The sequence below is a fragment of the Sceloporus occidentalis genome, unplaced genomic scaffold (genome assembly GCF_023333645.1).
Source record: "Sceloporus occidentalis isolate IW3139 unplaced genomic scaffold, rSceOcc1.0.p SCAF_6, whole genome shotgun sequence".
Taxonomy (NCBI): domain Eukaryota; kingdom Metazoa; phylum Chordata; class Lepidosauria; order Squamata; family Phrynosomatidae; genus Sceloporus; species Sceloporus occidentalis.
The window spans coordinates 134,119,188-134,191,276 of NW_028316986.1; the positions used below are offsets into that span (position 1 = coordinate 134,119,188).

The following is a 72,089-nucleotide window of genomic DNA, read 5'->3' on the forward strand; positions in this document are numbered from 1 at the left end:
AAGGAACTAGCTTTACCTTTCTTTTACACCAAGTCAGGGTTGCTGTGTACGTAAAGGCAGCAGCCTAACTGATCGTCCTACATGTCAGGGGTTCAACCACATTGGCAAAACCATGGGTTCTCTAGCTCTGCTTCTCATAGTACAAGAGAGATATAAACCAAATTTTATAGAACAACCATGTGATGGTATAAACTACTCTATCAACAGAAAAGACTGCCTCAGAAGTTTTGGAACTCTTCTTTATTGAACCATTCAAAGCAGAGGCGGATGACCAGCAATCATGGACACATAGGCGGGTTATACACCGCTATGAAAGTACGGAGTCAGTCCGTACTAGGGTTAGGAAGGTGCGGTGCTTCCGCACCCCCCTAACCCTAGTACGGACTGAGTCCGTACAAAATGGCGGCTCGCCTTCCACAAGGGGGCCGCCATGATGACATCATGACCGCGCCGCCTCTATACGGGGCGGTGTGGACGTGATGTCGTCGGTCCGCGCCAGGGCGCTTAGTGTGCCCTTTCCGCGGACCAGGAAGGAGCTCCGTTTCAGAGCTCCTTCCTGGTTTTGCGGCGCCGCTTTGCCTCGCTGGGCGCAGCCTTCAGATGGCTGCGCCCAGCGAATCAAGGGAGCCCCCCTCCCCGCCGCCGCGGGGTGTCCTTGGGGCTTGAAGCCCCAAGGACAACCCTTTTCAGGCTGCGGGGAAGCGGCATTTTGCCGCTTCCCCGCAGCCTGAAAAGCGGCGGATCGGGGCCTCAGCGGCTGCCGTTCTAGCCACTAAGGCCCCGATACACTGGGGAAAGGGGCGGGTACAGCCCGTCCCAAATAGGCGGGCTGTAACCCGCCATAGATCCCCTATACTGGCAAAGGGGCATGTCTGCCCAAAGCAGTGCTGGTCCATGAGCCATCGGTCGCTGGTCCATAGCAAGTTTCCAAAAGGGAAAGAAACTGTTGTGCCCAATCGACTCAAATCTGTTACCAGTCCCTACAGATAAAAAAAGAAAGAAAAACCTTCAAGTTTGCCATATCAAACTGTTGTGGCCATTGGTTTCAATTATGTCTTTCTATCCTGGGAGCCCTCTAAGCATCAGCAGCCAATGGCTCAAGGAACAGGAGTTACACCATCCTAGATGACCTTTGAGGTACTTTCCCACCCCATTCTTCTACCTCTAGCATTGTCTTTAAACCTTTTAGACACAGTCCTTCTAGATTTATTTCTCTGTACTTCATCACCAGAAGCATCTAAGGCAAGGATGGGCAACCTTTCAGTTGTGGCCCAAAAGGGTTGTCTATCTGACACACAATCTTCTCTTCCTCCTCTCATTTCATGGAGAATTAGCTCCTTTTTTTAGTTCGGAAAGTTAATGAATGGGCTTACTCTGGAGTAGCCATGAACAGAAAATTTGGGAGAAAATCCAAATGGCTAACAGCTATTTCTGCTCCTGTTTACTTTGATTTAGTGCCACTCCAAGGGTTAGCCCACACTGTGCTAGATTAACTCTTTCACCAACACATCCCAAATTAGAAATCAGGTCCTAGGCCAAAAAGGTTTCCTTACCCTCCAACTGTCCCAACTTGTCCTCTGTCATCCCACTTTTTCAGCTGCTTTTAAAGTGTCCTGGTTTCTTCCTCCGCTTCTCACTCCCCCCCCTCTTTACCTTCAACTTACTTCAATTGCTGCAAACTGAGTTTAAAATACAAAAGTGGTTTTTTCTCCATAAACTCAGCAGGGGGAAAAGAGAGGAGGATGAGGTCTTGCCCTTTCCAAGCATCTCAGGCAAAAACAAACTGCTGCAGCCTCTCCAAGGTTGTGTGTTTTTCATCATTAATAACTTTTACCCTCTTGGCCACACTCTGACACGGCTTGGCCACATGTGCCCTGGTTTTCTTATGTGACATGAGGATATGCCTTTCTTCATCACTGCTCTAAACTATATGTCACAGGAAATGTTATTTGGAAGGGGAATGAGATGTGAAACAAGGTAAAAAGACACAAAGCGGAATCTATAGAGTTTGAACAATTTGTAATCCAGAAAAACTGAAAGAACCGAATCATATTCTCATTTGAGTCATGCCAGGTATCCTTCAGGATGCAAGACAAAAGATAGGTCCAAGGAAGGTCAGTCAAACTTAACAGATTTAATATCAAGATCGCCAGCAACAGATAAGCACTCTGCAGTTTCCAGTCTCAACCTGTTTGGGAACTTAAGTTCCTGCCCTTCAGGCAGCTTCAGCGTCAAAGGAGACACAGATCTGGAAAAGAGAGCAAAAATTAGAGCCATTCCCAAGAAGGCGTACAGGTCGACTCACCCTTATCTACTTGGGACCAAAGGTGTTTTGAGATTTGGATATTTTTGGATTTTGGAATATCGGCATTTGCATATACATAAATAATGAGATCTCTTGGAGATGGGGGACAAGTTTCAATTCAAATGTAGCCCTTACACACATAGCCTAAAGATAATTTTATACAGTATTTTAAATAATTGTGTGCATGAAACAAAGCTTGTGTCACTGAATCATCAGAAAGCAAAGGTGTCAATATCTGAACTACCCATGAAAAAAGCTTTTCGTTTTTGGAATAATTTGGATTTCAGAATTCTGGATAAGGAAGGCTCAACCTATATATAGATAATTTGAGTTTTGTCACCTTGACTTGCACAAATACTACAGCTTCCGTAATATGGTGTCTCAGAAGGTGATGGAGTCTCCTTTGGAGGTTTTTAAACAGAGGCTGGAAGGCCATCTGTCTGGTGTGCTTTGATTAGGTTGTATTTTGGTATGAGGACCTTTTCCCCCCTTTCTTCTTCAGGTGACTCCAGTCTTTGATAGAAGTAGCTCATGATCTGTGCCACACCCAGCACTTGATCTAGTTTTGGCCTAATAGAACTCCTCCATCTTCTGCTTCCTATCATGTAGTCTATTTGATTTTTGTATTGGCCATCTAGTGATGAAATTCATTGTGTTAGTTTTGGCCCAGCTTTCTGATCTATTCAGGTCATTTTGAATTTTGATCCTCTCCTCTGGGATATCAGCTACCTCTCCTAATTTGGTGGCATCTGCACCTTTGTCAAACATGCCCTCTATTCCTTCATCCAAGTTACTGATAAAGATGTTGACTAGCATTGGGCCTAGGACAGAATCCTGTGGCACCCCACTAGTCACTTCTCTCCAGAATGAGCCTTTGTTGATTTCCCTTTGGGTTTGGTCAGTCAGTCAATTACAATTCCACTTACTGATCAAATTGTCTAGCCTACATTTTACAGTCGGCCCGCCTTATCCATGGATTTTTTATCCACGGATTCAAGCATCCATGGCTTGAAAATATTTTTTTAAAAGTATACATTCCAAATAGCAAACCTTGATTTTCCATTTTATATTAGAGACACCATTTTCCTTTTCCATTATATTTAATGGGACGTGAGCATCCACGGATTTTGTTATCCATGGGGGGTCCTGGAACCAAACCCCAGCGAATAGCAAGGGCCCACTGTACTACCTTTTTTCCAAGGATATAATGGAGACCTTGTCAGAGGCCTTACTGAAATCAAGATACATTATGTCCACAGCATTTTCTTCATCTACCAAGTTTGTGGCTATCAAAAAAAGGAGATTAGTCTGGCATGACTTGTTTTTTTTGAAAAACCTATCTTGACTATTAGTAATCATGCATTCCTTTCTGTTTAATGATCAGCTCTAGAGAGAGTGTCGTTTACCAAGTTTTGGTGAAAAGCCATCTTGGGTCATTTCATTCTCATCAGCCCGGGGCCGATCCTTGATTATTCCCAGAAGGGGTTTCTTGCTCACCTTGGTCTCTTCTCCCCGATGGAAGGGGAATTCTGATTCTCCCAGTTCATCTCCTGCACTCTTAGAGTTGCAAACAATAGTCCTGATGTCCCCATGAAAATCAAATCGAGGGTTGAAGTGAAGGATCAGGTTTGTTTCATCCCAGCCCAGGTTGAGGGAAAAGCTAAAACAAAGAGGGCTTAATAGAATGGGGCTCTCCTAGCATCCATCAATAAGAACAACAACAACATTTATTTATATCCAGCTTCCCCCCAAAATTGGGACTCAAAGCAGCTCACTATTTAAACAATGCAATGAGAAACATACCCCCAAAAACCATAGTTCCTGAGTTTAGGGCAGCCATTTAGAAGGCCCTCTCTCTTGTTCTCACCAACTGTGCTTGTGATGATGGTGGGACTGAGAGAAGGGCATCTCCGGATGAACTCTGAGCCCAGACTAGCTCATCCAGGGAGATACGGTCTGCCAAACAGCCTGGACTTCAGCTATGTAGGACTTTATAGGTCATAACTAGCACTTTGGATTGTGCCCAGAAGGAAATTGGTAGCTTAGGTGGAGCTGTTTCAACAGGAGCATTGTGTGGTCTCTATAATCTGCCCCAGTTAACAGCCTGGCTATAGCTCTTTCGACCGGCTGAAGTTTCTGAACACTGTAGTTTTCTGTGGGTTTTTTGGGCTGCAACCACACAGCCCAAAAAACCCACAGAAACGTATGGATGCTGGCCATGAAAGCCTTCGATTTCCAAACACTCTTCAAAAGACAGTCCCAGGTACAGTGCATTACAGTAGTCAAATGGGATGTTAACTAAGGCATGTACCACCATAGCCAGATCTGATGTCTAGCTGCCCAACTGGCATCTCAGGAGCCTCAGTCATCCTAAACCTGCCATCTAGAGGTGTTACTACACCTCCCATATGCTCCAGCTATTATTTATTTATACCCACCTTTTCCCTGCCCAGAGATATAGCTAAAGTTAAAAGAGGTGTAGCTAAAGGTACACATCATAAATAAAAATATAAATAAACTGCTCATAGAATTAAAAGCATGGCCGTGAAAAGAAAAACAATACATCACATTATGAAAGACTCCCTCCCATGAGCAATCAGACCTCAAAGGCCTGCCAAAACAAGGGTTTTCACCTGTCTAGGGAAGGATAACAAGAAGATGCTATTCTTTGAAGATAGTGCCTGTGAACAGTCACCAAGAAGGCCCTATGTTCCCACTAAATGTGACTCTGAGGAGATAAAGAAAAGAACAGCCAGTGGCCAATGATTATGTACTTTGTAGTCCAAAACATCTGGTGGCCTTCTGTCTCTCCTTTCGTATGTAGGCATAGACTTTTTTTTATCCTACCCATGGAATTATATTATTTTTGAAACTAGTAGCAGCATTTGAAATTGCATAAAGTTTTACATGTGAGTTTCCCCTCAGAGGTCTAGGCTTATAGATCTGACCTCCTCTGTTTGGTTCAGGTAAGGTGGAATGCATTTATACAAGTTATAAAGGAAAGGTGAGCCACTGTGACCCTCCAGTGTTTTAGGACTATGGCTCCCATCAATCTTAACCCACGTGTCCCAGTTCTCATCAGTCTCCTAGACAGAAGAGAAGGATGGTGAGAAGTTCAGCTTAAAAACATCTGGAGGGCCACTGCTGCCTACCCCTGCTAGAAATGATCAGATAGGTCTGGAATCCATTTGGTTAGTCCCAACTAAAGTAGACCCATTCAATCAATGGGTGAATGTTGAGTCAACACACAGTTAAATCCCATTGATAGTCAAGACTACCAACAGAATTTAGGCCATTGAGTGTACATAATACCAACTATCAGATTATTGCTATTGTGCACCTTCAAGCCATTTCTGATTTATGTTGCCCCTTTCTGGGTTTTTCTTGGCAAGAATTATTAAGAAAACATTAGCTGTAAATAATACTAGCATCTAAATAGTATGTCTAAATACTATGGGAGGAAGATTATTTGGTTAATATTTAAGTCCATCTGTTACCCATGCTGCTCCATATAAATTTTGGTATAAATGATAGTTCTTAATGACCCCTAGATGAACTCTAATAGCCTGTCCACCATTGCCAGCAAGGCATGAGGACATGTACACACACCCCTGAGGGGTACCCACATCATCATATCTAAGGAGTTGCATAAGAGGATTATCATAGGACCAGGAAGAGCAAATATTTGCCTTGCCTGAGGCTCTTGCCCCCTCCCCAGGGTCTGTTGTCCGAGCAGCTTAAGACCACTAAGACAATCCGACAGGGACATCCAGGTGAAAAGAAAGTAATTAAACACCTTTGTTCTCACCATCACGCACCTTTGCCAGAAGCAAGATTTTGCCTATAAATACTCTCAGATTTGCTTGTTCACTGGGCCAGTCTGGATGTCAGGGGGAAACTCTGTCCCCTTGAACCCTGACCTGGCTCCTAGCTTCTGATTCCTGGCCAGTCATTCCATGGCTGAGCCTCATGCCATCCTCATCATATTCCATTTGGATTCCTGGAGGTAGTCTACATTCTGGTACGTATCACCCCAGTGATGCCTAAAATCCTATTCCATGCTAACCTATGCTTTTCCTGAGCCTTGTATGTGTGTGTGTATGCTAGTGAATCGTATGTGTTTTTCCCCTTATAAATAAATTGGTTATTAATTCTAGAAGTCTGTCTCAGCTCCATTTACTGGAATCCCCTGGTCTACTCCGTATACATATCGGGAGACGATTCTGCAAGGGCCGTAGTAGTAGGCCCTCCTCTTGCAATATTTGAGCTAATAACAGTAATAATAAAATTCCCCTAAACGGACCCTTGGCTACACATCTGTTCAGATCATCCAATGATTAGACACCTGAATTTGCCAAAGCCCAGCTATTCTTTCTAGGTTTTAGGAGTTCATCACACTGGGGCTAATTGCAGCACTAAAGGGAGATTAAAGCACATTTAAAGCATCCCGTAAGTAAAGCCCAAATGGCAAGTAATTGCGGGAATGATTATCACAAGCAATTGCGCAGATAAAGTTATATCAGAAATGCCTTGTCACTGAAATCCTGAGGTACAAAGATGCATGTTAATGCTTCTTTGTGACCACTTCAATGCCGGGTTTTGTGCGACGTCGTGTAAAATTGTTTAGCATAATTATGTGATTTTTGCAGGATATTCATGGGATAAACTCTTCTTCGTGTGATAAACTCCTTAGATTCAACAGAGATCAAGCAAGAAAAGAGGAACGTTTGCACCAAAACAAAAGGATCCTAATGTTTAACTATTGTAAGCATATTGCCAAAGCACTTTAACACTTTGACTATAGTTCCTGAATAATAATAAAGGAATCTCAGTGGAATTAAATGAGAGTAAAATTACTGCACATATACCAGCCAGCTAAAGTAGCCCTCCATATCCATAGATTCTGTATCCACAGATTCAAGCATCCACAGCTTGCAAATATTTTAAAAATATATAAATTCCAAAAAGCAATTTTGGAACTGATTTTGCCATTTTATATAAGGGCCACCATTTTACTATCCATTGTATTTAATGAGACTTCTTATTGTTCTTGTATGGATTTTGTTATCCACCGGGGATTGTGGAACCACATCCCAGTGTGTAATTGCCAAATGCCTTTTTAAACAGAAAGAGGCAATGGAGAATGGAACCATAAGCTGTATCTGTGTATCTGACCTAAGGCAACCATAAGCTGTATCTGTGTATCTGACCTAAGGCTATGGCAAAAACAACACTTTCACATTTGACTGTAAGCAACCTATGAAATACATGCCCCAAGAAATACAAAGTTTATTGTTAGTGCTTAAAGGGAAAAAACAGATTTAAAATAAATTGCTAAAAAATCTTCTGATATAGTTTTGAGTCACAAAAGGCTACAGCTGGTAATATGAAGACCATTTTTAAAGGGGAATTAAATTCTGAAGCAGAGCCGGTGTGTTGTGTAGATAATGAACCAGACAATCCTCATTTTAGTTAAGTTCTTTTTAACTAAAAAGCCTACAACCCAATGAATACAAACCTCGTGGCCTCTGGCGACACTTTGCCTGTCACTTTGATGCATTCTCCAGACTTGATCTTGGAGTGGGCAACCAGTTTCTAAAAAGGGAAGAAAAGATACAAAAGCAAAGAGCTTCATTAGCTTCACAATTTCTTATATACTACTATCAACACGAGTATATTCAGTAGACCAGGGTTTCGACATAGCCATGAAGTTTCCTGAGGGACTTTGAACTAGTTGCTGTTGCTAGGCCTAATCTACCTCACAGGGTTGTTGTGAGGATAAATGTGGGGAGGAGGCCCAGGTGTGCATGCTGCATTTTGCTTCCAGAAAGAAAGGAGAGGATTAAAGTATAATAAATTGTTAGCATCACGGAGTTTTTGTTACGCCGCTTCAAGTCAACTCCAACATATGGCGAGCATATTATAGAGTTTTCGTGGCAAGGTTTATTCAGTGGAGGGCTGCCTCTTAGGCTTAGGCTGGAAAACTATAAATTACCCAAGGTCACCCAGTGGGTTACTGTGGCTGAGTAAGGTTTAGGATCCTGGTTTCCCAGGCTGCATCTACATAGCTGCATCAATGCAGTTTGACACTGCTATAACATCCTGGGCTCCGAATTGTAGAATGTGTTGTTTTGTGGAGATATTTAGCCTTCTCTGTCAGAGAGCTCCAGTGCAGCAACAAACCAAATCCCAACATCCCACAGGATGGAGCCATGACAGTTAAAGTGGTGCCAAACTGCATTAATTCTGCAGTGTGGCAGCAGCCCTAATCCAGTATTCAAACCACTATAGCGGCTTTACCATGCTGATTCTTATTAATACTGCTACATTGCTTTTATCATATACCGAACATGCTCCCTAATAACACTTGCTAGCTTCTAAGATACACAGCTCATTGCTTCCTTGATCCTTTCTGGACCAAACAATGGAAACTCCCAAGGGGCAGCAGGAAAAAAACACACAGCAAGTTCAATGGGGTTTGGTTATGAACAGAGATTGAATTGAGTTACCATTATTGTCTAGAGAAGGATATAGGCAAGATGTGTGGCATCCACATTTCTAAATATGCTACAGGTTGAGTCTCCCTCATCTGAAATTACAAAATCCAAAATACAGTGCTACCTCGGGTTACGAAATTAATTCGTTCCGCGGCGCCGTTCGTAACCCGATACATTTCCCAACCCGAAAAGGCTTTCCGTTAGCGCTGGAAAGCCGCTAGCCGCGCTTCGCATTTGAATTTCGCGCCGAAACGCGCCGAAATGAATTTCGTAACCCGAAAAATCTTTCGTTACCCGGAACAGTTTTTTCCAATCTAACTTTTTCGTACCCGGAAATTTCGTAACGCGATCAATTCGTATCCCGGGGTACCACTGTATTCCCAAAAACAACACCTCATGGATGGCTGAAAGAGTGACACCTTTGCCTCCTGATGGTTCAATGTAGACAAACATTGTTTAATGCACAAAAATTATTTAAAATATTGCATAAAATTACCTTCAGGCTATGTCTATGCAGTGTATATGAAACAAAAATGAATTTGGGGTTTAGACTTGGGTCTTATTTCCAGTATATTCAAATAAAGGAATTCTGAAATCCAAAAAAATGCTGAAAGCCAAAAGACCTCTGGACCAAAGCATTTCGGATAAGACACTCAACCCGTATTCACATTGTGTAATCCTGTGCGACAGACAGTGGGGCATAGCGGTTTGAACATTGGACTATGACTCTGGAGACCAGGGTTTGAATCCCAGCTTGACCATGAAACCCACTCAATGACTTTCAGCAAGTCATACTCTCTCAGCCTCAGAGGATAGCATTGACAAACCTTCTCTGAAGAAATGTGTCAAGAAGACCCTATGATAGGTTCACTTGAGAGTTGCCATAAGTTGGAAACAACCTGAAGGCACACAACAACAATAACAAATTCCTATGTGGTGAAGGTTGGACTGGATGACCTTTGGGGTCTCCTCCAATTCTATAAATTGATGTTTAAACTCTACAGTAATAGGATAGAGTAGACTTTAAACATCAGTGTAGAGAACATTTCAGTTTCAATAACATAACTGTTATATTTCCATAACATAACACTGATATGTTATTGAAATATAACTGATATGTTATTGAAATATAACTGATATGTTATTGAAATATAACTGATATGTTATTGAGGCTGAATGTAATCAGGGCACAAACCAGGAATGGGAAACATGTCTCAGTGTATAGAAATACAACAGATTAATAACAAAAAACCATACACAAGACACACACACCCCACTCCAGTTCTATAATTCAAAGATATAGCTGTGTTCATCTCTATGATTAGTAAATAGAGATCTTGTAGCAGCTTTGAGACTCACAGAAAGAAAGAAGTTGGCAGCATGAGCTTCCCTAGGCTAAAATCTCCTTCCTCAGATGCATTTGAAGAATGCAACTCCAAATCCAAATGCATCTGAGGAAGTAGACTGAAGTCTAGGAAAGCTCATGCTGCCAACTTCTTTCTTTCACTTAGTTTCAATGGTGCTACAAGATCTCTATAATTCTATACACTGATATTTAAACTCTACAGTAGCAGGACAGGCTAAAATTGCAACAGATTAAAAAAATACACAAAACACATTCGCGGTGCAGAGAAGCCCCAGCGTCCAAACCACAGGGCTCCCCAGTACTGCAAAAAAAGAAGCGCCAAAACGGCGCTTCTTTTTGCAGTGTGGTTATGGCACCGTGAGGCGCCAATGGTGCACTCGCGGCATGATGTCTGCTGCACAACGTGTGGACGCAACGCATCCGCTACATCAAGATGGTGGCGCCCGTGTGGAATGGGCGCCACCATTTTGTGCGTGCTCCGTGCGTATTAGGGTTAGGGGCGTCAGGAAGTGACGCCCGTTTCTAACCCTAGTATGTGCAGAGCACGTACTATAGGTCCGTGCGGAAGATGGATTGAAATCGGCTGAGGAAGTGTGTGTCATCCAACAAGTTTGACTCCACTTTAATTACCATGGATCCATCCTACATTATCCTGGGATGTGTAGTTTGGGGAAGCCCCAGAACCCCTTGGTAGAGAAGGCAGCATTTTCATCGCTCTCAGGATAAATGTCTTTTGTAAAGCTAATTGCTGTTAAACGTAGAACAAGGATCCAGCAGTGACTGCACTTAACAACATCCCTCTTAATCCAAAAGAGCCATTTGTATGTCCCTACAGCCCACTAGTCCCCTACACTATGGGTATATTTTTAAAACATTTGTAATTATGTCTTGTTTTATTTTATTGCAAGCCACCCTGGGATCTTCAGATCAAAGGCGGGATATAAATATTTTAATTAATAAATAAATGGATAGAAGTCCTGTATAGATACATTGCATGTTGTCCTGATCTTTTACTGCCCTGGGCCCATATTCCTTATTTCTGTTTTGTAGACGTTTGATGCTTAATGGTCACGGTTTCTTTGCCTGATCATTCCATGCAATGTTTTTGCAACACACTGATTACTCCTTACTCTGTTGGTATAATAATTAATGTTTACATCTTATATGCAAGCACAACTTTTCATGGACTCTGTTTATTCCTTGTACTAAAGTTCAGTTTTTCTAACTATATTGCAATGAGATTGATTGATATATTTGACAATCCTTGGCTTCCAAAGAATTTTGGTTTGGTTTGAGAGCTGGAATTCAACAAGACCTCTAAGGTCCCCAATGACCTAACCCTGGTCAAAAGCCTACATTGTGATGGCCAGAAATGCCTCCCAAATGAGGGAGCCTTACATCCTAACTCTAATTCAAAAGCTAAGATTGTGTGCTACTGTTTGGTGTATAGTTATTTTGGATTGAGTGTCAGATGTATTATCTGGAGCCATATTGCAAGGCCAAATGGGGAAGAAGAAGCAAGACTCTGATGTTGGGGGACTGTTGACATCAGAATAGCTCATTGCCATGGCGATGTCAACAGTCCCATTGTGGCTCATGCCACCATGGCAACCCATGATGCTCCTGGGACTCCACTGACCCATCCCAGCCACAGACTCAAGGGAGGTTGCCGCTCAGACAGACCATGGTGGATGCCAGGCGGAGGAGTCAAGTGGGCCGCTGGATAAAGGCACTCCACGAAAGTCAAGCTGGCCACCTCTGGGCCCAAAGGAGAAGGCAAGTTCACTGTTTTTGTGGACTTGCTAAGAGGGAGGCATGTTTGCAGCCCGAGGCCAGTGGAGATCCAGACCCTGAAGCTGGCTGTTGTCAGTTGATGGACCTGGTGGAAACCGGTGGATGTTGGGGGACAGAAACTGGTAGAGTCTGTATTCAGAAGCTGGTGGATGTCATAAGGCAGAAACTAGAGGAGGTTTGCAGACATGAGCCGGTGGAAGTCCTCCATCAGAAGCCAGCTGATGGAAGCCAGTAGATATCTGTGGATTGAAACTGGAGCATGTCTGTGTGTGGATGTCTCTGGCGAAGGATGCTCTTGGAGGATCTTGCCCTCTGTGTGAGTGTATGAGTGTGTGAATGATTGTGGGAGTGAGTGAGTGTGGGAGTGTCAGGGCCAAAGAACCAAGATTTGAAAAGCCAGGAAAACATTGCAGTGAAATTGACAGTTTATTTGAATTCCAAAGAGAGCCTCACTCCCAGACGAGTTAGTGTCAAATCTGGTTTGTGTCCACAACCATCCCATCTTTAAGGATTCTCTTCCCAAGCCCCCACTTGTCCAACCCCAGCCTGCCTTCTTTCTATCCTAACAAAGAACTCTTTCAACTTGCTGCTCCAACTCTCTACCGCCTATCAATCCACCTCTCCCAGGAAAGAAGGCATTGCTTTGTTTACCATCAAAGTCTTTCCTCAGGAAACAACAAAGTCATATAAAGTCACCCCTCTGTTTCCACGGACTTGAAATCCATGTCCCTTGCATATACATGAGTGGGAAACGGAGGGGGAAATAATGGACCATGCACCCATGATCCGCACTCGCAGCCACCCACAGGAGTGTGCCCACATTCAAGCCAATGGGGCGCCTTTCCATTTTGACGGAGGGTGGAGGGGAGGGTGGAACAGATGTCCCACAAAAACGGAGGGGCGACTGTACTCTAACTTCTCCAATAATTGCTTTCTCTGGTGCGCTTGGTAAAGTCCCTTTGACCTCCTGAGGAGAAACTTTAAAATGATGCCCGCCTTGCTGATGCACTTTGCACCTCCTATCTCTGAGGAAACGTGTTTCAATGGACACTGGTCTAGCTCTTTGCTTGGCTAGAGCTGCTCTTTTTGCTGGACAGGATCTGCTTCATGGTCACTTGCCTTACTTTTGTGCCTGGCTAAGGGCCATCGTACCTCTGAGGAGGAGTTATTATTGACTGCTACCGACTTAAGACCTCACTGGTTGCTGACTCTCTGGGGTTAAACCAATTGGATGGCAGCCCATCTCCACTCATTATTGGTCCATTACCCTCAAGGGTCAAACTAATTGGATGGCAGCCCAACGTTGATCCTCATTGGTCCCTGGCTCTCTGGAGTCAAAGCAATTCGCTTGCAGGACCTTCATCCGCCCCAACTCTCCTTAGTCAAACCGATTGGATGGAAGCTTGACAATCGATCCTCATACGTCCCAGACTCTCCGGAGTGATACGGATTGGATGGCAGCTTGACACCGATGCTCGTCTGTTCCAGACTCTCCAGACCCAACTAGCTCCCAAGCATATGTCGATCCTCTTTGGTCCCTGATTGTCTGGGATCATACTTACTGACTTGCAGCTCGACATTCACCCTCTTTGGTCCCTGACTCTCTAGAGTAATAGCGATTGGATGGCAGCCAGATATCAATCCTCATCGGTCTTCAACTCTCTGGAGTCATACTGACTGGATGACAGTCCGACGTCGACTCTCAGCAGTCCCTGACTCTCTGGAGTCATACCAACTGGATACCAGTCTGACACCAACCGCTGTTGGTCCCTGACACTCCGGATTCATACCAACGGTCTTGCAGCCAGACTTCAATCCTCGTCAGTCCCATCTGACTTGGTCCCTGACTCTGCGAGGTGAACCAAACTGATTTAGATATTCATATGTCCATGATGTTCCAGAGTCATTGGTTCCTGACTCTCCTGGGTCAGACTAATTGGATAGGTGCTCGATTTTGATATTCATCCGTCCATGACGTTCCAGATTCGTACCAATTTACTTGCAGCCTCACATTCACCTTCATATGTCTCTGACTCTTAGGGGTCATATCGACTGAATGGCAGCCTGACCTTGACCCTCGTCGGTCCCTGACACTCCTGGGTCATACCAATTGGATAGGTGCCCGATTTCGATATTCATCCGTCCATGACGTTCGAGAGTCGTACCGAATGGCTTGCAGCCTGACATTCACCCTCATCGGTCCCTGACTCTCTGGAGTCTTACTGATTGGATGGCAGCCTGACCTCGAACCTCATCGGTCCCTGACTCTCCTGGGTCATACCAATTGTTTACGTGCCCGATTTCGATATTCATGATGTTCCAGAGTCATGCCAATTGGCTTGCAGCGTCACATTCACCCTCATATGTCCCTGACTCTCTGGGGTCATAATGATTGAATGGCTGCCTGAAATCGAACCTTGTCAGTACCTGACTCTCCTGGGTCATACCAATTGGATAGGTGCCCGATTTCGATATTCATCCGTCCATGACGTTCCAGTGTCGTACCAATTGCCTTTCAGCCTGACATTCACCCTCATCAGTCCCTGACTCTCTGGAGTCTCACGGATAGGATGGAAGCCTGACATTCACCCTTGTCGGTCCCTGATTCTCCTGGGTCATACTAATTGGATAAGTGCTCGATTTCGATATTCATCCGTCTATGATGTTCCAGATTCGTACCAATTTACTTGCACCCTGATATTCACCCTCATCGGTCCCTGACTCTCTGGAGTCATAACAATTGGATGGAAGCCTGAATTTGAAACTCTTCGATACCTGACTCTCCTGGGTCATACCAATTGTATACTTGCCCGATTTCGATATTCATGATGTTCCAGAGTCATGCCGATTGGCTTACAGCCTCACATTCACCCTCATATGTCCCTGACTCTCTGGGGTCATATCAACTGAATGGCAGCCTGACATCGACCCTCGTCGGTCCCTGACTCTCCTGGGTCATACCAATTGGATAGGTGCTCGATTTCGATATTGATCCTTCCATTACTTTCTAGAGTAGTACCGAGTGGCTTGCAACCTGACATTCACCCTCATCGGTCCCTGACTCTCTAGAGTCATACCGATTGGATGGCAGCCTGAATTCGAACCTCGTCTGTTCCTGACTCTCCTGGGTCATATCAATTAGATATGTTCCCAGTTTCGATATTCATGACGTTCCAAAGACTTACGGATTGGATGCCAGCCTGAACGCGAACCTCGTCGGTCCCTGACTGTCCTGGGTCATACCAATTGCATAGGTGACGATTTCCATATTCATGACGTTCCAGAGTTGTACCGAATGGTTTGCAGCCTAACATTCATCCTCATCGGTCCCTGACTCTCCTGGGTCATACCAATTCGACCAGGGCCCGCTTAACATATTATTCCATCCATGACGTTCCAGAGTCGTACCGATTGGCTTGCAGCCTGACATTCACCGTCATCGGTCTGGAGTCTTATAGAATGAATGGCAGCCTGACCTCGACCCTCGTCGGACCCTGACTCTCCTGCGTCATACCAATTGGATAGGTGACCAATTTTGATATACATCCATCCATGACGTTCTAGAGTCATACCAATTGGCTTGCAGCTTCACATTCACCCTCATCGGTCACTGTCTCTCTGGAGTCATACTGATTGGATGGCAGCCTGAATTCGAAACTCGTCCATTCTTGACTCTCCTGGGTCATACTAATTGGATAGGTGCCCAATTTCGATATTCATCCGTCCATGACGTTCCGGAGTTGTACTGAATGGCTTGCAGCCTGAAATTCACCCTCATCGGTCCCTGACTCTCTGGAGTCATACCGATTGGATGGCAGCCTGAATTTGAACCTCGTCGATTCCTGATTCTCCTGGGTCATACCAATTGTTTACGTGCCCGATTTCGATATTCATGACGTTCCAGAGTCATGCCGATTGCCTTGCAGCCTCACATTCACCTCCTATGTCCCTGACTCTCTGAGGTCATACTGTTTGAATGGCATCCTGAAATCGAACCTCGTCGGTACCTGACTCTCCTGGGTCATACCAATTGCATAGGTGCCCGATTTGGATATTCATCCGTCCTTGACGTTCCAGTCATACTGATTGGCTTGCAGCCTGACATTCACCCTCATCGGTCCCTGACTCTTTGGAGTCATACCCATTCGATGGCAGCCTGAATTCGAAATTCGTCGATTCCTGACTCTCCTGGGTCATACCAATTGTTTACGTGCCTGATTTCGATATTCATGACGTTCCAGAGTCATGCCGATTGGCTCGCAGCCTCACATTCACCCTCATATATCCCTGACTCTCTGGGGTCATACTGATTGAATGGCAGCCTGAAATAGAACCTCGTCAGTACCTGACTCTCCTGGGTCACACCAATTGGATAGGTGCCTGATTTCGATATTCATCCGTCCATGAAGTTCCAGTGTCGTACCAATTGCCTTGCAGCCTGATATTCACCCTCATCGGTCCCTGACTCTCTGGAGTCATAACAATTGGATGGAAGCCTGAATTTGAAACTCTTCGATACCTGACTCTCCTGGGTCATACCAATTGTATACTTGCCCGATTTCGATATTCATGATGTTCCAGAGTCATGCCGATTGGCTTACAGCCTCACATTCACCCTCATATGTCCCTGACTCTCTGGGGTCATATCAACTGAATGGCAGCCTGACATCGACCCTCGTCGGTCCCTGACTCTCCTGGGTCATACCAATTGGATAGGTGCTCGATTTCGATATTGATCCTTCCATTACTTTCTAGAGTAGTACCGAGTGGCTTGCAACCTGACATTCACCCTCATCGGTCCCTGACTCTCTAGAGTCATACCGATTGGATGGCAGCCTGAATTCGAACCTCGTCTGTTCCTGACTCTCCTGGGTCATATCAATTAGATATGTTCCCAGTTTCGATATTCATGACGTTCCAAAGACTTACGGATTGGATGCCAGCCTGAACGCGAACCTCGTCGGTCCCTGACTGTCCTGGGTCATACCAATTGCATAGGTGACGATTTCCATATTCATGACGTTCCAGAGTTGTACCGAATGGTTTGCAGCCTAACATTCATCCTCATCGGTCCCTGACTCTCCTGGGTCATACCAATTCGACCAGGGCCCGCTTAACATATTATTCCATCCATGACGTTCCAGAGTCGTACCGATTGGCTTGCAGCCTGACATTCACCGTCATCGGTCTGGAGTCTTATAGAATGAATGGCAGCCTGACCTCGACCCTCGTCGGACCCTGACTCTCCTGCGTCATACCAATTGGATAGGTGACCAATTTTGATATACATCCATCCATGACGTTCTAGAGTCATACCAATTGGCTTGCAGCTTCACATTCACCCTCATCGGTCACTGTCTCTCTGGAGTCATACTGATTGGATGGCAGCCTGAATTCGAAACTCGTCCATTCTTGACTCTCCTGGGTCATACTAATTGGATAGGTGCCCAATTTCGATATTCATCCGTCCATGACGTTCCGGAGTTGTACTGAATGGCTTGCAGCCTGACATTCACCCTCATCGGTCCCTGACTCTCTGGAGTCATACCGATTGGATGGCAGCCTGAATTTGAACCTCGTCGATTCCTGATTCTCCTGGGTCATACCAATTGTTTACGTGCCCGATTTCGATATTCATGACGTTCCAGAGTGATGCCGATTGCCTTGCAGCCTCACATTCACCTCCTATGTCCCTGACTCTCTGAGGTCATACTGTTTGAATGGCATCCTGAAATCGAACCTCGTCGGTACCTGACTCTCCTGGGTCATACCAATTGCATAGGTGCCCGATTTGGATATTCATCCGTCCTTGACGTTCCAGTCATACTGATTGGCTTGCAGCCTGACATTCACCCTCATCGGTCCCTGACTCTTTGGAGTCATACCCATTCGATGGCAGCCTGAATTCGAAATTCGTCGATTCCTGACTCTCCTGGGTCATACCAATTGTTTACGTGCCTGATTTCGATATTCATGACGTTCCAGAGTCATGCCGATTGGCTCGCAGCCTCACATTCACCCTCATATATCCCTGACTCTCTGGGGTCATACTGATTGAATGGCAGCCTGAAATAGAACCTCGTCAGTACCTGACTATCCTGGGTCACACCAATTGGATAGGTGCCTGATTTCGATATTCATCCGTCCATGAAGTTCCAGTGTCGTACCAATTGCCTTGCAGCCTGATATTCACCCTCATCGGTCCCTGACTCTCTGGAGTCTCACGGATAGGATGGCAGCCTGACATTCACCCTCGTCGGTCCCTGACTCTCCTGGGTCATACTAATTGGATAGGTGCTCGATTTCGATATTCACCCGTCCATGATGTTCCAGATTCGTACCAATTTACTTGCAGCCTGACATGCACCCTCATCGGTCCCTGACTCTCTGGAGCCATACCAATTGGATGGAAGCCTGAATTTCAAAGTCGTCGATTCCTGATTCTCCTGGGTCATACCAATTGTATACTTGCCCGATTTCGAAATTCATGATGTTCCAGAGTCATGCCGATTGGCTTGCAGCCTCACATTCACCCTCATATGTCCCTGACTCTCTGGGGTCATATCGACTGAAAGGCAGCCTCATATCGACCCTCGTCGGTCCCTGACTCTCCTGGGTCATACCAATTGGATAGGTGCTCGATTTCGATATTGATCCTTCCATTACGTTCTAGAGTAGTACCGAGTGGCTTGCAACCTGACATTCACCCTCATCGGTCCCTGACTCTCTAGAGTCATACCGATTGGATGGCAGCCTGAATTCGAACCTCGTCTGTTCCTGACTCTCCTGGGTCATATCAATTAGATATGTTCCCAGTTTCGATATTCATGACGTTCCAAAGACTTACGGATTGGATGCCAGCCTGAACGCGAACCTCGTCGGTCCCTGACTGTCCTGGGTCATACCAATTGGATAGGTGACGATTTCCATATTCATGACGTTCCAGAGTTGTACCGAATGGTTTGCAGCCTAACATTCATCCTCATCGGTCCCTGACTCTCCTGGGTCATACCAATTCGACCAGGGCCCGCTTAACATATTATTCCATCCATGACGTTCCAGAGTCGTACCGATTGGCTTGCAGCCTGACATTCACCGTCATCGGTCTGGAGTCTTATAGAATGAATGGCAGCCTGACCTCGACCCTCGTCGGACCCTGACTCTCCTGCGTCATACCAATTGGATAGGTGACCAATTTTGATATACATCCGTCCATGACGTTCTAGAGTCGTACCAATTGGCTTGCAGCTTCACATTCACCCTCATCGGTCACTGTCTCTCTGGAGTCATACCGATTGGATGGCAGTCTGAATTCGAATCTCGTCGATTCTTGACTCTCCTGGGTCATACCAATTGGATAGGTGCCCAATTTCGATATTCATCCGTCCATGACGTTCCAGAGTCGTACCGAATGGCTTGCAGCCTGACACTCACCCTCATCAGTCCCAGACTCTCTGGAGTCATACCGATTCGATGGCAGCCTTAATTCGAACCTCGTCGATTCCTGACTCTCCTGGGTCATACCAATTGTTTACGTGCCCGATTTCGATATTCATGACGTTCCAGAGTCATGCCGATTGGCTTGCAGCCTCACATTCACCCTCATATGTCCCTGACTCTCTGGGGTCATACTGATTGAATGGCAGCCTGAAATCGAACCTCATCGGTACCTGACTCTCCTGGGTCATACCAATTGGATAGGTGCCCGATTTTGATATTCATCTGTCCATGACGTTCCAGTGTCCTACCAAGTGCCTTGCAGCCTGACATTCACCCTAATTGGTCCCTGACTCTCTGGAGTCTCACAGATAGGATGGCAGCCTGACATTCACCCTCGTCGGTCCCTGACTCTCCTGGGTCATACCAATTGGATAGGTGCTCGATTTCGATATTGATCCTTCCATTACGTTCTAGAGTAGTACCGAGTGGCTTGCAACCTGACATTCACCCTCATCAGTCCCTAACTCTCTAGAGTCATACCGATTGGATGGCAGCCTGAATTCGAACCTCGTCTGTTCCTGACTCTCCTGGGTCATATCAATTAGATATGTTCCCAGTTTCGATATTCATGACGTTCCAAAGACTTACGGATTGGATGCCAGCCTGAACGCGAACCTCGTCGGTCCCTGACTGTCCTGAGTCATACCAATTGGATAAGTGACGATTTCCATATTCATGACGTTCCAGAGTTGTACCGAATGGTTTGCAGCCTAACATTCATCCTCATCGGTCCCTGACTCTCTGGAGTCTTACCGTTACATGGCAGCCTGTCCTCGACCCTCATCGGTCCCTGACTCTCCTGGGTCATACCAATTCGACCAGGGCCCGCTTAACATATTATTCCATCCATGACGTTCCAGAGTCGTACCGATTGGCTTGCAGCCTGACATTCACCGTCATCGGTCTGGAGTCTTATAGAATGAATGGCAGCCTGACCTCGACCCTCGTCGGACCCTGAGTCTCCTGCGTCATACCAATTGGATAGGTGACCAAGTTTGATATACATCCATCCATGACGTTCTAGAGTCGTACCAATTGGCTTGCAGCTTCACATTCACCCTCATCGGTCACTGTCTCTCTGGAGTCATACTGATTGGATGGCAGCCTGAATTTGAAACTCGTCGATTCTTGACTCTCCTGGGTCATACTAATTGGATAGGTGCCCAATTTCGATATTCATCCGTCCATGACGTTCCGGAGTTGTACTGAATGGCTTGCAGCCTGACATTCACCCTCATCGGTCCCTGACTCTCTGGAGTCATACCGATTGGATGGCAGCCTGAATTTGAACCTCGTCGATTCCTGATTCTCCTGGGTCATACCAATTGTTTACGTGCCCGATTTCGATATTCATGACGTTCCAGAGTCATGCCGATTGGCTTGCAGCCTCACATTCACCTCCTATGTCCCTGACTCTCTGAGATCATACTGATTGAATGGCATCCTGAAATCGAACCTCGTCGGTACCTGACTCTCCTGGGTCATACCAATTGCATAGGTGCCCGATTTGGATATTCATCCGTCCTTGACGTTCCAGTCATACTGATTGGCTTACAGCCTGATATTCACCCTCATCGGTCCCTGACTCTTTGGAGTCATACCCATTCGATGGCAGCCTGAATTCGAAATTCGTCGATTCCTGACTCTCCTGGGTCATACCAATTGTTTACGTGCCTGATTTCGATATTCATGACGTTCCAGAGTCATGCCGATTGCTCGCAGCCTCACATTCACCCTCATATATCCCAGATTGTCTGGGGTCATACTGATTGAATGGCAGCCTGAAATAGAACCTCGTCAGTACCTGACTCTCCTGGGTCACACCAATTGGATAGGTGCCTGAATTCGATATTCATCCGTCCATGAAGTTCCAGTGTCGTACCAATTGCCTTGCAGCCTGATATTCACCCTCATCGGTGCCTGACTCTCTGGAGTCTCACGGATAGGATGGCAGCCTGACATTCACCCTCGTCGGTCCCTGACTCTCCTGGGTCATACTAATTGGATAGGTGCTCGATTTCGATATTCACCCGTCCATGATGTTCCAGATTCGTACCAATTTACTTGCAGCCTGACATTCACCCTCATCGGTCCCTGACTCTCTGGAGCCATACCAATTGGATGGAAGCCTGAATTTCAAAGTCGTCGATTCCTGATTCTCCTGGGTCATACCAATTGTATACTTGCCTGATTTCGAAATTCATGATGTTCCAGAGTCATGCCGATTGGCTTGCAGCCTCACATTCACCCTCATATGTCCCTGACTCTCTGGGGTCATATCGACTGAAAGGCAGCCTCATATCGACCCTCGTCGGTCCCTGACTCTCCTGGGTCATACCAATTGGATAGGTGCTCGATTTCAATATTGATCCGTCCATTATGTTCTAGAGTTGTACCGAATGGCTTGCAACCTCACATTCACCCTCATCAGTCCCTGACTCTGTAGAGTCATACCGATTGGATGGCAGCCTGAATTCGAACCTCATCTGTTCCTGACTCTCCTGGGTCATATCAATTGGTTATGTTCCCGATTTCGATATTCATGACATTCCAGAGACTTACAGATTCGATGGAAGCCTGACCTCGAACCTCGTCGGTCCCTGACTGTCCTGGGTTATACCAATTGGATAGTTGCCGATTTCCATATTCATGACGTTCCAGAGTCGTACCGAATGGTTTGCAGCCTGACATTCATCCTCATCGGTCCCTGACTCTCCTGGGTCATACCAATTCGACCAGGGCCTGCTCAACATATTATTCCATCGATGACGTTCCAGAGTCGTACCGATTGGCTTGCAGCCTGACATTCACCGTCATTGGTGTGGAGTGTTATGGATTGAATGGCAGCCTGACCTTGACCCTCATCGGACCCTGACTCTCCTGCGTCATACCAATTGGATAGGTGACCAATTTTGATATACATCCGTCCATGACGTTCTAGAGTCGTACCAATTGGCTTGCAGCTTCACATTCACCCTCATCGGTCACTGTCTCTCTGGAGTCATACCGATTGGATGGCAGTCTGAATTCGAATCTCGTCGATTCTTGACTCTCCTGGGTCATACCAATTGGATAGGTGCCCAATTTCGATATTCATCCGTCCATGACGTTCCAGAGTCGTACCGAATGGCTTGCAGCCTGACATTCACCCTCATCAGTCCCAGACTCTCTGGAGTCATACCGATTCGATGGCAGCCTTAATTCGAACCTCGTCGATTCCTGACTCTCCTGGGTCATACCAATTGTTTACGTGCCCGATTTCGATATTCATGACGTTCCAGAGTCATGCTGATTGGCTTGCAGCCTCACATTCACCCTCATATGTCCCTGACTCTCTGGGGTCATACTGATTGAATGGCAGCCTGAAATCGAACCTCATCGGTACCTGACTCTCCTGGGTCATACCAATTGGATAGGTGCCCGATTTCGATATTCATCTGTCCATGACGTTCCAGTGTCCTACCAAGTGCCTTGCAGCCTGACATTCACCCTAATTGGTCCCTGACTCTCTGGAGTCTCACAGATAGGATGGCAGCCTGACATTCACCCTCGTCGGTCCCTGACTCTCCTGGGTCATACCAATTGGATAGGTGCTCGATTTCGATATTGATCCTTCCATTACGTTCTAGAGTAGTACCGAGTGGCTTGCAACCTGACATTCACCCTCATCAGTCCCTGACTCTCTAGAGTCATACCGATTGGATGGCAGCCTGAATTCGAACCTCGTCTGTTCCTGACTCTCCTGGGTCATATCAATTAGATATGTTCCCAGTTTCGATATTCATGACGTTCCAAAGACTTACGGATTGGATGCCAACCTGAACGCGAACCTCGTCGGTCCCTGACTGTCCTGGGTCATACCAATTGGATAGGTGACGATTTCCATATTCATGACGTTCCAGAGTTGTACCAAATGGTTTGCAGCCTAACATTCATCCTCATCGGTCCCTGAGTCTCTGGAGTCTTACCGTTACATGGCAGCCTGTCCTCGACCCTCATCGGTCCCTGACTCTCCTGGGTCATACCAATTCGACCAGGGCCCGCTTAACATATTATTCCATCCATGACGTTCCAGAGTCGTACCGATTGGCTTGCAGCCTGACATTCACCGTCATCGGTCTGGAGTCTTATAGAATGAATGGCAGCCTGACCTCGACCCTCGTCGGACCCTGACTCTCCTGCGTCATACCAATTGGATAGGTGACCAATTTTGATATACATCCATCCATGACGTTCTAGAGTCGTACCAATTGGCTTGCAGCTTCACATTCACCCTCATCGGTCACTGTCTCTCTGGAGTCATACTGATTGGATGGCAGCCTGAATTTGAAACTCGTCGATTCTTGACTCTCCTGGGTCATACTAATTGGATAGGTGCCCAATTTCGATATTCATCCGTCCATGACGTTCCGGAGTTGTACTGAATGGCTTGCAGCCTGACATTCACCCTCATCGGTCCCTGACTCTCTGGAGTCATACCGATTGGATGGCAGCCTGAATTTGAACCTCGTCGATTCCTGATTCTCCTGGGTCATACCAATTGTTTACGTGCCCGATTTCGATATTCATGACGTTCCAGAGTCATGCCGATTGGCTTGCAGCCTCACATTCACCTCCTATGTCCCTGACTCTCTGAGATCATACTGATTGAATGGCATCCTGAAATCGAACCTCGTCGGTACCTGACCCTCCTGGGTCATACCAATTGCATAGGTGCCCGATTTGGATATTCATCCGTCCTTGACGTTCCAGTCATACTGATTGGCTTGCAGCCTGACATTCACCCTCATCGGTCCCTGACTCTTTGGAGTCATACCCATTCGATGGCAGCCTGAATTCAAAATTCGTCGATTCCTGACTCTCCTGGGTCATACCAATTGTTTACGTGCCTGATTTCGATATTCATGACGTTCCAGAGTCATGCCGATTGCTCGCAGCCTCACATTCACCCTCATATATCCCTGACTCTCTGGGGTCATACTGATTGAATGGCAGCCTGAAATAGAACCTCGTCAGTACCTGACTCTCCTGGGTCACACCAATTGGATAGGTGCCTGATTTCGATATTCATCCGTCCATGAAGTTCCAGTGTCGTACCAATTGCCTTGCAGCCTGATATTCACCCTCATCGGTCCCTGACTCTCTGGAGTCTCACGGATAGGATGGCAGCCTGACATTCACCCTCGTCGGTCCCTGACTCTCCTGGGTCATACTAATTGGATAGGTGCTCGATTTCGATATTCACCCGTCCATGATGTTCCAGATTCGTACCAATTTACTTGCAGCCTGACATTCACCCTCATCGGTCCCTGACTCTTTGGAGTCATACCCATTCGATGGCAGCCTGAATTCGAAATTCGTCGATTCCTGACTCTCCTGGGTCATACCAATTGTTTACGTGCCTGATTTCGATATTCATGACGTTCCAGAGTCATGCCGATTGCTCGCAGCCTCACATTCACCCTCATATATCCCTGACTCTCTGGGGTCATACTGATTGAATGGCAGCCTGAAATAGAACCTCGTCAGTACCTGACTCTCCTGGGTCACACCAATTGGATAGGTGCCTGATTCCGATATTCATCCGTCCATGAAGTTCCAGTGTCGTACCAATTGCCTTGCAGCCTGATATTCACCCTCATCGGTCCCTAACTCTCTGGAGTCTCACGGATAGGATGGCAGCCTGACATTCACCCTCGTCGGTCCCTGACTCTCCTGGGTCATACTAATTGGATAGGTGCTCGATTTCGATATTCACCCGTCCATGATGTTCCAGATTCGTACCAATTTACTTGCAGCCTGACATTCACCCTCATCGGTCCCTGACTCTCTGGAGCCATACCAATTGGATGGAAGCCTGAATTTCAAAGTCGTCGATTCCTGATTCTCCTGGGTCATACCAATTGTATACTTGCCCGATTTCGAAATTCATGATGTTCCAGAGTCATGCCGATTGGCTTGCAGCCTCACATTCACCCTCATATGTCCCTGACTCTCTGGGGTCATATCGACTGAAAGGCAGCCTCATATCGACCCTCGTCGGTCCCTGACTCTCCTGGGTCATACCAATTGGATAGGTGCTCGATTTCAATATTGATCCGTCCATTATGTTCTAGAGTTGTACCGAATGGCTTGCAACCTCACATTCACCCTCATCGGTCCCTGACTCTGTAGAGTCATACCGATTGGATGGCAGCCTGAATTCGAACCTCATCTGTTCCTAACTCTCCTGGGTCATATCAATTGGTTATGTTCCCAATTTCGATATTCATGACATTCCAGAGACTTACAGATTCGATGGAAGCCTGACCTCGAACCTCGTCGGTCCCTGACTGTCCTGGGTTATACCAATTGGATAGGTGCCGATTTCCATATTCATGACGTTCCAGAGTCGTACCGAATGGTTTGCAGCCTGACATTCATCCTCATCGGTCCCTGACTCTCCTGGGTCATACCAATTCGACCAGGGCCCGCTTAACATATTATTCCATCGATGACGTTCCAGAGTCGTACCGATTGGCTTGCAGCCTGACATTCACCGTCATCGGTGTGGAGTGTTATGGATTGAATGGCAGCCTGACCTTGACCCTCGTCGGACCCTGACTGTCCTGCGTCATACCAATTGGATAGGTGACCAATTTTGATATACATCCGTCCATGACGTTCAAGAGTGTACCGCTTAGCTTGCAGCTTCACATTCACCCTCATCGGTACCTGACTCTCTCGAGTCATACCGATTGGATGGCAGTCTGAATTCGAATCTCGTCGATTCTTGACTCTCCTGGGTCATACCAATTGTTTACGTGCCCGATTTCGATATTCATGACGTTCCAGAGTCATGCTGACTGGCTTGCAGCCTCACATTCACCCTCATATGTCCCTGACTCTCTGGGGTCATACTGATTGAATGGCAGCCTGAAATCGAACCTCATCGGTACCTGACTCTCCTGGGTCATACCAATTGGATAGGTGCCCGATTTCGATATTCATCTGTCCATGATGTTCCAGTGTCCTACCAAGTGCCTTGCAGCCTGACATTCACCCTAATTGGTCCCTGACTCTCTGGAGTCTCACAGATAGGATGGCAGCCTGACATTCACCCTCGTCGGTCCCTGACTCTCCTGGGTCATACCAATTGGATAGGTGCTCGATTTCGATATTGATCCTTCCATTACGTTCTAGAGTAGTACCGAGTGGCTTGCAACCTGACATTCACCCTCATCGGTCCCTGACTCTCTAGAGTCATACCGATTGAATGGCAGCCTGAATTCGAACCTCGTCTGTTCCTGACACTCCTGGGTCATATCAATTAGATATGTTCCCAGTTTCGATATTCATGACGTTCCAAAGACTTACGGATTGGATGCCAGCCTGAACGCGAACCTCGTCGGTCCCTGACTGTCCTGGGTCATACCAATTGGATAGGTGATGATTTCTATATTCATGACGTTCCAGAGTTGTACCGAATGGTTTGCAGCCTAACATTCATCCTCATCGGTCCCTGACTCTCTGGAGTCTTACCGTTACATGGCAGCCTGTCCTCGACTCTCATCGGTCCCTGACTCTCCTGGGTCATACCAATTCGACCAGGGCCCGCTTAACATATTATTCCATCCATGACGTTCCAGAGTCGTACCGATTGGCTTGCAGCCTGACATTCACTGTCGTCGGTCTGGAGTCTTATAGAATGAATGGCAGCCTGACCTCGACCCTCGTCGGACCCTGACTCTCCTGCGTCATACCAATTGGATAGGTGACCAATTTTGATATACATCCATCCATGACGTTCTAGAGTCGTACCAATTGGCTTGCAGCTTCACATTTACCCTCATCGGTCACTGTCTCTCTGGAGTCATACTGATTGGATGGCAGCCTGAATTCGAAACTCGTCGATTCTTGACTCTCCTGGGTCATACTAATTGGATAATTAATTGGACTAATTGGATGACCATTCTTCGCCTAAAAGCCGGCAGAGGTGCGTCTCAGCTGCCCTCTGGCCGTCGCCGCAATTGGGCAGCTGCGCTGCTGTAGATGACAAGTCCTGTGGCGGCTCCTCCGTGTTGGTGCGCAGCTGCGCAGTGTCCTCCAAACACGGAGGGCCGTCCAGCAGCGCAGCAGCAGCCCCAGAAGCAACAGCACAGTCCTTGGGGGCGAGCGGAGGCGGGACGGAGGAGGAGGGCCAGACGCGCTGGTTTTGAGTGCGTCGCTCTCACCGACACACCCCCTCTCCCCGCCTTCCTCCAGGTGTACCTGGCCCCCTGGATGAACACTAGCTTGCTGGGGAGCCGCAGATGACAAGTCCTGTGGCGGCTCCTCCGTGTTGGTGCGCAGCTGGATTCTGACACTGAGTGTGTGTGTGTGTGTTAGTGTGTTTGTGTGTGTGAGTGAGTGAAGCGGAGAGTCTGTCTTTGTCTGTGTCTGTCTGAGTGAATGTGATGAACCAGTGCATCTTCATGGGTGGAAGCCAGGGATGAAGTCTCCAGACAGAAGACAGGGATGCGTCTGGGTTGAAGCTGGCGGAAGGCAGAGCCCATCCCTCTTACCTCTTGCATTCTTGTCTTGCAGGAACGAGAAGCTTTGTCGTTGTTGTGGTGTGAGAACTCTGTGATTCAGCCATCTTCCTGAAGCAAAGCCAGTCTTTGTCTATTGTCTGGATTGTTGTTGTGATTAACCGCCTTCAAGTCGATTTCATCCCACTGTGAACCTGTGGATGATACTTGTCTGGATATTTACTTGTAAAATCTGCTTTCAAAAACCAATAAATATGTTTTGGAAAAATATATTTTTAAATTGTCCACAATCACCATCATTATTTGCATTGTTCTATGCATAGTTTATACAGAGTAGAAGGGATTCATAGAATCATAGAGCCAGAAGAGACCCCAAGGACAATCCAATCCAATCCCATTCTGCCATGCAGAAAGATGCCATCAAATCACCCCTGAAAGATGGCCATCCAGCCTCTGTTGAAAGTCCTCCAAAGAAGGAGACTGCACCACACTTTAAAGCAACATATTTGACCATTAAACAGTTCTTACTGTAAGGAAGCTCCTCCTAATGTTGAGGTGGAATCTCCTTTCCTGTAGTTTGAATCCATTGCTCCAGGTCCTGTTCTTTTGAGCAGCAAAAAACAAAGTTGCTTCATCTTCAGTATGACAAAAGTTTGCCCCAAAGACCTTAAAATGTCACCTTTGAGATACATTCAACAATGCAACAAGAAAAATTAAATAAAGTTGGATAAACATTTTAAAAAGAACAAGGTGAAGTTTGAGTGAAATGAAACACATGGCATTGGCTTTCAGTCGTATTAAGCTGGGAGCTGTCTTGCCCTCAGGATGCGATGTGAGCAACTGACTTGGGATGTCTTTTTTTCCCAAGTAGGGCTTCCAGCTACATTTAAATTATATATTTTAACAACCAAAATACTCTAAGATCATATATTGCAATATATTAAGCCCTTCCCAGCCGGTGCTGACTTGTGATGGGTTAGACTACAACAACCTTGTGTTCCTAAAAGCTGTGTTTGAGAAAATGAGAGTTGGGAAAAGTTTGGCTCTTTTCTGTTCAGTGCAGGGCTTGGAGAACATAATTTCCAGCTACAAACTTATTTCCCCATTTTACATTTTTGTTTTTTATATGAACGACATACTTTGACCAAACGATTGATGCTTGTAACCTCAACAGGTCTCCATCTCGTGTCAGTCCTGAATTCTCGGAGACTAGAATGCTTCTAACTTGCCGTAGTAACCTTAGGCAAGTACAGTGGGCCTTTCACATTTGCAGTTTTGATTATTTGCGGATTTGATTAATATGTTCTCTCTAGAAATCCCTAGGTCCTCCAGGGAAATTCTGCTGGAAACTGACCACAGAGCTGCGCTGGAGAATCTATTGATGACTAGAGAAAACACTTGTCTAGGCCAGGGGTCGGCAACCCCCGGCCCATGGGCCTAATCCGGCCCGCAGAGGCGGCAGGACCAGCCCCAGCCTGGTCCTGCCGCCAATTGCCGCAGGCGGTATTGTGGCGGCGGCGAGGAGGGTGGGCCACAGACAGTGCGCCTCTGCTGTCCGCCCACCCGCCGGCTTCTTCCTATAGCCCTGCGCGTGCCTGCAGGGCCGTGCGGAGGGCTAAATAGGAGGAGTTTCTCCTCCTGGGGCTCGCTGGCCAATGGCTGCTGGCAAGGAGCAGGATGTTGGAGCTGCAGCCTGCCCCCATTGGCCAGCCAGCCTCAAGAGGAGGAGCTCCTCTTCTAGTCCTCGGCAGGGCAGGAGGGGGCGGCGGTGCTCCTTCTCCCTCCTGCCATGCCTGCGGTTGCCTCACAGCCTGGGTCCTCCTGCTCCCTCCTGGGCTCCCTGGGGGTCTTTCCTCCACCAAACCTCTCTCTCCGGAGGGAGGTTTTGCAGAGGAAGGGCCCCTGAGGGGGAGGTCTCCAGTGCTGGCGCCCCCAGCCGGTTCTTTTGCCAGCCTCTGACAGGGCCTGGGGCCCCATCAGGGGCCGGCAAAGAGGGGGAGGCCTCCAGCGCTGGCCCCGCCCCCGGAGGGTGGAAGCTCTGCCCCCGGCATGCAGCCCCGCCCCCCGGAGGGTGGAAGCTCCCCCCCCACTTCAGCCCCCCAGTTGTTTGAGGGACAGCAACCCGGCCCCCGGCTCAAAAAGGTTGCCTACCCCTACTTTGGAGTGTCACACACTCACAGTTTTCAGCCAATCAGAGAGCTGGAGAGTCGTCGCCGCTCCCGCCCTCAGGAAGCTCTCTCTCTCTCTCTCTCTCAGCCCCTGACTCCCTCTTAAGTCTAGCTTTCCTAGACTCAAGCGTATTTCCTCAGGTGCATGGGAATTGTAGTTCATTGTGGCACCAGAGCTCTTTCTCACAAAACTACAATTCCCAGGGTTCCCTAGCACTGAGCCAGGGCAGTTAAAGCGATCTCAAACTGGATTATTTCTGCAGTATGGATTGGACCTTGAGCATTTTTAATTACTAAGGTCCAAAACACACTGCAGAAATAATCCAGTTTGTGACCGCTTTAACTCTCCTGTCTTAGTGCTAGGGAATCCTGGGAATTGTAGTTTGTTGTGGCGCTCTTTCTGATAGAGAAGGCTCAATGTCTCACAAAACTACCATTCCCAGGGTTCCCTAGCACTGAGCCAGGGCAGTTAAAGCAGTCTCAAACTGGATTATTTCTGCAGTGTGTCTTGGACCCAACTCAAGCTGCATCTTCACTCCAGAGACCACCCAGTTTCATACCGTTTTAACTGCCATGGCCCAGTGCTATGAAATCCTGGGAATTGTAGTATGTTGTGGCACCAGAGCTCTTTCTGATAGAAAAGGCTCAATGTCTCACAAAACTACCATTCCCAGGGTTCCCTAGCACTGAGCCAGGGCAGTTAAAGCAGTCTCAAACTGGATTATTTCTGCAGTGTGTCTTGGACCCAACTCAGGCTGCATCTTCACTCCAGACTCCAGAGACAATCCAGTTTCGTACCGTTTTAACTGCCATGGCCCAGTGCTATGAAATCCTGGGAATTGTAGTTTGTTGTCACACCAGAGTTTGCTGAGAAAGAAGGTTAAATGTCTCCGAAAACTAGAATTCCCAGGATTCCCTAGCACTGAGCAAGGGCAGTTAAAGGGGTGTCAAACTGGATTATTTCTGCAGTGCGGTTGCAGCCGAACACGTTCCTATTTTGCACAAAGCTTCCTGGACCCCCTTCATGTCAAAATAAACATCTTAAAAGTATTAGAAGGACTGAAGGATTCTTTGGTTGGTTTTAATGGTAATTTTGAGAGTTGAAATAAGTTCCAATTATTTTTATTCAATTAGGGCTACGTTTTATTGCCATATTAACATTTCGGGGACTTTTCGGGGATTTTGGCTGAATATTTGGTGAGATACGGGGGGATTTGGTGAGTTTGGGGCCAAAGGTTTGGGGAAATATCTTCGAGGCTTGTTGGCAACAACACATTCCATAGCAGTGAGCCATGGCACTTAAAGCAGTTCAACAGTAGTTTGCAGCCCTGCTCTGGTGCCACAAGAAACTACACTTCCCAGGATCCCATATAATAGGGAGAATAGCGGGATATAAATTAAAATAATAATAATAATAACAACAACAGCAACAATGTAGGAATTCACTCCATATTAAATGGGGCAGTACTCACCTAGCAGAAATAGGTTTTGGAGTCTCAGCAGAGCTTTGCTCCTGAGTGCTGATATGGCAGCTGCAGCCACATGGTTTGTTTGTTTGTTTGTCTGTTTTAATTTTAGGTTGTTTCGCCAACAACATCCATTCTTGATGAGATCATACCCAGCTATGGTGACCTCCAAACTGTAATACGGAAACATGGATATCTTTAAAGAATCTTTTGAATTAAGGGTTGTACAGAACATAGCAGTGCAGGTACTGATAGGTACTTTCCTTATACAATGAATTTGCACACGCCCTGTGAGGATAATAATAATAATAATAATAAGGTTTTATTTATATACTGCCCTTCTAAAAACTTAAGGCAGTTTACAACAAGTTCACATAACAATAACATAACAATGCATATCTCAGTACAGCAAATATCAATACAAATCTCAATACATCACAATAGCATATAGCAATACATTTCAATACAGTAAATATCAATACAAATCTCAGTACATGACAATAGCAATAACAATGCATATCTCAATACAGCCAGCGGCAAAACAGCACAATACAATAAAATACAATATCAAATTTACAACAAGCTAGCCGGGGCACAGCTCAGTGCCTGCCTCCCCCAGGACAAAATAGTTGCGCAACTGCGCAGCTGCACGGTTGCGATGGTTTCAGTCCGAAGATGGCCTCCCTGTGATCTTGCAAATGCTATGCCTGCTTGGGAGTGTGAAATGTAGTTTGCAGTGGCACAAGGGACTGCCTGTGGTCTTTAAATGCTATGCCTGCTTGGGAGTGGGAAATGTAGTTATAGAATTGGGCGGGGTGGGGTGGGGTGTTTGGCCAGAAAGAGAAGCACATTTCAGCCATCTGTCTAGGCATAATGCCAAAATGTCCTCCATTTTGAGCAGCCGAAGAAACATGCATTTACATTAACATTTTTTAAAAATTATCAAATTTTTCATGTGTCCTCCATTTTTAAAAAAAACGTGTCCTACATTTGAAAATGTGGTCCTACATTTGTCCTACATTTGTCCTGGTTTGGAGGTCCTGACTTATGGCAACCCTATTTCTAGGCAACATTTATTCAGAGGAATTTGGTCATTGCCAGTGGATTTCATGGCCACTGGCCAAGCGGGGAATTTGAACCCTGGTCTCCTGGAGCCCTAGTCCAATACTGAAAGCATTACATCATACAGCAATTTAATCCTCCAGTAATAATACCCACCAACATTTTACAGATGAAAATGGGATGTGTGTGTTAGTATATATCACTTTTATATTGGTTGATGATTTATCTGAGGCCCAACATGCCTATTTGGGAATTGTGTTCCACGTAGAATAATTCACTCACAAATTATTATTGTGACCTTTCATTTTTCTACTGTAAATATGTGCTTTCCAGATTTTGTTTGTTTTGCTTTTCTTTTTGTTCTGTTCAAGCTTTCAAATTATCCAAAACTCTTTGTTATCTTATGTATGTGTCAAAGAACTCCTGCTTGGTTTCAGCATCAGCCATCTCTCCCTCTCCTCTTTGTTTTTATTAAACGTGTCTCCTGAGTCCTGATTAAAACAAGTTCTGGAGGCCTCCAATGCTTGCAATGCTTGCCCATTGTGTGGGTCAAATAAAGACACTGCATGGATTTGGACTTTGGAAGAGTCCATTGTGATCTCTTTCTCTCTCACACACACACCTCTTTTTGTCTTTTGCAGCCCCTTTTGTTGTGGGTATTTCTCCCAGCATCCACCCCATCTTTCCACCTGTAGCCCTTCCCAGTTTCCACTTGCAGAGAGCAAAGGGAAGAGAAGGGAGGTGCCATTATTGTGCTGCTGTTGCTCAGCCAAAAGCTTGGGTCTCAATCTAGGAGGAAGGTAAGTGGATGAGAAGAAATTAATAGGGCAAGGCTGGGCTTTGAGAGCTGGAGATCAAGGGCTAAAGAAGTTTGTGCAAACATACTGTTGTAGGAGTCTAATAATATTAGGAGTATGCAAAGGGATCTTGCAGCACTTTTGATATTCGCTGAAAGAAAGAAGCTGGGAGTATGACCTTTGCTAGACTTGAGCCTACTTCTAGGCATGTTACCTTAGGCTCAAGTCTAGCAATGCTTATGCTCCCAGCTTCTTTCTTTCAGTGAGTCTCAAAAGTGCTGCCAGATTCCTTTGAATGCTAATTTTCCAGACTAACAGGCCTATGCCTTTTTATATTAGGAGCATGTATGTACTTGGTCCAAAAAAGGCATCTGAGGAAGCTTATGCCACAACTTCTTTAGCATACTTTTAGTCTCAAAGATGCTGCAAGATCCCTTTGCATGCTGATTTTCCAGACTAACAGGCCTATGCCTTTGAATATTAGGAGCATGCAGAGTACTTGGTCTTAAAAAAAATACAGGAGGATTTTTCTTTAATTGCCTTGCTAGCCACAGGCCCACATTTTGTCACTGTGTTCTGATAACAGTATCCCTGTTCTGTGGATTTGGGATGTTATTGTGCTTTGCTCTATGGCCAACAGGGCTACTACCCTTGAATATGTTCCCATTGAATTCATTGAGAGGAACCCAAGCCTTGCACCAATTAATTTGGGTTGTTCTCTCTGCATCCTTACCAAAGCGAGCCTCATGGAATTAACTGAATTGAATTTATGGCAGGGTTGAGATCTTTCTTATATGTGCCTTCGAGTCGTTCCTAGGGTTTTCTTGTAAAGTTTCTTCAGAGAGGGTTTTGCCATTGAACCCGCTGTGTGACTTTAGGCAGGTCACACTCTCTCAGCCTCAGGAGATGGCAACTATGCATTGTTTATATAATTCTGTTAACTGCCTTGATCCTTTGGAAAAGTGGTATTTTTCTTTATGTCATTCAGCCCTAAAGGCTCTCAGAGTGGCTTACGATTATTATTATTTTTTAATTAGACGGTTCCCTGCCCTCAGGCTTAGTCAAATAATTTTGTGTACTATTGTACCATTTTAAAAATTTGATAGAATATATATATATATATATATATATATATATATAGTTTATCTTTTAAAAATGTTTTATTATTTTAATAACTTATGCTTTAATATTGTAATAATTTAATTCCTTTTTTATTTGTACTCCCCCCCCTATGTTTTTAATTGTACTGCTTTTTTAATGTCATGAAGCCGCTCTGAGTCCCAGTTGTGGGAAAAGAGCAGGATACAAATAATAATGATAATAATAATATTATCAAACCCCCCACTGGGTCACACTCGCTCAACCCCATTATATTGTTATTTATATTTATGATATATATGAATAATACTATAATGTGTTGAGAGAGTGTGACCCAGTGAGGGATTTGAACCCAGGTCTCCACAGATTGGTAGTATTACCACACTCAAACCACTACTGGATTTTAATGGGAATGGAGCATGTGAAGTGCAGCCCAAAACACTTTGTGCCACGTTTGGTTTGTGTTATTTTTGCTTCCTCAGCTATTATTTTCCCGCCTTTACTAACAAGCTTAGCGCGCATGCGCATCGTGTAGTCTAGATCAAGGGAGCAGAAGCCTCTGCCGAACTTCTCCTCTCTCGCTCTCTAGAGGGCGCTGTTCCGCGTGACGCAACAATGAGGGGGGAAAGTCCATGCCGCATTGCATCTGCGGCTGCGCAAAGCTTGCCTTCGTTCGGTTCAGAACCGGAAGTCTTTTTTTTACTTTGTGGCGTCGGAAGCAAGCACTGCGCAGGCGCGGCATGCTTCCAAAGATGGCGCCGGGTTTTTCGGCAAACCGGAAGTGGCTGTTCTGTGTAGGGAAGAAAGGCCCTGGGACGAAGCGGGGGTCCGTTAGTGTTTGAAAGGGAGGGGCGGGGCTTGGGGCTATTATGTTGCGGCGGATCCTGGCTTTCCTGGCTCATCCTTGCTTTCTGCCCGGTCCAGGCTCGGCGGAGAGCGGCGCCATGTTCTACGCGGTGCGGAAGGGGAGGAGGACCGGCGTCTACGGCTCTTGGTGAGCCCCCAAGGAGCACCGCCCTTCTCCCTCTAAGCCTCCAGGCTCCCGCCTTTATTGTTGTTGTTTATTTGTTTGTGTATTTGATTTCTCTGCCGCCTTTCCTCCCCTGAGGGGCCCAAGGCGGCTCACAATAACAATTCTAAAAACACGAGTGCCATGAAACAAGTGAAACAACAAGGTAAAAACGGCTGTGTTTTAAAAGCCTGCCTTGTTGTTGTTGTTGTTGTGTGCCTTCCGGTCATTTCCAACTGATGGTGGCCCCAAGGCAAGGCTGCCACAAGGTTTCCTTGGCAAGTTCCCTCAAAAGAGGGTTGCCATTGTCACCCTCTGAGGCTGAGAGAGCGTGGCTTCTTGGCCAAGGTCGCCCAGGGGGTTTCCATGGCCGAGCTGGGAATAAAACCCTGGTTTCCAGAGCCATTGGTGTCGTGGGTTAATTTAAAACCACCTTTTAACCAGAGGTTACAGAGAGACCGGGAGCCCTTTGGAAAGGAAAACATCGCTTACTTTGCCACAGAGGAAGATTAATCCCAAATTCTGGGGGCCTGGATTCCCAAGTGAGTCAGCCCTGTATAGTACTTCAAACAAAGAAAACGACAAATCACATTTCATTGGTTGCATATAAAATGAATACATGCACCTCCTTCCATGCATTACACCTAATAGGTGTTTTTTACCCCTCATGAGTATCCATCAATGAAACTATTATCTATATGTTTCCCTTTACTGTCTCCTTTCATTTGGGTTACAGCAGGAGCCACTTCAGTGTTGCTGCATTCCAGAGCTAAGGACCTGAATCCTTCATCCTGGCAAACTTTGCCCTCAATACTATAATGTTCAACGTAGTAAAATCCCAATTAAAATCTACCCTCTACAATAGTTCCAACACAAACCACTGCCTACGCTACCTGGTCCCATTTTGTTTTTAATTACACTTTAGGCGTTTCCACATTGCAGAATTAAGGCGGTTTGATACCACTTTTAACTGCGCTGACTATAGGAGGTCCTGGGGTTTGTCATTTGGTGAGGCGGCAGGATACAAGCCGTGGTATTCTCCATCACAATGCACGTTTAGTACAATAACGTCTATTATAACAATATTATTACAGTATTGTTACAATAATACAGTAATATTGTTAGAATATAATTATAGTAACCTTTGGGAAGACATGTTTCCCTTCTACCAATCATCAAAAATGCACAAAACAGGGATACCTTTATTGAGTCAGTCACAATGAACAAAATACATGTTGCGTTCCCAGGCATTACTTGATTGTTATTTGATGTTTATTTTAATCTGTTGATGATTTGTATATTTTTGCTGAATGATATTGTCTTTCAATTTTGTTTTCTAGAATATATACCACTGGCAGGTCCATTTTATTTTATTTATTTTGTTCTATTTTACGTACAGTGCTGTGTGAACCTACAGCGCTTTACAAATAAATGATAATAATAATAATAATGTTGCAAGCTTTCAAAGCTCCGCTGGTTTCTTTGCCAGGCAAAGGTGTTAAAGTCATTTGTTGTTGTTTTGCCTTCCAGTCGTTTCCGCTTATGGTGACCCTTAAGGTGAACCCGCCATGGGGTTTTCTTGGCAAGATTTATCCAGGGGAGGTTTGCCATTGCTGAGAGAGTGTGACTTTCCCAAGATCGCCCAGTTCTTATGCTCAAGTGGAGACTCAAGCCCTCGTCTCCAATATAGTCCAATGCTCAAAACACTATGCCAGGCTGACTCATGCACATTGATGGCACTATATTAATAAATGAAGATCAGCAGCACTCAAACCACTATGACAGGCTGGCTCTACTTAAAAATCATACGGGGGGGGGGGGAATTAGGAAGATCCTTCGGTTTTGTCAAGATGTGGCTGTTCTCAGTTCAGGTGTTGTTGGAGGGACATTAATTCAGCCAGGTGGGTTAAATTCCATTAGCAAGACAAAAAGAGATGCTTCTCTTGAGATCCATTATCTTACTCCTTTGTGAAACCACAAGCTCCTTCATTAGGCAGAGAGCACTGGATTTCTAAGGAAGCCCTCCATGTTTTTGCATCATGTGCCATGTGCGTTTGTGAAAGCTGAACAGTGAAGAAAACTGAGAGAAATAATATCAACTCATTTGAGATGTGGTGCTGGAGAAGAGTGCTAAGGATAATGCGGACAGCCAAAAACACAAACAAATGGGCCCTTGAACAGATTGAACCTCAACTCTCCCTGGAAACCAAATGACATAATTGAGGCTGTTTTACTTTGGCCACATCATGAGAAGGCATGACTCACTAGAAAAGAAAAGACAGCAGTGCTGGGGAATGTTGAGGGCAGCAGAAAGAGAGGAAGATCCCATGCTAGATGGATTGACTTAGTCAGAGTCATGGGCCTGAGCCTTCAGGACCAAAGCAGAGAAGTGCAGGACAGGGAGTCTTGGAGATGTCTCATGTACAAGGTCACCATGAATCAAGGTAGATTCAAGGGCAGTTAACAACAATAACAACAAGAGGCATCAGAGCTCTCTGACAGACCAGCCTGAATACCTCACCAAACTACAACTCCCAGGATTCTGTAGGATGGAATCATGGCAATTAAAGTGGTGTCAAATGGCTTTAATTCTGCCGTGCAGCTGCACCCTTAGGCAGGTTACACACTGCCATTAAAGTACGCTCAGAGCGCGTACTAGGGTTAGGGAGGTGCAGTGCTTCCGCACCTCCCTAACCCTAATACGTGCTCTGCGCGTAAAAAATGACGGCGGCTGTTCCAGACGCCCGCCGCCATTAGGACGTCACGGCTGCGCCGCCTCTATACGGGGTGGCGCGGACGTGATGTCCTCACCGCGCCAGGGCGCCTAGTGCCCCCTTAGTGCGGACCAGGAAGGAGCTCCATTTCGGAGCTCCTTCCTGGTTTGCAGCACCACTTTGTGTCGCTGGGCGCAGCCTTCAGACAGCTGCGCCCAGCGAAGCAAGGGAGAAAGGGGCCAAGCGGCCCCTTTCTCCTTCTCCCTGCCGCCGCGGAGTGTCCTTGGGGCTTGAAGCCCCAAGGATGCCCCTTTTCAGGCTGCGGGGAAGCGGCGTTTTGCTGCCTCCCCGCAGCCTGAAAAGCAGCGGATCGGAGCCTTGAAGGCTGCCGTTCTGGCAGCTGAGGCCCCGATACACCGGGGAAAGGGGCGGGTACAGCCCGCCCTAAATGGGAGGTCTGTAACCCGCCATTGTTTGCATCCCACTTTTTCTTCAAGGAAGCAAACGCGACCTCTCTCCCTTCCTATTTTATCCTACCATCAGCCTGAGGTGGTAAAGAAGTTGGACGTTGTAGTCCAAAAAAACGGTTTTTTTGTCCTCTGCCAACAGGTTTGCCAGGTTGGTTAACCTGGTGGACCAAGGGTTGGTCAGGGTCACAGCTAACCCTGTGGGCTTTAACCTGGAACTCCTCCAGTCCTAGCCCAACACTCTTGAAACATGCAATTTCAAAGTTATCTTAATTATCTTTGAGACATGTATTTAAAGATTATAGCATGATTTTTGATTCTGTTTCCCAAGGTGGCTCACAACTTTAAAAGCATCCCCTCCCCTCCTTCCTATACTTAAGTAATGGAAAGTTAAAACAATAAAGATGCATTTACAAGTAGAATACTTCTTGAGTTTCTACATGCAATAGACTTAAGAAACTACATGCAATAGACATTATAGGGCACCTATATGGAATTACAAACTCTGGGAGTTGTTCATCTGTGTCCTATGTTGCCCCTGTTTAAGGAAGGAGAGAATGGGAGGCAGGCGCAGGACTTCTTTCCATTTTGGATTTCTGTGCTGAAGCCTGTGGTGCCTCCAGGTAAGGGAAGTAAGTTGAATCCTGAGATGACTAGGATATTTGCAATGAAAATTTTCTCTTTCCCCTTCCTCATTCAGCCACTTCCAAGAACCAGTTCATGTTGATTATGAAGACATTGATGCTAAACACACTGCAGAAATAATCCAGTTTGAGACTGCTTTCACTGCCCTGGCTCAGTGTCAGGGAATTCTGGGAACTGTAGTTTTGTGAGGCACTTAGCCTTCTCTGTCAGAGAGCACTGGTGCCACAATAAACTACAATTCCCAGGATTATCTAGCACTTACCCTGGGCAGTTAAAATGATACAAGACTGGGTTATTTCTGCTGTGTGTTTTGGACCATTCTTACAATTTAGGGAGTCTTGGGGTGGATTTGAATTTGGTGGCAGATGAAGGAAGAATGAGAAGTTTCCTTCCCATGATCCTGGGATACAAGTCAGTCTTTCTACAATTGCTGGTGGTGGAAGTTAAGGAGGACCAAACTACTCCAAGAATAAGATGTACTAGAATTTAATCAATAGCATTATCTTTACCACTTTTTATCGTTTCTGTAGGGAGGAATGTAACGAACAAGTTCACAGATACCAGTATGCCAGTTTTAAAAAATTTAAGACGGAAGAGGAAGCTTGGGCCTTTGTAAATGGTGGGGCACCAGCATCATCTTACTCAGGTGAGCATTCAAAGAAGATCTATTTGGGATAATTAGAGAAGTGATCTGATAAATAGCATGGATATATTACATGTGTTGCTTAGTAAATATGATAGTCTTTGTTATCAAAGGAAATTCACATAGAAATAAATGTCTGGTTTCACCTTCAAAAAGGCTTGTAGCTCAATCCAGCTTTATAATGTATATAAGTTGATAACTATTCTGATGACTTAGGATCTCACTTCTGTTTTTTTGTTTGTTTTGTAAAACTGATGTATTTGTCTTAATAGTAACAACAAAAAGTTATATCTGAAAGAATAAAGAAACCTAGACTTCATGCCATACTTCATTGTGGGTGACATGGTCTGACACATCTTGGGAAAAGAGCCTTTTCTGCCTTTGGTATATATAAGAAAGCTTTCAGCTGACATCTTTAAGATTCTTAGATGCTGATAGATATTGGGAATGATCACATTAAATTGTGCTATTTTTGAGAAGCTGGGCAACAATGATTGCATTACTGTATATACTTCCTTTGAAGTAAAGGCATATAAACTCAGTTGAGTTTATTTCTGAGGAGACATGTTGTCAGGCTATAGTTGTGAGTAATCTGCACTTACAAGGGCTTGAGTTCTTGTTGATCGCTTGCTGTGAGAGGTTCACTTAGAACAGTAGGATGTTGTCCTTGTGGGAACCTCTCTGTTGTATAATACATTATGTTCCTTTTGGACTAGGCACATTGGCAGGGGATGCAAGTCATGCAGATACAACGCCTCCTGACGATTCATCATTGCCTGTTACGGAAGGTGCTCCCTACACTTGTCTTAGTACATACTGTTTGTAGGAGATGCATGATCTGCTGTGCTGCACTCCCTGCTCCCCCTCCATCTTGTGCTTTGGCTTTTGGAGCTTTTCTAACTTGCTTTGCATTACTAAAGTACAGCCTGACCACCTCTCATTCTAGTTTAACCTAGCATTTCTTAGAAATATATGCATTGGCATTTCAGTGTCACTGTTGAATTGCTGGGGTACTTGCTTCATTTTCCAGATGAGGTTTGGTGGGGTGGAGGATAATGCCATAAACTGGATGCTTGGAGATGGGGGGAAGGGATAAATGTAGAAAAAACAAATCCTTCAGTAAGAAGTATTGTTTCATCAAAAGGTTACCAGGTTGCTTACACTGAAACATTTTCAGTGGGATTAAAAATTTAGTGCTAGATCAAATGTTGCTTTTTTGGTATTTTCTTGCTATTTTTTTCTCTAAATTTGCAAATTATCTTTCTTAATACATATTGCACATTAGTATAAAAATGAGAAATAGCCCTACTATAGGCAAACCTCAGTTAACAAAGTAGATGTATTCTTGGGCTTTACTGCTTTAACAGAACCTTTGCTACCAGAGATAGAAATAACATGGTAAGAATAGGGCTAGGTTCCTGCACCATGGAAAAGAACAGGAGTTCAATATATTTCAGCAAACATTTTGTTCAAAACTAACATTATGCACATAGGAAATTAAACAACCTGGTCAAGTAAACAAAAACATTTTGAGTCTTCTAGAGACCATTTGAAAGCTTCTTCCAAAATGGAGCCCCCCTCTCCCCGAACAGCCTCCACTTTTCTTATGATTTCCATTTTGATGGCAAAACTTACAGATCCATGCTTTTTCAATATGCCAGGGTAGCTGGTGAAGCAAGCTAATCTTTCACACATGCTCAGTATGTAATTTTGGAGACTGCAATTTACCTTCCCTGTTGTATGTGAGCACACACACAGAGAATTAAATCCTATTCTCCAGATGAAGCTTTATTGCACTGTTTATTGCAGACACAATGTTGCAGTCCAACTCTGAAAGTCAGTCTTTCTCCAATGCCAATACTGCAAAACAAACAAACAAAATAAAAACTGTTCAGGTAGACAGAAGTGGGGGGTTGGTTTCGCATAAAAAAAACCTTCATAAAAAGTAGCTCCTTTGCAGAGGATTTGTTAACTGAGGTACGCCTGTATATTTAAGGAAATGTGCACATTCCACAGGCCAGACACTATCCAATGTCAGTCCTACAAAGAGTAGATCCATTGAAATGAATGGGATATACTTTTGCGGCATAAATGTTGCATTGTATTTCTAATTTGACATTAGTGTAACCTTGTGTTTTCCCAAGATGACAGTGGTGGTTCTTATAGAAGGCAGAGAAATAACAGTGACTGGAATCACACTACTACATCTTCGTCAGGTTATAGTGCATACAAGAGACCTTATGAACAGCCTTCAGAAAACCAAAGTGAGAGAAAACGTGTAAAATACACTGACTTCCCATATGAGAACAAAGAGAAATTCTCCTATATGGGTAAGTACCTTTGCAGCCAGTGACTAATATGCACAGTATACAGAGTATTTTAAGTATTGTAAAGAAATTTAATATTAAGAAAAAGCTATCCACACCACAAGGTAGTGACAATTTAAATTTCATTACAGTGAAGAGACAAAGGAAAGACCAGAGCAAGCAAGGAACAAAAGTGAGAAAATACAATTAGTATTTGGCATGAGGGTTAAGTGAAATGAAATTAAAAATGAATCTTGAAGGGAAAAATTTAGTCAGATCTTGAATTCACTTTTCATTCTCTTAGAATCAATTTTATCATGGCAAAAACCTGAAAAATTAGATAGTAAGTCAAACATTTTCCCAAGGTGGTTTTGCCAGTTTACGGAGAAATTAAAATATCTTAGCTATTTTGTGTGAGAGGATCACAATTCTATTTCGAATCTATATCTAACAAAGGAACTTAGTGGGAGGGGGGGACATCTTTGACTTCTTTTGGAAATCCAAATAAACTGAATTGCAAATAAAATTCTGCATTTGTAGGAGATTATGCAGTTGTTTATACAGATGGCTGCTGCTCAAGTAATGGGCGACGTAAAGCACGTGCTGGAACTGGTGTATATTGGGGACCTGGCCATCCTCTGTAAGTAAGATGTTCAGGAACATGCAACCAGAATAATTCTCCCTATTTGTCACTACTCTGTGGTACAGACACTGGGTGATTTGCTCTCTGTCCATTGAGAAGAGTCATCATCATCTCAGAAGACAGGATCACCTAGTGAATGCGCTAAAATTTATTACCCAGTTCTCCAGAACTAGTCTTTCTGCTGCCCCATAGTAAATGATTGTAGGTGTGTGATCTTACCTTCTTAGGCTATTCATTCTAGTACAAAGAGTTTTGCCTATTCACAAAGAAGAAAAAGTAGGACAATTTATGGATCTAGTTCAATGGGGCAGCTGCCATGTGTAACTTATGACAGCTGTCATACATTTGTGGCAGAGGTTGCTCAGGGACAGGAAAGACTGCAGTTGAAGAATCAGTAGAAAATTGGCTTGGCGATTGATGGATGGCTGATTCCTACCTAAGTTCCCCTGTGCAAATTTTATAAGGTTTCTAGTACTGGGACCTCCAGGACAAGAGTTTATGGTTTAATGGAGTATCAGTTGTAGGCCTCTCCTGGGACCACTCTTGGCATCAACATCCTGGACTGTATCACTATTTTTTTTTCTGCAAAAAGAAAGGACTTAGAGTCCAGCAACATAAATGTTTAATCTGATCCTAGATTTTAGAGGATTGCTCTCCATGTTAGAGTGGATAACATTGTGAAGTACATTAATCTGAAACTATTTAAAATACAAGAGTTCAGGAAGAAACTAATATACCAGTCTACTATATATGGGAATCAGGATGATGGCAGAATAATTGTATTTTTTTAAAATATGAAAATAGAAGTTAGATATTGCCTAGCATACTATGATACTTTATAGCAATCCACGGACAGCGATTGTGTATATTAAAAAATTAATGTCAAGGAAAACATCCACTATGTATAACATGTATAACTAGTTTAGTAATTAGTCACCCCCCCCCCCAAAAAAAAAAAAAAGTTGTATTTTCAACCCTTTCTCTATGTTTTGTCTTCCACAGAAATAGTAGTGAGAGACTTCCTGGGCGGCAGACTAATCAGAGAGCTGAAATACATGTACGTTTTTTTAAAACCAACACAAAACTGAATTCAAAATTTGCAAGATCAAGTTGCTTCCATGCCATAGTTTGAGTGGCAATCTAATCTTGGCTTTAGTGAGTTGAACCAGAGATGGCAACTCATTCATTTATTTTTAGCTTTGTCTCTGAAGTAGCTTGGACATACTACAGTCACCCCTCCAAGTCCACAGACATGAAAATCCATGGAGGGGCAAGTGCCATTAACTTTAATGGGGGGCGCCCGCACCCCATTCAGGATTATGGGGCTTGAATATGTGCGAGATTTGGAACTTGCGGGAGAGGGTCTGGAATGGATCACCTGCAAGTTTCAAGGAGTGACTGTATATTATATTTTATCTATTTATTTAAGGGATTTACATCCCACCTTTCTCCCAAAATGGGATTTAAGCCAACATACCTCTTGATAAACACTGTCCTTTGCTAGAATTGAATTACATTAATTTGTTGTGTTACTATTTTAAAGTTAGTACCAATCTGTTAAACCTCTTGCCTGAGATTTATTGTCTAAATGTGTGTTTGTTTGTTTTTTCAGGCTGCTTGCAAAGCAGTAGAACAAGCAAAGAGTCAAAATATTAAGAAACTGGTTATTTATACTGACAGCAAGTTTACCATTAATGGTAAGTAGCTGCTTGTTGGAGAATAATAATAAAGCAAAATACATGTTATACAGACATTCTAAAGGATAATAAGGGGTATAGGATATATATTTAATAATAGTTGTGGATGGTGTAGCAGAACTTGAGATTAATAGTTTGCTTAGTTTATTGCATTTATATCCCACCTTTCTCCCAAAATGGGACCAAGACGGGTTACAATAATTTGTTTAAAAATCCAACCAAAACATTAATTTACAAAAATTAAAAAACTCCATAGTTACATTCAAAAGCCTGCCTAAATAAAGGCGGAAAGACAGGAGGGAAGAAGCCAACCAGACCGCCTGTGGAAGGGAGTTCCACAGTCTGGAAGCAGCCACAGAGAAGGCTGTCTTCCAGGTCCTCAACAATCACATCCACAAGGGGGTGGGATGGCAAGAAAGCCTTTCCCTGCAGATCTCAATGCACACCCTTGTTTCCAAAAGGAGATACCGTCTTTCAAATAGTCTGGACCCAAGCCATATAGGGTTTTAAAGGTCAAAACTAGCACTTTGAATTCTGCCCAGAAATGGACCAGTAGCTAATTCAGCTGTTTCAACTTGGGGGTGGGGTGTCACAAGCCTTGGTCAGGACCCTGGCCGCAACATTTAGGATCTGAGGTTTCTGAAGGCAGCTCCACGTAGAGCATGTTACAGTAGTCCAAACAGGATGTCATCAAGGTATGGCTCACTGTAGGCAGACCTGACTTTTCAAGGAATGCACCTGACGCACTAGCTGAAGGTTGAGCCAAATGTTAGAAAGGGTTTGGTTAGAACCAACCAAAGGTATGTCCTACCAGGAGCTAGGCAGGAAGAAGACTGAGGCTGCTAGGGGGTCTCTCCGCCTATGGAGGCGGTGTCAGGCCCCTGGCCTTTGTTTTTCTCTCCCTGCCTGTGAGGAGCCAAGTGAGCAGAGCTACCCAATGTTAAGAAAACCTCCAGTTTTGTTCGTTTGTTGTTGTTTTTTTAAATTCTTAGTGTTTAGTGTTTAATGATGATTGTATTTTAGATAAGGTATGGGGGTGGAATTTTAGTTGTATATATTATGTTTTGTTTCAGTATTTTATTCATTTGCTTATCCCAATTGTTTATGTATTTTATATAACTGCTTATGTAATTTTGTTTAATGTTTAGTGATGGTTCTATTTTAGTTAAGGGATGAGGGATAGAATTTTAGTTTATATACATTATGTACTGTTTAAGTATTTTATTCATTTGCTTGTGTAAATCTTTTATACATTGTATGTGTTTTGTAATTTTGTAATTGTAAATTTGTAAACTGCTTTGATCTTTTTGGAAAGGCGGTATGTAAATAAATTATTATTATTATTATTATTATTATTATTATTATTATTATTATTATTATCATTAGATGCTCAGCTCCTTTTCTGCTGGGAAACTAGTTTTAACTGTGAGCATGCACTCCTGGCCACAGCCAAAACCTGAGGATCCAGATTCAGACCCAAATCCAAAAGCATACCCAAGCTGCAAAGAAGAGATTTGAGGGAGAGTGGAGCCAAATGGAAAGGAGAGATAGAGTTGTGTGTCATCAGTATATTGATGACACAGAACCCCAACACTCCAGATGACCTCTCCCAGCTGTTTACATGAAAGAGCAGCAGGGAAGAGAACCGAGCCTGAGGGACACCACAAGATAATAGCCAGGGTGTTGAATATGTTGGAATATAGAGCCACAAGGAAAATGTACAATGTGGGTTTTAATAGTAACCAGGCATTAAAGTGTTACTGTGAGCCATAATGATTAGGCATTTAAACAAGAAATGATATCAAAAAGATATTCAGCAGGTGCTGTAAAGTACTGTAGGATGCTGACAGTCTGAAAAGTCACTCAGGCAGAGAGGCTGGATCCTTTGTGACCCCAGAGGGAGAGGCAAGGCCTAGTAGGCCTCAGGGAGCCTATGCTAGAGTAATGACAAGCATTTTAGCTCAGAGTGGGTTGTGACACGTGTGGATGGTGGTGGTGTCAATGTATATATTGTTGTACACAGTGGAACTTCTATGAATAAAAGCCTCATCTGAGAGAGGTTTATAGACAGTGTCTCTTTGCTCACTGAGAAAGGGAGAGATGTTTCTCCAGCTCACAAGCTCCTGACTACAGTCACGAAGGTGGAAAATCTGGTGCCAAATGTTGACGTGTTGCCTCACACGCTACGTAACATCAAAAGCATTTTAACAGAATAGGCATCCTCCAGGAACACCTTCAAAATCTGCCCTTCCAGGAAAGACCAGAGCCACCATAATACAGTGCCCCCTAGCTCCATCCCAGAAGGATACCATGGTTGATGGTACTGAAAGCTGCTGAAGGTGGCATCAAAACCAACAGGGACACACCCACCCGCATCTTCATTCCCCGCATTGGTCGTCTACCAAGGCAACCAAAGCTGTCTCCATCCCATGACCACATCTGAAGCCAGATTGAAATGGATCTAATCTGTTTCATCCAGGAATGTCTGGGTCTGGGAGTCCACTACACGTTCCAACACTTAACCCCAAAAGGGGATAATAGAGATTGGCCAGTAGTTTTCCAGTACAATGGAATCCAAGGAGGAAGGATTTTTCGATGTTTTTTTCTTCAAAAAAAGTAGTTTACCTTTAAAAACCTAAGATTTACTAATACTATTTATTTGCCCTCAGTACTGACAATCTAGCAAGCGGTGCATATGATATTGTATGCAAGAATCTTGAAGTGATTTGTAATGAACAAACCATGGGAATTTAATATGCTCATAATGTATGCTATAGGTAACTGTTTCTACATAGGTCTAGTAATTTAAGCCCTGGCAAACAAGAATAAAAATGTGCTTGTTTCCTTTTCAATATTTCCATTTAAGTAAAGGTAGCAAATGTTATTCACTAGGGAATATGTTATAGATAATAGAACTGGGACCAAGAGAGGGTGCACTTTGGCTTTTCCCCCTCACCTTCACACTGTCACAAGATTTGCCAACTAACTTTGCTTGACTGCATGGCTTTTTGATAGTTTAGAAATAAAATAAAACCAATACAAGAGTTAATGCTAGTCTGAAAATAAATCATTTTTAAATAGGTATGACAAGTTGGGTTCCAAACTGGCAAGCTAATGGTTGGAAAACTAGTACAGGAAAAGAAGTAATAAACAAAGAAGATTTTGAAAGGCTTGCTAAACTTTCAGAAGGCATGGACATCCAGTGGGTAAGTAATTTGGCTTGAAAAATCTGACTGAATAACTCATAAACATTATTAAAACATGAATAACAAAGTTTGGGCATAAATCAATTGAGAGGCCATGGGGATATCCACTTATCCCACTATTTTGGCGTCAGAATTATCCACCACAATTGAATAATTGTTGCCACCATGTGTCACATGTATTGTGTGTCTGCACTTAACCACTGCAATAACAATATTGTAGTGTCCCACAGCCACGTATGTATATTACAATAATAATTTGTTAAACAGAAGTTCAGCAAGCAGTCAACAGAAACATATAGTTTCAGAATTTCAAGGCTTAGTTTTTCTCAGCTTCTAAACTCATCAGAATCCTTAGTGACACCAATACATCTCACTAACTCTTTCACTGTCTTTTCATAATCCTAGCTGAACCTAATTATACCAAAACACACTCCTTCCCTTCACTGTTGTCTCTCAGTTCTTCACTGTCTCTTCTCCAGTTTGTGATCCCTACCCCTTACTCATACCTCTCACTGACTCACTGTCATACACACCAGCATTTTAAACATCCTATTCAAGCACTCAGTCTGTCACAGGGCTCCTTCAGCATTCCATGTTCTCACTCACCTAACAGATCACTTACTGTGTTAACTGTACTACAGTTGATCCTTTCTGTTCTATCTGTGGGCTTGCCATCTGCGGATTGGAGCATCCATGGATGGCCCCACCTTGTTCTCCTCAATGGTGGTGCGTGCATGTGGCTGTGCAAACGCATCTGTGCACATTGTGCTGCTATTGAGAAGAATAGGGCTTGATGTCCTACAATATTTTGCATCTGCAGGGGGGGAGGGAGGTCTGGAGTGGAACCCCCATGGATCTGAAAGGCCAGCTATGTATATCACATACATAACCATACTTTCCTTTAATTTATCTAATAAATGCAACATTTGTTTTATAAAATTGCAAAACTTTTCCTTGAGGTCTAGGAAACCCTTCAAACCGCTCCAGATTAGATTCAGGCTACACAAAAAACTTCAGGGTAAAAGAAATGGCAGGAAAATGCTGTTGCAGTGGCATTGTTTCCTAAGTGCAGTATTAGATTTGGGTCAAGGTAAACAGTTTGGGTTGCTGGTGATATGTATGTGGCTTATTCAAAAGAAGGAAAATAATGCATCCTGATGTTTTCTCATATTTCTTAGGAATCAGTTTCCTGGAGAGATGGTAGCAGTCAGGCTGAACAGCTAGTTGATGGGGATGCTCTAGCTGTAATTCCCATACTGAGCTGGAGGTGCGTGGGATCGCTAACTTGCAGAACCCCTTTCAGCTCTAATTCTAGAGAATGCTAGCATTGGGTTTCTACTCCCTGGTGAAGATGTTGGCAATAAGTATTATTAAATTCTTCATTTTAATTTCTGTTTCATAATTTCAAACATTTCATGAACAGAAATGGAAAAGTGACTAGGTTTCAGGGGCTGCATCTGCCTTGCAGAAATAATCCAGTTTGACACCAGTTTAAATGCCATTTCTTGGTGCTATGGAATACTGGGAATTGTAGTTTGTTGTGGCACCAGAGCTCTCTGACACAGAAGGCTAGATATCTCACAAAACTACAATTCCCAGAATTCCATAACATTGAGCCATGACAGTTAAAGTGGTGTCAAACTGGATTATTTCTGTAGTGCGGATGCAGCCAGGTGCTCTTATTAGCATGGGAATTTGAAATTCTGATATTGTAAATAATAGATGCAGATTGTTGAGCACTTTTAGTAATTAACTTGGATTCTTATGATCAACAGATGCATGTTCCAGGTCATGCTGGCTTTACGGGAAATGAAGCAGCTGATCGACTAGCAAGACAAGGAGCTGGAAAGTCTTCATCTTAGCATTTTATAGCTAGAAAATTCCACTGGATTCTGGGGCAATGGGAGGAGTAAAGGCCCATTAAACAGATTTTTTTCAGATTAATATGACTTTGTTGTTTTCTGAAAAATCAGGAGAAGGTTGTGATTATTTGTTCTTGTTCTAAAGAAGTATTTTCAGAAGTGTTTCAAAGATTTGGTTTTAAAAAAAGAAGAAGAAATCCAGTTCCGTCAGATTTTCACATCTTACTTTCTACAGTGCACTGCTGCAAAATCGATTATGTGTTTTACTTTATGAATGGAAAGGGTTGTATAAACTTTGTAAAGGAGTGTTAAAATACAATTACTTGGACAACAATGTATTTCCTACTGTGAGTTCTGAAATAAAGTGTTTCATTTTTGTATTTTAATTCTCGATGACTGCACAGACACTATAAAAGGGCAAATAACAACCCAGAAACAGGATGAGCAGAAAACAGGTGCTTGTGACATAGGGATGAAAAAAATTCTGTGCATTTTCTCATCCTCTGAGTAACAGTCTTGACACATTAAAGCACCCAGTTTTGCATTTGATGACTTCTTTGCGGGGAAAAATGTTGCAGCAAATTTTTAAAAACTTGTATAATGTTCACAGAAAATAATATTTTGTGCACCCTAAGGTTTTGCACAAATTTTTATTTTTGCAGTAGTCTTGAAGCTAGAAATATGCACAAAACCTCTTGTAGTTTCCTCCAGCAGGAAGAAAATTTCCAAAATTGTTTGTCCTTGCATGTGAAAGCAGTGAGTGAAGAGGCTTAACATCCCTAATTCTAGGTACATATTATTGGTGAAAATGCATTGGCCTAAATCCAGTGTGGCATTGGCACAGTACCTCTGCCAAGATGGTATTTTGATTATTTCCCCCTCCCCAGCACCTTGAAACCAGTTTAGCAAGTCTTCCTATCTCTGGTGCAGGCTTTTGGGGTGCACAGGAGGTTGCAGTGGTGAGGGGAAATTGTCCCCTTCTTACACAACAGCTGACTGATTTATTTATCTTTTCTCTAATACACACTGCTTATACAAAATGATTGCCCTTTTATTGCATTTCTGTTTTCATTAAGGCCTATGTGATATTTCCTCTGCGTTGTTGACTTTGATTTATGGCAACCTTGTGAATGAGTGATCTCCAAGTGACCCTGTTATCAACAGTCTTGCTTGAAAATTGGGCCATGGCTTTTCTTGATTGAATCAATCTACCTATAGTATGGTCTCCCTCTTTATTGCCTTCTACCTTATTAAGAATTATCTCTTTTACTGAGTCATGCTTTATGATATGCCCAAAGTATGGCAGTCTCAGCCTAGTCATCTTAGTTTCTACGGAGAGTTCAGACTTGATGTGCTCTAGGAACTATTTATTTTTGGCAGTCTGTAGTGTTTGCAAAACTTTCATCTAGCACCATATTTCAAATGGTTTGATTTTCTTGCCTTGTTTTCACTGTCCAGATTTTACGACCACATGTAGAAACTGGAAATATAATGGCATGGGCAACCTTGACCTTTGTATTGGAGGATAGATTTTTACATTTTAGGATATTGTCTGATTGCTTCATAGTTCCCCTTCCAAGTCCTAGTCTTCTGGTTTCTTGTCGGCTGTCTCCATTCTAATTAATGACTGAGCCAAGGTATAGAAAATTTTAAGACTGTTTCCAGGTTTTCATTGTCTAAAGTTATGTAAATCACCTGTGGTCATTATTTTTTTCCAATTGTAAACCTGCCTTTGCACTTTCTTCCTTGGCTTTCTCCAGTAGCTGTTCCAAGTCTTTGCTATTCGTAGTATGGTGTCATCTGTATACCTTAAATTGGTGATGTTCCTCCAGTTTTCACATCCCCTTAAAAGTCTAATCCTGCTTTATGTATATTATCTTCAGTGTACAAGCTAAACAGATGGGATGATAAAATGCAACCTTGGCTGACCTCTGCCAATTGGAAACCCATTTCTCCATATTATCTCCTAATGACAGCCTCTTGTCCTAAACCCAGGTTAGGCATTAAGACAATCAAATATTGTGGCACACCCCTTTCTTAATTTTTCATGGTCTACACAATCAAAGCTTTCCTGTAATCCAGGGGTTCCCAGCTTTTTTTACTTGTGGAGTTCTTTATGGCAGAGCCCCTAAGAGACCTACCCTATGTCTTACAAGTTAATGGTGTTTAGGAGTGTATATATAATAATATATTCTTATTCTTTAATTTCATTAAATTTTTATTTCTTTCATTTTCCTGGAATGGCTGAGGAACATCTGGGAAGTGCATGCAGAGCCCTAAGGGCTCCTTGGAGCACAGGTTGGGAACCCCTGCTATAATGTAAAGCACAAGCTGATTTTCTTCTGAAATTCCTTATCCAGTGTATTTTGCAATATATAGTACCTCTCCCTTTTCTGGACCCAGCTTTGGCATCTGGCATTTCTTACTCCATAAATAGTAAAAGCCCCTTCTCAGCCACCACACCCCAATTTTATTATGTATGTGGGGTACATCAGCCAATTGCTGCTCTGAAATATGAATGAATTCTAACATAACTTCATCCTCAGTGCAGATGTGGCATATGAAAACAGTACGAGGAACAAGAAATGAACCATCTTGTGCTACTCTAGAAGTATTCAAGCTGGTTCCCAGTTTGCTATCATGTTACACAAAAGAACCTCATAGCTCTAAATAATGAACTGCATTCTTTCCTGTATGACTTCTAGATATTAGGACCAAAACAAACAACAAAAACATACTTCATAGTAGGATGTACCTAGTTACACAAAGTTATTGTGACTGATGGTGTTTGAAGAAGATGTCAAGAAGTGATCTTGCACAGCCAAGGTGGAGCATTCTTTTTGTGGCAGCACTGGATTTGATAGTGAACTGACCCATTCACCAGTAACATCTCAAGACAGTATGTCAGCTATTTGACTTTTTAGTCATAGGATTTTATCACACAGGAAAAATTGGGGGTTTAACCAGTGATTAACCCATGAAAATTGCTGTTAAGATTTTCACACGATGTCGACATTAAAGTGCCATTATCTTGGGAATAAACTGGCAATGAACAGCAACAAATCATGGGGAAATCCCATGAATAATTTATTGCTGTTTATTGTCTGGTTATTCCCTCATTATTCGCGGGATAATGGCTCTTTAAGTGTGATGTGTGTGAAAATTTTTAATTGCGATTGTGCGGTTTTCACAAGTTAATTGCTGGTTAAACTCCTGATTTTCCCTGGGTGATAGTCCTTACTCTCACACATATAAAAACTTACACACATACTTCTCTGATAATAATAATGAATATGATGATTGTTCATGAAATTGATTTTTTAAAAAAGCTTGCAAGAATTTTCTGTCTTTTTGGTTGGCTTAATAAACGTATTACAACAATATGGTTGTTGGAATTGTAGGTTTTGTGGTAACAATTTAGCCCTGTAAAAGAAGCACGGAACCACTGCTGCATACAAATTTTATTTTTAAAGTGATGTGTCCCACACATCCAATTAAGGAATAGCCCTATCTCCGTGAAAGTGTACAAGAGAGCCAAGAAAGACTTTTAAGGTCTTAAAGAGTTTTGAATTTCCCTGTTGGGTGTCCTGCAGTTTGACTTTGACAGTGTTCTGGTTCTCCTGAGATTATTAATGACCTCCTCTCATGACCAGTTCTCTATTCATATTCCCCTTCATCCATCAGCTAATATGGTACATTGGTTGTTCTCTCCTTGAACCTACAAGGCAAAAGTCATTTGCTGATCTCCCTGGGAGGTGATGGCTCAGAATATACAGCAGATGTTTTCTTTCGTGAACTGCCTCCCAGAGCTTCTCCCCTTCTGCTGAGGTTATTGCTTCTTTTACCAGGAGGAGGAGATGTTGCATTGGAATCAGTATGAAAGTGTGAACATGAAGAAACATAGATACAATTGCCATGAGTGGTATACTCTGGACTAGTGGACTAGTTTTGACCTTTGCTTAGAGGGTTATTTTCTATGAGTAACTGCAACATTTCCCCCCAGTCCTGGTACACTTCATAGTCTTCATTTACAAAATAGGGAATGGTTGCATTGGTATATTAGCCTCTAATTCCTGTGTTTTAGCTGATTTTGCATAGGCTTAGTATTAAACGGGGAGAGTAAGAAATGTCTAATAATCCTTAAGTAGAAAATTGCAGGCAGAACACTGTGGTATCAGATGGACTAGGTGTCAAGTAGCAAGGAGATGGGCAGGGACACTGTTCAAGTTAGTAACTTGTATTCCTCATACAGCTTGGAGTGCTGGTAGCATGTAGTGTGAGAATTGAATCCATATATATCTGGATGAATCAATATATATAATCTGAATGCTCCAACATTGACGGCTCCAATGCTTGAGATAATAGGCCACCACAGATAGTCTGGTCTGTATATTTTGTGTAGTAGCTAGAAAGTAACTGGTTGAGGCTCATGGGGGAATACCTCTGCACCATGCCATTTTTCCTTCCTCTCCCATAGGATTTCTCCAAAACTGTATAACTGAAGAACTTGGAGCAGACTCTTACTTCTGCTAGCTCTTTCCAGGATAGGGGTCTTCCTGATGCTACCCTCCTCCCTAGCACTTCATATGCACTGAGAGAAAGTGAAGCCATAATGGGGACCAGTTCTACCATTAGGCAGAGGGAGGCAGCTGCCCAGAGTGCTATATGCTGGGGTTGTACAGGGCAAAGCTTTGTGTGCCATTTAGAGTCTGTTCCAACAAACCTCCTCAGCTTCGTGCTACATTAAAGTACACTCGGCCCTCGGGTTACGAAATTAATCCGTTCCGCCGCCATTTTCGTAACCCGGAAGGCTTCGTAAGCCGAGAAAGCCATTGGCGCTAATGGAGAAAAGCCGCGATTTGGTGCGAAATAGCGCCGAAAAGCACCAAAAGGTTATTCGTAACCCGGAATAACCTTCGTAACCCGGAAATATTTTTTATTTTATTTTTTTTTCGTAACCCGGAAATTTCGTATCCCGGCGCATTCGTATCCCGGGGTAAGAGTGTACAGTAAAAGAAGACTGGGTTACTCTGCCAATCTGCTCAGCTCCTCTAGTTTGAAGTTTTTGTGTATGTCAACATAGTTCAGATTAAAAATGGGAATCTAATCAAGATATGCAGTATTACAGTATTGCAATACTGTGCAATCTGGAGATTTACACAGCAGTCCTATACATATCTGCTCAGAAGTAAGTACCACTGAGTACAATGGGACTTACCCCCTGGTATGTTTGTATAATGTTTTTGTTGTGTGTCTTCAAAATTCCGATTTATGGCATCCTTAAGGCAAACCTATCAGGGTTTTCTCTGCAGTTTTCTTCAGAGGAGGCTTACCACTGCCATCCTCTGAGGATGAGTGAGTGTGACTTGCCCATGATCACCCAGTAGGTTTCCATGGCTGAGCCAGGATTCAAACTCTGGTCTCCCATGGTGTACGCCATGCTGATCTACACCATGGTCTACCCTGGTCTACATCATGCTGGACAACCACATTATACACCACACTGTATAAGGGTACAGCCTATTGCATATTTACCACACTGGACATAGATTAGCATCCCAGTAATTGTGTGTAGGATTAAGATGTTTATATGTAAATAACAGCATGTCAAGCTTCCAAAATTCCCACTTGATTTGAAAAAGGTGCATGTACCTTTGGTATGCATGGGCACACTTGAATAACTAAGGTTCAAAAAACATTGCAGAAATAATCCAGCTTGAGACTGCTTCAACTACCCTGGCTCATTGCTAGGGAATCCTTGGAAATGCAGTTAATTGTGGCATCAGGCACTAGAGAAAAGATGGGAAAAGATGGGCGATAGATAGACAGATAAGAAGGGGCTCAGCACTGGCTGTTTAGTATACACCAGTTCTGCACAACATATGGCCCATGGGCCACTTGTGGCCCACTAAAGGATTTTGGATGGCCCACAAGGATATGGAATGACTTCAAGGCTCTTTCGCCACCCAGCTTTCTCTCGAGGAGAGGTAGCGGAGGAGGAGGAAGAACAAATGCTTGCCCCTCAAGTAAGAGAGTAAATAAAGAAGGGAAAGGAAATGAGAGGAGAGAAGAGAAGAGCAATGAAAACTTGGAAGATATTTTGAAAATATTGATTTCAAACATGATTCCAGACTATGATAAACTGATTGCTGATAAGATGTGTAAGAAGTACCATTAACTATATGCTGTAAATCGTGAGAAAACCTTTAAAATGTATTAAAACTTGTACCACTTAACAAAGTCCTTTTTTAACATTAATGTGTTTTCATGATAAATAATCTTAAGTAATAAGTGTAATTAATATTAATTGAAATTTCCCTTTTTTAGCAATAGCAATAGCAGCTTCATTTATATACTACTTCATACCACACTAAGCAGTCTCTAAGCAGTTTACAACTGTAAGCGAATTGCCCCCAACAAGATGGGTACTCATTTTAGTGACCTCTGAAGGTGCACGCCTGAGTCGACCCTGAGCCCCTGGCTGGGATTGAACTTGCAACCTTATGATTTGTGAGTGAGTGGCTGCAGTACTGCCATTTAACCACTGCGGCACCAGTATAATATGGTTTATTTACAAAATAGTTTGATCATTAATTACACCTTTACTTGGAAAGTGAGCCCAAAGAAGTTTAGCCTATTTTAATTTTGGCCCCTACCTACTGCCAAGTTGGGCAGGTCTGGTACACACAGTTCTGTCCTCTGATCAATGGCTCAAGAAGAATAGCCAGAGGGCAGGGGTTGCTGCTGTTAGCATCTCCCCACTCTGCCGAAAGGTAGGGCCAGTCCTGGAAGGAGGGGAATCCATTCCACCGACTATGCACTGGCTGGAGATCAGCCACATACTTGGAATCACACTTCAGGCATTGTGTGAGATAGATTCTTGTTTACAAAGCCTTATCCTTTAAATTACCACAAGACTCTTTCTTCCCGTTGTGAAAGATAGAACTCCTGTGTTGGTTTGTTTTTTAAAATCTTAGCCTGAATGAGACTACAGCACTCCTCAACTTTCCTTACCTGAGCTATGAGACCTGAAAAGCCAGACAGCCTGATAAAGATAGCTGTTGCTCAGCTCTCGGAGCTTGAGCTGAACGCTTTAAGAAAGCTTCCATTACTTGCACCTTTAGAGCTCATTTTCTCTCTGCCTATCTGTCTTTTTCAGACAGCCTTCTGGCCTGCATAGCTTAGAAGAAATTCCTTCAGTTTTGCCTTGAGGGACTAAAGGGGGTATTGTGAGGAGCCTCTGACTCAGAATTGATTTGCTCAAGCATTTCGTGAGGTGCGTTTCCAGCCATCCGGGGAGCTGGAGAAAATGCAGGCCTGGAGGCATCCGTGGGAGCAGGCAGTTTAGAAAAATCCTGCTGATCACTTCTGATCCTGCCCTGTGTCAGTTTTGGATGCACCAGCAAAATAAAAATCATTTGATATGTGGCAAGCTGTGCTTGGCATATGCTTGGAAATTCGTGAACGTGAAGAGTGGAATTAAAAATAATTGAGGAAAAGGCAACAACACCAAGATGCAACATTTGGTGTTTCCTTAGGCTCCTGCTGTGAGCAGTGTCTGTCTGGAATTTAATGTTCAAGGCAATGTATGTGTGTGTATAGATTGAGCCTTAAGCGCAATAAATTCTTGAGGTCCTGCACAAACTGGCAACCTGCCCTATTTCTCTCCTGCTAGATGAAAGGCTATAACACTGCCCGACTTTTCCTCTCTGTAAGGAGGCCTAAGATGATGACAGCTTTCCACATGATTGCTTATGTGGCAGCCAAATCAAAGGAAAAAGCCACATGTGCAAATGCACACACATGCCCTGAAGTGAGGGGATCTTTGGCTTCAGTCATCAGAAAGGGCTGGCCTCCCATGGACTGATTTCAAGACTCACTTGTACCTTTTAGCTTCAACTTGCAAGGCATGGTGGGAGGGAAGGCTGGAGAGTGAAGGCTGGAAGACAGATGGAAAAAATGGGGGGGAGGACCAAAGAGGGGCACATTTTTTCTGAATTATTCCATTCCACTCCAACCCCTTTCATTTCACTGGGAGTCATTGTTGACTGCCATCAAGTCAACTTTGGCTTATGGCAAGCCTATGAATGAGACCTCCAAGTCACTCTATCAACAGTCCTGCCCAGGTCTTGCAAACTCAAGGCCGTGGCTTCCTTGATTGAGTCCATCCACCTGTAATGTGGTCTTCCTCATTTCCTATTGCTTTCCACCTTGCCAAGCATTACTGTTGTTTTCTAGTGAATCATGGCTTGTCATGATATGTCCAAAGTATGCCTGTTCTCTTAGCATCTCGGGAAAGTTCAGGCTTGATTGCTTTAGGAACCATTTATTTGTCCTTTGGGGAGTCCTTAGTATTTGCAGAACTCTTCTCCAGGACCACATTTGAAATTACTCTCTTACCATTTTTTTTCACTGTCCAACTTTCACAACCATACACAGAAATTGGAAATACAATGGTATGGACAATCCTGGCTTTGGTGTTCAATAATAGATCTTACTCTTGAGGCTACTGCCTAGTTCCTTCATAGCTGTCCTTCCAAGTTCTAGTTTTTCCCACTCCTCTTCCTCTTCCTTCAGATTAATTTCAATTAGTTTTTGCCACCCTATCTGTTTAACTTGCATGCTGAATGTACCATACATAAAGCTGGATTAAACTCAGAGGAAGGAAGTGTGAAAATGGGAAGAAGAAACAATGACAATTTAAGATAGGCAGATGATACCAAACTACTAGCAGAAAATAGGAAAGATTTGGAACAACTATTTAAATCAGAGTATATCTACCAGTATCTTCATAAAGGTGGAGTTGGGAAGAACGCCAAAGAGGAGATCTAAGGTATGGACTTCTGAGAAACTTTGTCCATGCAGATGCCACATATCACATCCTGATTCTGTGCCTTTCCAGCAGTAACAGTTGCACCTGCTGCTCCTGAACTTTCAGCTGCCTTTGGCTCCTCTCAAACCAGAGAAGTGGGAACAGCCTCCTGTTTTCACTTTCATACCTTCTGTGCAGTCCTGTCCATGTGACATTGGAGAGGTCTTCCTTGGAGGATGGGTAATGCAAACATACTCTGCCAGTACCATTCCCTTTTATTATATCAGCATCCATGGCATAAAGCAGGGATGGGCAATTATTGGAGGTTAAGAGGCTATACCAACCCCAGGAAACCTTGGAGGGCCATACTCCCTGCATTATCCTCCACGATTCTCTTCTCAGTCAATTCCAGTTTATAAAAAGCCTTCTGAGACTAAAATGTCCCAGAGAACAAGAATATGGTGCAAACATCTCCCATGTACCCTAGAGCATATTTTGGGTCACCTTTCCATTTTTTTTGAAAAAAATATATTTTACTTCTGGTGGTTCTGGGGGTGGGCTACATGCAGCGCACAATCTATACTTTCCCCACCTATGACATAAAGCATCATAGGGAAGACCACACAGCTGCTTTGCCTGTTACACTGCAGATGAAGGCACCTGTGTTCCTGTAAAATCACCACAAACACTGAAGGAACCTTCCTCTTTTACTCACAATGATATTGCAGATATAGCCATAACCCAATCTGCCAAGAATACTCTGAAGTCATTTGTTTTGCCCCCTTTAACAAACCAGAAAAGTTTTTCCATCCTAAAGAACAGTCTGTACATCTACAAAGACCCTATCCTTGGATACCCTCCTTTTCCCATGTCCATTTCAGTCAGCCAAATTCATTCTGTACCAAGTTCATGACATGAAAAACATCACTGTTTTTCAGGATGAGATCTCTCCCTTTCTTTCCTTATTCCCCCATGCACGTTTATTTTTTTAAAAAATATGCCTTGCTAGAACAATTTCTAACACACTGACTAAACTGGACTTAAGAAATCTTTGCAAGCATTTGAAATGCTTTTCTGTGCATCCACACATGTCTATCAAAAAGAGGATCCCAAAGTTCCTGCACCTTCTTCACTTGCAATCCAGGAAGGGCAAGCTTGCCTAGTCTTAAACAGAAGAGGGATTCCTCAAACATCCCTGACCTTGAGTGTTGTGTCTTGCATACCCCTACAACAGTCACATGCCAGAGAAGGATGTGGCCAAAGTCAAAGGTGGTGTGATGAAAACAACATTGGTCCCCTTTTCATTCTCCTTCTCCCTATTTTTCTCCTCTCCCCTCTTTATTTCTATTTTCTTCTTGGCAGTCTTTTTCTCTGTGCACAGACACATGAACTAAGCTGGGCTACAGTGGTGGGAGTGGAAAATGGCTAAGGATGTCTGGCCTGGTGGGAAAAGGTGGAGAAGCTTAGTGATCTGCAGACAGAAGGCGTCTGATTGTTGCGCTGTACAAAAGGATTACAAGCTTTCCTAAAATGTACAGTCCTGTTGAGATACAAATTAAAAATGCTGCAAACATCTAGTGAATGGAGAACTCTAAGTTCCATGTCAGGAAGCAGAGAAGCACACTGACCTCTGCCTCCATTGTCACAAAATACCAAGAATATTTCAAGCATTTAAAAGAAATGACGGTATATCTCAAGGAGGAATGATGATTCACTGACTGTTTTTGAAGATTTAATTTCAACTAAAAGCACCACTTCACATGACAGATTTTCCAACAGGAGAGAAAGCTGAAGGTCTGAGGGGGTTTATGCATCAACTGGAAGAAGACTAAAGAAACAAGACATTTAGTGGCACTGGAGCCTGAACAGGCCAAAATATCCTAGGGAAACTTTTTCATTGGGGGAAAAAACCCCAGACTTGAGCTGCATTTACACTAGCATTTTTGTGCCATGTAGATCTGGAGAGATTTGATGATGCAATAACAAATCAAAGTTCCCACTATATTTACTTTGATTGAATCTGTCCATGGCAATTTAACCCTACTGAAGTTCACATTACCATTTATATTGATTTAAAATGGAGCCAAATTTCTATCGTTCTTGGTTTTTTAACTGTCAATCAAATGATACTCATCTACGTCACACTGTTTGGGTGAATCCCCCTCCATCAGCCTCAAAGGATGGCAATAGCAAGCCCCTTAGAACAACTCATAGCAAGAAACCCTTGGGATAGGTTAGCCTTGGGGGAGTCACACTCTCTCAGCCAAGAGACCCCCGCAGGTTTAAATGTGGGGTATAAATGCAATATAATATGTGTGTGAGAGCTTTAGTCTGCACCAACTTGGGAACAGACTCTATTGCGGCTTTTATTTCTTGGGAAAGAGGGGGAAATGACCGCTAACCCCCAGCCCCACTGATAGGGTTTAAAAAAAAGTCAAGCAAATGATATGCACTTTTGTCATACCGATGAGGCCAGTATTTAAAGGTGCTGTCTTTTGCGGCTATTGCGGCTATGCAATAGCAAAGATGTGCAAAAGCTGTCAATTATTATTATTATTGTTATTATTGTTGTTATTATTATTATTATTATTATTATTATTATTTAAAGTACACTGTCTAATGATGTTTCCAGGAGAACCCCCTCCCTGGCTATGGCTTTGGTTTTGGCTGGCAGGGAGAGAAGAAAAGGAATGGCATGCTCTTCCCCCTACACATTAACCGCTCCTTCCTGGAATCAACTGCAGGTTCCCATTTGCAGCTGGTAAAAAAAGACCGGTTCTTTTGAAAAGATGTGCTGAAATCCCTGATTCCAAAATATTTGCGCCAGCACTCCCAGAATTTGGGTTGGGAAAAAGTGGCGCAAGTGTGAACGACCCCCTTTTAAACTGGTTTGCAAACTGGTTTATAACGTAGTCTGAATTGCCCCTAAGACTGCATCTGCATTGCAGAAATAATCCAGTTTGACATTACTTTAATTGTCATGGCACAATGGTGTCAAGCTGGATTATTTCTGAAATAAGCCTATCCCTCCATACAATCTGCAGGAAGCAGTGCACAACAAACCTTAATAAATTGGTACTGCATTCCAAAGATACACCAGATGCTCAAATCATAGAATCATAGACCTGAAAGAGACCACATGAAAGTGGAAGATTCCATTTTATGTGTCAGTATCTGGCATGCCACCCGTAACATAGGCCCGGTACAGACTTCTGCTTTGTGGTGTCCTGGTAACATGCTAGGGTTGCCCGGGGGCGGAGCGACCGCACACCACGCAACCTTAGCACGTGGCCAGGGTGTCACCGCTGTGCAGCACCATACAGACAGCACACGTAGCAATAATGTCCTGCGCTGTGTCCAAACGGCACGGTGCAGCCGTGACGTCATCGCACCATCGCCAGCATTTTGGGGCAATGGAGTTGCATTGCAAATGGAGCCACTTCTGCACTCTCCTTTTTTGCTGTGCAGCGGTACCGCACAATTTGGTTGCTGCAGTACCACTGCGCAGGCAACGAGAGGCGGCTCCTGGCCGCCTTTTCCTAGCCCTGTGTACCGTGCCATAATCAGGAAAAAAAAACCTCCACTTTTCCCCATAATTTGTACATATCCTTTTTGTAGGTACAAGGAAATTCTTGGAAATTTCAGTTGGAAAAGAAACTAAGCATCACTCATCAAATGTATAGTTGCACATAGCCCAATATTTTATCAGTACTATCAACAGAAGGTACTATAATTGGTGAGCCCCAATCATCATCATCTAATTTTGCTAAGATCTTGGCCTTCAACAGAAAGGGAAAGACAGAATCCAGTGGCGACCTTGACTGTAGACATGAAATAGTCCTTCAATGAAAGGTCATCTTCCTGCTCTGTGATAAAATTGGGGGCATTTCCTCATCTTTTGTTGGTAACATGTTTTGCACGAGAAAGTCGGAAGAGTCAGTCTACCCTTGACTGCTTCAGAGTCCATTTCTTCACCCTGATATTTCCCAGGAGAGCAAATGACAACCTTTCTCAACATGCTGCCTGAGGAAAAAAGCAATTATCTGAAGTTATGCAGGCAGAGGCCATTAAATTAGCCAGCAGCAGATTAACACTGCCAAGCATATTGTTGCTTGAGAGGGGAGAGAACAGTGGTTTCTACAATTACGCTGTGAAGTCATGCATGGTTCATGCTGACCTACCTTCAAAACAAGAGTTAAAACAAAGGCAGTTGCATATTCAGTGGTGGTAACCTTACTGTGCCAGTCTTCTTACAAACACATAAGCCAAAGTACCAGGTTCAGAAGCTTCAATTGGTTCAAAATGCAGCAGCCAGATTGGTCACCAGAACACCTAGGTCTGACCATATAACACCAGTACTAAAATCTCTTCATTGGCTGCCAATTACCTTCTGGGTGCAATACACAGTGTTGGTCATTACTTTTAAAGCCCTACACACTTCCCCTGAAAGACTCTGTCCGCAGCTTGGAGGTGCTCCTTGACTCGTCGCTTCACCTGACAGCTCAGGTGGATGCAACTTTCAGGAGCACTTGTTATCAGCTTTGGCTGATACGCCAGCTGCGCCCCTTCCTGGAGCAGGGAGACCTTGAAACAGTTGAACATGCGCTGGTCACCTCTCGATTGGACTTCTGTAATGCGCTCTACATGGGGCTACCCTTGTGCCAAGTTCAGAAACTTCAACTTGTACAAAATATGGCAGCCAGGTTAATTACAGGTACTCGTCGTACCGATCACATAACACCGGTTTTGAAATCCCTTTACTGGCTGCCAATTAGTTTCCGGGCAAGGTACAAGGTGTTGGTGATTACCTTCAAAGCCCTACATGGCTTGGGTCCAGAATACTTAAGAGATCGCCTCCTTCCATACTGTCCGTCCCGCACTCTAAGGTCCTCAGAGAAGAATCTATTTCAGCCAATAAAATCTAGGCTAACTTCAGTCACCCAGAGGGCCTTTTCCATTGCAGCTCCGAAGCTATGGAATGACCTGCCGAAGGAGATCCGTGACATTTCTACTCTTACAGCCTTTAAGAAGGCTCTTAAGACGGATCTCTTCCAGCAGGCCTTCCCTACCTAGTTCTACTCCCCATTTACTGTGACTTATGTCACTCTGCCCACCAATTCTTCTCTTAAATTTAATGAGAAGAATTAAATTAAAATTAATTAAAATAAAATCCTTGCCTCAAGAAGAAGAGCCCTCCCTCCATGACATCACCATCAGACCTGGGAGGGAATGAAAAAGAGAGGCCCAGCTTCCATCAGGCCTAACTGTGAATGTTCTCACTTCGCTCTCTTTAATTTTATTGTATTTTATTTATTGTATTGTATTGTATTGTATTATCTTTATTTTTACTGTTGTAACCTGCCTGGATTCCTTGTGATTGGGCGGGCTATAAATAAATCATTATTATTATTATTATTATTATTATTACATGGCTTGGGTCCGAGTTACTTGAGGGAACGCCTCTCCCTACACAATCCGCCCCGCACTCTCAGAATATCCGGGAAGCAACTATTGGAATATGCTAAGACCAGGTTAATAACAACTTCCCACAGAGCATTTACTGCTGTAGCTCCCAAGCTGTGGAACGACTTGCCGGAGGAGATCCATGTTATTACCACCTTAGATGCCTTTAAGAAGGCACTTAAGATGGATCTCTTCTGGCAGGCCTATCCACCCAATCTGTTATAAGAGATTTAGAAATACTCCACCTCTATTTGTAATATGTATTTTAAATGACAATTTAGTCAATACATTGTATTGGTAATGGTTATATTGTTTTGTTGTATTTTATATGACATTGTAGTTTTAATCTTGTAATTGTTGTTTTTATTGTTGTAATCCTGCCTCGATCCGCAGGGAGAGGCGGGAAATATAAATAAAAATTATTATTATTATTATTATTATTATTATTATTATTATTATTATCTGCATTTTGGCAGAAATGGCTTGTCGCATTTGCCTGTATCTCTTTAAAATGCTGAAGAGATGGTGTGAGTGGAGTGAGACTCAGTGGGAGGAGAAAGGAGAGGACCTATTTTTTGAATTAAAATTTCAAAATTAAAACTTTAATTAAATTTTTTTTAAAAATCACATTTTACCAAATTTTCACTTTAACCATATGAAACTATGTATATGTAAACACATTTATTATGAGCATATATTATAATTTAACGGTCTAATTTTAATTTTGCTAGTTGTTTATATCACAACTATTACCATTACATTCAGTGATATATGGGAATTACAATTTATGAGTAAATTAGTACAAAAAACATTACAGTGCACCCACGTTATAGGAGGGCACACTATACATGGCTTCCAGCATACACTGGAAGCTGCGCTAGAAAAACCTCTCTCACGCCCCGGAAGAAGTAATGGGGCACACACCATGGGCATATGTGTTTTCCCCTTATGCAGGCAGAGGGGGCTCTAGAACAGATCCCTGCGTAAGGGAAAGGCACACTGTAGGGTGTGGTATGCGAGGAGGTCAATGGGAGCAGTGAGGCCATGAGTTACTGCACTGGGTGACGTCAACCCTAGTGATGCCACTGGCTATGGAAAATACATTATGGAAATACATTTAGGCTGTGTGTATGATAGTGTAATTTAAAAGTATAACTTTAATTTTTCTAGTTGTTTATGTCACAACTATTACTATGATTTATGAGTAACATAGTACAAAAACCATTGTTAAGGATTCTGGATGGTGTGGTATGGGAGGAAGCCAATGGAGGGTGACCCCATGAGTTACTGCACCAGGTGATGCCAACCCTAGTGATGCCACTGGCTGTAGAACAGTATGTTCCATTATTATCCTTGTGGCAGACGTTGGAATGGAACCATCTACAAACTGGGTAGGAGAAAACTTGACATCGGTGCAATCCCAGTTGGAGTCTGGGATGATTGAATTTCTCTATTTTATTGTAGGCTTGATCTTTGTACCAAGAAAAAAAATCAAACATTACGCTCAAAAGAAGAGTATGTTATACACTGCTGTCACCTCCCTAAAGGGACAAGAGATTGAAAGTACTTCTCAAGGATGGCAATGAAACTGGTGAAAGAGCACTAATAAAACCTAACACTCCAGCTCTAAAGAGGGGGAAGCAACAGCACTTCAGAAATGGAACTGTTTGGGAGAGATGCCAATCCCATCATTTCCACTTGGTGCAAAAAAACAAAACAAAACTAAACAACCCCCCCCCCCCAAAAAAAAAAAAAAAACTATTGGTAGAATTGGACAGGAGCATCTTGTGCCTGAGGCTTTGGCTGGAATGTTCTGTGTCTGGTATGTACATACACAAAGAAATCCATATCTGGGGCACACATAAGCCACAAAGAAAAACATAGTTTACAAAATAATTGCAAGAAGTCAACATTGGAGTTTAGGTTTCTGTATTTACACAGAACAATGTTAGCCACCAGGAAAACATGCTTGCTTTTAAAATAGCATTTTGGAAAGCATACTTTGAAATGAGTTCTGAAAACAGAAGTACTGAGCTCTGGTAAGCATGATCGGGATCAGATTGTAACTCACATTATATGTCCACTATATATTCTCTGAAAATCTATCTATCTATCTATCTATCTATCTATCTATCTATCTATCTATCTATTTATTTATTTATACATACCCCGCTCTTCAGCCAAAAGGCTATCAGAGTGGCTTACAAATTGTTAAATATTTCCCTGCCCTCAGGCTTACAATCTAAAGAGACAAGACACAAAAGGAGAAGGGAATTAGCTTTTATCCTTTAAAAATGTACTTAACAAAGTTCATTTGTCAGATTAAAATACTGGCTGAATATTCCTTATCTCAGTGGTACTCAGACTTTCACCCTGGGATCCCCCACTTAACACTGACATGCAGATGTTGTACACACTCCTACGCAACATTGTATATGAATAAAAATACAGAGCATACATTGGAAGCTGTGCCGGAAAAAAGCCTTGTGCGCCCCAGAAGAAGTAATGGGGTGTGTGACCGTGGCATGCGCGGTGGACACAAGCTCCATTACTTCCAATGGGGCTCGAGCTTACGCATTTTTTCTTTTACGTGGGGTGGGTGGGTTCGGAATGGATCTCCTGCGTAAAGAAAGGGCACACTGTATTTTGTCTATTTAGAGTGCGTATTTTCTTTTGCACATATAGTACATTAACAATTTAATATTTTATAAAGAAATAAAGTAATTCAAATTAGAACAGTCTTATTTAAGTAAATTCAACACATGTGTAAACTTTACACATGAAACGTTTGGGAAGAGGACAGATCAGGGCCTCCAAGTCTCTTGCCTCCCTTGAGCAACTCTTGAGCCTCCCTTGGGGTTCTGTCCCACTGTTTCCAAATCACTGCCTTATCTGAAATATTTGGGAAGTGTTTTGGATTTTGTAATATTTGCACAAACATAATGAGTGATCTTGGAGATGTGACCTGAATCTAAACATGAAATTCATTATGTTTCGCATGCACTTTATACACGTAGCCTGAAGGTAATTTTATATATAATATTTTTTAGTAATTTTGTGCATGAAACAAGGTTAGTTTACACTGAACCATCAGTAAGCTGTAACTATCTCAGCAACCCATGTAGACAATTTTGGATTTTGGAGGATTTAGGTTTTTGGAATTCTGGAGTAGGGATACTCAATATTTAAAACAATATTTTAATCATAAATCCAATGCTATTACACATGCAAGGAATTCAAAATGATTCCACCTCCCCCCCTCTTTTCCTTCCTTTTTTCTTTGCTTTTGTATAACATATGTCACTTTTACGTTGTACTGGCAGACACACCAAATCTTCTAAAAGGTGCTGTTCTGTCTTTATCTGGGAACAAATTGTTTTCAGATTTATTGAAAAGAGACTAGAGCAATTTCTGTTTAGTCATGGAGAAGCACATTCCAGTTGATGCTATCATGTGGGGATGCATATAAACAGAAACTAGGACATTGTATTGCTCCAAAATACATATACGGTCCTCCCTCCAAATTCAGAGAGGATCCGTTCTGGACCCCTCCCCCCGTGTATTTGGAAATTCGTGTACAGTATATTCAAGCCCCAATGTCTGCGTGCTCCTGCGTGAGGCCATGCACATGTGTCATGGGAGCATGCACCATTAACTTTAATGGAGGTTGCCCCTTCGTGAATAATCAAAACTGCAGATCTCAAGTCCGTGAAAACAGAGGGGCGACTGTACTTGCATATACTCACAGAATGAAATCTGTTAAAAAGCTCTCCGTTGACAGAGGACTTCTGAAGGTGACTCCTCAACCCTCCCTTCAGCTCCAAAAGCTGCTCTGAGTGGTGGAAGACCCTCCAGAGAACATTTTTGGGGTGCACAGAGCTACAGGGGGGAGGATAGAAACAGAATTTTTTATTGCATGCGCTGATGTTAGCTCAGGCAATGTTGGATCTAATCCCTGGTGCTTATTCAAACAGATCTTTGATATTACAGTAAAATAAATCGCCATTTGACTCTGTTCATTATAGAAAACACTGACTACTAGGCCAAACAAACATTGACTCACAGATACTAGGTTAGAAGGCATAAAACCTGCAACCTATTTCAACATAATTTTGGGTTTCTGTACTTTTTTATATTTTCACAGTATTTCACAGGAGATCAAAGAAACTAATCAATATGATGTACAAGGAAAAGTGTTTGATTTTCAAAAGGGAGAATAAATAAGGCACAAATTTTGTCTCAAACTCAAGAGCAATTTTATTTCTTTCAGCCAGTATACATCCAACATCCGTTTTAAATATATGCATTTTTACCTGTGCTCCTGTGCTTTCTTCTTCTTCGTATGCTTTGGAGGAAAAACTGAAAAGCCAGAAAATGCATGGTTACTGAATCCCATGGCAGTCTTTTATAGTATGGTGTTTTATTGTTCACATTATTGTGTATGTTCTGATGTACCACCCCTTGGTGGAAAGGGTATTATTATTATTATTATCTGGATTGACTAACTGTAGCGCATGACCACAGACGACCATTCACTCCCACTGTCATTGCCTTTTACCTTTGTTCTTACTAATTTCAATAGGGATTCAGTTTTCTGGTCCTAGCTTGTAGGGTTATACAGTGGACCCTCAGCATCCACTGGAGTTTGGTTCAAGGACTCCCCGAAGATACCATAATCCAGTGGCGCCACTAGGGTGATACAGGGGTTTGGACCACACCAGGTGAAACCAAGAACAGGGGTGACACCTGGATGGACCATTCACCCTGTTCCTGGCTGCTCTGGGATGCCTGAGATGGAGGAGAAGGAGGAGGGGGAAAGCCTGGGAGGAAGCAGCCAGGAAGGGTATGCGTGTGCTCTTTCTCCTCCTCCCTCTAGGGCTTCTTCATCCCCAGGGTAAAAGCCTGGGATGGAGCAGCCAGAAAGGGCAGGCAAGTGGGCTGTCTCTCTAGCAAAAAAGCCCCTCTCTCTGCCCTGTGCCGCCTACTTGCAAGTAGAACAGCATGGGGCAGTGAGGTAGGGAGGTGCCCTTTTGGCTCTACCCCCAGAACCCCACTGCCATAATCTGTTGATACTCAAATTCCATTTTATAAAATGGCATTGTAAAATGGCATCCCTTATATAAAATGGCAAAATCAAGGCTTGCTTTTTGGAATTTGTTGTGTCTGTGAATATTTTCAAACCATGGTTGGTAGAATTTGTCGATGCAGAATCCATGAATACAGAGGGCCAACTGTTCCTTCGAAATGGGAATATCAGCATTTCCCCCCCAACTTTTTTTCTTTGTTTATACAAAGAGTGCTATACCACTCTTCTATTACTGTAAGAGAAGTTGGCAACGCACAGGGCAGCTAACAATTAAAGCCACTGTAAAATATCTGCAGCTGGCAAGCCCATGTTGTCTCCAATTCCAATTCATTGTCCCTAATGGCGGCACATCCACATGCATGTGCCGCTACTAGAGACAACAGGGGCTGGCCCTAATGGGGTGGCTGTGTGCATGCATCACCATTGAAATCCCGTTGTCTCCAATGGCAGCGTAGCCGCATGTACGCACCACCATTGGGACAGTGGAACTTGACCATCTGCGGATTTTGATATAGAGGGCCAACTGTGTGTGTGTGTGTATGAAAATAAAAGCCTGTGTAACGAGAATTTTTTTTTTGTCATATGGTGAAATATGAGATAGGAGCCAAATGAATGTCATGGGGGTACACAGATCCACAAGCCCACAAAAATGGCCTCCCACACAACAATTGTGCTTCTACCATACTGGAAACATAAAAGAAGGGCCATTTCGGATTTTAAAGCGCAACAACACTTTGAACTGTGCCTGTACACAAATGGAGAACATATCCTCACAGAGCATGTGCAAATTCATTGTATAAGGAAAGTACCTATCAGTACCTGAACTGCTATGTTCCGGACAACCCTTAATTCAAAAGATTCTTTAAAGATATCCATGTTTCCGTATTACAGTTTGGAGGTCACCATAGCTGGGTGTGATCTCATCAAGAATGGATGTTGTTGGCGAAACAACCTAAAATTAAAACAGACAAACAAACAAACAAACCATGTGGCTGCAGCTGCCATATCAGCACTCAGGAGCAAAGCTCTGCTGAGACTCCAAAACCTATTTCTGCTAGGTGAGTACTGCCCCATTTAATATGGAGTGAATTCCTACATTGTTGCTGTTGTTGTTATTATTATTATTATTTTAATTTATATCCCGCTATTCTCCCTATTACAGTACAGTGGAGCCTCGGGTTACGAAAATAATTCGTTCCGCGGCCGCTTTCGTAACCCGAACGGCTTTCGCAAGCCGAATCCCCATAGCCGCTAATGGGGAAAAGCCGCGATTTGGTGTAAAATCGCGGCAAAAAGCACCAAAAGTTTTTTCGGGACCCGAAAAAACGTTCGTAACCCGGAACAATTATTTCCAATTGGATTTTTTCGGGTCCCGAAAAATTCGTAACCCGGGTATTTCGTATCCCGAGGTTCCACTGTATATGGGATCCTGGGAAGTGTAGTTTCTTGTGGCACCAGAGCAGGGCTGCAAACTACTGTTGAACTGCTTTAAGTGCCATGGCTCACTGCTATGGAATGTGTTGTTGCCAATAAGCCTCAAAGATATTTCCCCAAACCTTTGGCCCCAAACTCACCAAATCCCCCCGTATCTCACCAAATATTCAGCCAAAATCCCCGAAAAGTCCCCGAAATGTTAATATGGCAATAAAACGTAGCCCTAATTGAATAAAAATAATTGGAACTTGTTTCAACTCGCAAAATTACCATTAAAACCAACCAAAGAATCCTTCAGTCCTTCTAATACTTTTAAGATGTTTATTTTGACATGAAGGGGTCCAGGAAGCTTTGTGCCAAATAGAAACGTGTTCGGCTGCAACCGCACTGCAGAAATAATCCAGTTTGACACCCCTTTAACTGCCCTTGCTCAGTGCTAGGGAATCCTGGGAATTCTAGTTTTCGGAGACATTTAACCTTCTTTCTCAGCAAACTCTGGTGTGACAACAAACTACAATTCCCAGGATTTCATAGCACTGGGCCATGGCAGTTAAAACGGTACAAAACTGGATTGTCTCTGGAGTCTGGAGTGAAGATGCAGCCTGAGTTGGGTCCAAGACACACTGCAGAAATAATCCAGTTTGAGACTGCTTTAACTGCCCTGGCTCAGTGCTAGGGAAACCTGGGAATGGTAGTTTTGTGAGACATTGAGCCTTCTCCATCAGAAAGAGCGCCACAACAAACTACAATTCCCAGGATTCCCTAGCACTAAGACAGGAGAGTTAAAGCGGTCACAAACTGGATTATTTCTGCAGTGTGTTTTGGACCTTAGTAATTAAAAATGCTCAAGGTCCAATCCATACTGCAGAAATAATCCAGTTTGAGATCGCTTTAACTGCCCTGGCTCAGTGCTAGGGAACCCTGGGAATTGTAGTTTTGTGAGAAAGAGCTCTGGTGCCACAATGAACTACAATTCCCATGCACCTGAGGAAATACGCTTGAGTCTAGGAAAGCTAGACTTAAGAGGGAGTCAGGGGCTGAGAGAGAGAGAGAGAGAGAGCTTCCTGAGGGCGGGAGCGGCGACCACTCTCCAGTCCGCTCTCTGATTGGCTGAAAACTGTGAGTGTGTGACACTCCAAAGCAGGGGTAGGCAACCTTTTTGAGCCGGGCGCCGGGTTGCTGTCCCTCAAACAACTGGGGGGCTGAAGTGGGGAGGGAGCTTCCACCCTCCGGGGGGCGGGGCTGCATGCCGGGGGCAGAGCTTCCACCCTCCGGGGGCGGGGCCAACGCTGGAGGCCTCCCCCTCTTTGCCGGCCCCTGATGGGGCCCCAGGCCCTGTCAGAGGCTGGCAAAAGAACCGGCTGGGGGCACCAGCACTGGAGACCTCCCCCTCAGGGGCCCTTCCTCTGCAAAACCTCCCTCCGGAGAGAGAGGTTTGGTGGAGGAAAGACCCCCAGGGAGCCCAGGAGGGAGCAGGAGGACCCAGGCTGTGAGGCAACCGCAGGCATGGCAGGAGGGAGAAGGAGCACCGCCGCCCCC

The 72,089-nt window shown here is 43.7% G+C and overlaps 1 protein-coding gene and 1 pseudogene across 5 annotated transcripts; one reads left to right on the forward strand and one right to left on the reverse strand.

Moving 5' to 3' along the window:
- Nucleotides 1–2,115: 2,115 nt before the first annotated feature.
- LOC149311420 (galectin-1-like) lies at nt 2,116–28,151 on the reverse strand (annotated as a pseudogene). Its single transcript, XR_016281793.1, has 4 exons — nt 28,006–28,151; nt 7,824–7,900; nt 3,803–3,965; nt 2,116–2,248 (listed from the first exon to the last, which is right to left on the reverse strand). The product of XR_016281793.1 is annotated as a galectin-1-like (transcript).
- A 5,236-nt stretch (nt 28,152–33,387) lies between these two features.
- LOC149311421 (ribonuclease H1-like) lies at nt 33,388–50,135 on the forward strand. Of its 4 annotated transcripts, XM_089531022.1 has the most exons (10): nt 33,388–33,468; nt 35,488–35,557; nt 39,929–40,044; nt 40,758–40,829; nt 42,186–42,371; nt 42,888–42,987; nt 43,993–44,047; nt 44,603–44,687; nt 47,769–47,893; nt 49,669–50,135. In XM_089531022.1, the coding sequence occupies exons 2-10, from the start codon at nt 35,508–35,510 to the stop codon at nt 49,753–49,755; spliced, it is 876 nt and encodes a 291-aa protein (XP_089387148.1). In that variant the 5' UTR covers nt 33,388–33,468; nt 35,488–35,507; the 3' UTR covers nt 49,756–50,135. The 4 variants fall into 4 exon arrangements, with proteins under 4 accessions (XP_089387148.1, XP_089387146.1, XP_089387149.1 ...); XM_089531020.1 differs by lacking the exon at nt 33,388–33,468 and having other exon boundaries at nt 35,398–35,557; XM_089531023.1 differs by lacking the exons at nt 33,388–33,468; nt 47,769–47,893 and having other exon boundaries at nt 35,398–35,557.
- The last annotated feature ends 21,954 nt before the right edge of the window (nt 50,136–72,089 follow it).

Coding starts and splice junctions, on each gene's coding strand:
- LOC149311421 (XM_089531020.1), top strand. CDS start 35,433: ATGTTGCGGCGGATCCTGGCTTTCCTGGCTCATCCTTGCTTTCTGCCC. Junction 40,045..40,757: donor ACCAGCATCATCTTACTCAG/GTGAGCATTCAA, acceptor CTTTTGGACTAG/GCACATTGGCAGGGGATGCA. Junction 44,048..44,602: donor ATCAGAGAGCTGAAATACAT/GTACGTTTTTTT, acceptor TTGTTTTTTCAG/GCTGCTTGCAAAGCAGTAGA.